Source organism: Euprymna scolopes, chromosome 10, assembly GCF_053919585.1.
Source record: "Euprymna scolopes isolate OS-2025 chromosome 10, ASM5391958v1, whole genome shotgun sequence".
In the NCBI taxonomy this organism is placed as follows: domain Eukaryota; kingdom Metazoa; phylum Mollusca; class Cephalopoda; order Sepiida; family Sepiolidae; genus Euprymna; species Euprymna scolopes.
The window spans coordinates 47,528,549-47,600,637 of NC_136491.1; the positions used below are offsets into that span (position 1 = coordinate 47,528,549).

Sequence of the window (72,089 nt, forward strand, 5' to 3'; positions counted from 1 at the left end):
AGTCAGACACAAAGAACATTTAAGCTGACAAATCAAACCTTTTTATTTGTCATTTTAATACTCTCTTATCTCTACTATTATATAAAAGGAACATTGTGTGTGTATATGTGCGTGTTAGTTCATTTCCTCTGGACTCGGAAAGAGCTGGGTCGAATTTTCTTGAAATTTTACACGAAAATATGTGTCTTGGAGTGTTCGTAGTAGGTTTTGTATCGGAATACGTCTGACAACTATCGAAAATCGATAATCAGAAAATTCCAATTAAAAAGGAAATCCGATTTTAACCCAAGTTAACACTTTTATACAAACTAACTTCAGAAATGCATTTGAAAAGTTTTATCATAGCACAAGCAGAAGGACTCAGCCTATAAATTCGACTGTAGATTCTCTGATAAGATAGGGGAGCGTTCGAAATGAATGTTTATATTTAGAGTACAGTTGAACTGTGGTACTAACTTTTTACATTTTAAACTTTAAGTGAAACCATTATTTACAAATAATTTTATAAAATCAGCACTAAATTCTTTACAGTGCAATGTAGACTACAATGTATTGTAGACCAAGTTAGTGCGATTGGGCATGTGAAGCTTTCTGCCAGTACATCGGAATGGGTCTCTAACTAGAGCAGGCAATCAATCGATTTGAATAACAAATGTGTGAATTTACCGATCTCGGTGACAATTAAAGGAGGGTGAAAAACTTGTTAGACTTCATTCAATCCCGCAAAAACGTCGGGTGTCCTTGCTAGTTCTCAATATATTTTGACACTTTGCTACAATTTATTTAAAAAAAAATACTTATGTTCCAGATACATTGAAAAATATATGAAACATCTATATATTAATACGATAGCGGGTGTGTTATTTTCTGTGTCACGCTTACATCCGGGTCGTTCAATTGTTATGTACTTCCATTTCTTGTCATGAATTATTTTTCCAAGAATTCTTCATAAGTTTTAGTTTCGGTTTCGATTATAGATGGTGGCAATTAAGTCATCTATTTTTTATAAATAATTTTATCAAGAATTTTTCATAAGTTTTGGTTTCGGTTTCGATTATAGCTGAAGGAACTCGTTTATATATATATATATATATATATATATATATATATATATATATATATATATATATATATATATTTATTTACCAGTGGTAAAAAAAAAAAAAAACCGGACTAAAGTGCTCAATGTGTAGTCAGAGCAGTATATAGGAGATTTGGACTCACAGTAATAAATTTCCTATATATATATATATATATATATATATATATATATATATTCGAATCGTTCGACTGGTAGTAATCGTGACACCCTGCACTGAAGAATCCCGAAAGGATGAAACACTAGTGTCTGTAGGTATTTAATTATTATAGTAAAAAAAATAATTGTGACAACCCCTTTAAGAAATTCGTTTGTTATCGTTGAGCACTTTAAGTTGAATTAAAAGTCGGTCAATTTAGCTCTTATGCGTAGATCATCGTATAACGATTTGATCACTGTCTGTCTGACGTAATGAACATTCAAATTAAAACGTTTAAAATTCAACGCTATTTCACACGGTTAATGGTAGCCGAATGGATACGGCCTCCGCTAATCGAGTCAGAGATGTCTCGTGTCGCGGGGTTCGAATCGTTCGACTGGTAGTAATCGTGACACCCTGCACTGAAGAATCCCGAAAGGATGAAACACTAGTGTCTGTAGGTATTTAATTATTATAGCAAAAAAATAATTATATATATATGTGTGTGTGTGTATATATATATATATTTATATATGTACTAGCATGGGTGTCCGGCGTTGCCCTGGTGTTTGGAGGTGTATGCTGAGCAAAAAACAAACAAAAAAACAGTCAATTTTTTAACTTTGACCCCTTAACATTTATTGTTTGGGCTCAAATCAAGTTATTAAGTAAGATCCATGTCCAAGGAACCTATATCTAAAATTTCAAGTGTTTAGACCCAAAATTGTAGGAGGAGTTTGGTAGAGTTCTCAAAAGTCAGATCGTTGAACTTTGACCCCTGACAGCCAAATTTCAGGCCGAAAACGATCACATAGATTTTTCGAAATCTCAGTACCCTGTATATCGAATTTCGAATCTGTAGACTAAAATTGACAAAATTATTTCGTAGGGAACTGTACACACACACACACACACACACAGACACGTTCACTTTTATAGATATATATATTTGCATATATATGTGTATATATATGTATGTATATATATGTGTATATATATGTATACATATGTATATATACATATGCATATGCATATATATCTATGTATATAAATATGTATATGTATGTATGTATGTATATATATATATATATATATATATATATATATATATATGCGCTCGGCGTTGCCCAGGTGTTCGGATGTGTATGTTGAGCGAAAAAAAAGTGGTAGTAGGAAGGCAGGCTCGAACCCGTACCGCAAAGGAGGAAAAGAACGGGGTAAAACCTAACGTGTATGCTGTTACGACCACCGCCAAACCGGAAGCGACATTTTTTTTTTAAATTAAGCCTAGAAAATCTAAAGGAGAGGATAACTTTAAAAAATATCGGCGAAAAAAGTTACCCCCCTGTAGAAAAGTGCCTAGTTGAAGGGGGAGATTATACTGTTTTTAGCCAATTTTTCGATATTTGTCGTATGAAAGATCGAACTTTAAAACGATACTCATCTTGGTAAAATCCGTCGCCTCTATTGAAAGTTTAAGGCAGACATGCAAACAGACATACATACAGACATTTATATATTGTTTACTAAAAATGTTCGACCTAAACTGATGAAAACGTTTGCCCTATCTCTGAATACCCTTTATGTAAAATTTCAGATATTTAGACCAGAAATTGTCTGAGTAATTTGGAAGAAACGGCAGAGGTCAATTTTTTTAAAACTTTGACCCCTATTATGACCCCTTAAAATTTATTGTTTTGGAGTCAAATAAAGTTATTAAGTTAGATCCGTGTCCAAGGAACCTATATCTAAAATTTCAAGTAAGTATACCCAAAATTGTCGGAGGAGTTTGGTAGAGTTCTCCAAGGTCAAATCGTTGAACTTTGACCCCTTAATCGCCAAATTTCTGGCCAAAAACCGATCACATCGGTTTTCCCAAATCTCAGTAACCTGTATATCAAATTTCGAGTCTGTAGACAAAAAATTGACAGAGTTGTTGCGTAGGGAATTGTACACAGATACACAGATACAAAGACACTTTCACCTATATATATATATATATATATATATATATATATATATATATATATATATATATATATATATACTAGCAAAAGTAACCGTCGTTGACAGCGTTCAAAAACAGCTTACAGAAAATGGACTCTGATTTATGAAAGTATGATAGGTTATGAAAAGGAAGGGTTGTAAAGAGATAGCTTCGAATTTAGGGGTATCAAAACCAAAGCAAAATATGATGAAAGTAGAAATAAAATAGATAAACCCCATAATTTATTATACCATACCTGTTCACACTGAAACACTTATCACAATATTTTGCGGATCTATATTAAAAAACCTTGTTAAGCTTTGTGACATATTTCCATTCTATGGAGGTCAGGCGCGAACGAACACTCCATAATTTTATTATACCATATTTCTTCAAACTGAAACATAATTATCAAAGTATACTTACGTAGATAGATATGAAAAGTCTTTATTAAAGTTTCTGACTATTTCCATTCTATGGTGGCCAGGCGCGAACGCAGACACCACAATTTTATTACACCATCCCTATTTAAGTTAAAACATATTTATCAAAGTATTCTTATGTACATCTATATCAAAAACACTTGTAAACGTTTTTTTTTTTAATTTTTAAATTTTTTATTTCCATATTTTGTGGACCAGGCGTGAACGCAGACCCCACAATTTTAATGAATCACCGTTCTGCCAGATCAAACATACCCATTCCTGTGTCTCGATATATCTTCTATCGTTATATGTAATTAAGTTTTTAAAATAGTCAACCATATAGGAGCCTATTCGTGACCAGACAAACACACACACACACACACACACACACACACACACACACAGGTACACACACACACACATACACACACGTTCAGCTTTATATTATAGATATACATTTTTTTTTCAAAAGTTTTTATTTCGGTTTCGATTCAAGCTAATACACCCAAGTCATATGGACATACTTTTTTTATTTTGTAAATCGCAACTGTATAATATATAAAAATCGATAGAACATTAACTCTATAATAATATATACAAAATCTGAAAGGATTAAAATATTATATGTAAGCGTATTTTACGACCGGACTTTGCCGGGTATTCGTGCTAGCTTAGATAATTGCTTTTGCAGTTTTAACAAAAAAGCTACAATAATATCAGAGCGTCTCCACTTACACTGAACATCTACAGAATGTCAGCATCAATATATGCGTCCCTTGTGGAATTTCCATAGGTCCCGCTAGTTAAAAAAATGATCATCTAAAAATAAAATCAATAATAGAGTAAGCTCATGTTTTAGTTTTATAGTTTTCCTCTGTATATGTTAAAATAAATAAAAATTAAACAAATGACATCCCGAGCAACGCCGGATAGGTACGGTTCATTTCTGATATAAATTAAACATTTCTTCACCTCTATTTAATCTATCTAACTGTATGCTTATAAAGTTAAGTTGTTTCTCGCTCTGACATTAGGAAATGTCTACTTTCTCTACTTAAAAATTATTAAAAAGGATGTCTTAATATAAGAAGTCATTGTTATGCGAGCGACTTCGTGAAAGTTAACAAATTTGCACATTCCTTTGAAAAACCAGCGTTCATTAATTTCTTACTTATTTATTATGGTTTCTTTTAAGATGATTTATTTCATTTAACTATTACCCATAATTCTTTTTATGCATATTTTCTACATCGTAGATAATTGCTTAGAATTTAGGATGAAAACATTCTAGAACACTAGTCATGTCCATCAACGCGATGGTTCTAGGTTCAATCCTTGGCTAGGGAAAAGTGCTAGTCTAGTCGTAATGATGAGTTTTTGATACAAAAAAAAAACAGTACTGTATATGGATGACTATGTGTGTGTGTGTGTGTGTGTGTGTGTGTAGTCGTCCACATAAAGTACTGTTTTGTTTTATCACAACTCTTCAGTGCAATTAGATTAGCACCTTTCCTTGCCAAGGATCGAACCTTGAACTATCGCGTTGATAATCAGCAGTTCTACCCATCGACTCACGGGATCGGTGCCCGCAAATGACCTCAGCAAATGTCTATTTCAACCAAATATTCGTCCACAACTTTTATAGTGCTCAAGCCGCTTGTCTTTTTATTTACTTTTTATTTCTCTGTGTGTGTGTGCGCGCGAAACATCTCTACAAAATTTATCTCTGAATATTTGGTTTACAGGTTGAAACTAGATATATAGGCTATTTGGACCCCGGGAATACATTAAATTGATTTTTATCTGGTAAAAATAACTGCCAAGGGGTAAAAAATAACAATAAAAAAGTAGTTGACCTTGGCAGGAGTATATCGATTATCCTCTCAGCATGCGTACATATATATTTTTAGATTAAAATCGTTTAATTTTTAGCCATTTTATCCATCTAGGGATAGCTCACGCGGTAACGACAAATCGATTATGACTGGAGCGCTGACTATTTTGGTTTCGATTCCAGCTGATGGCACTCAAATCATTTGTTTAACTTTTAAAATGATTGCTATATATATTGGGTACAATATAATAATCAATAAATGATTTGCTCTATAATAATAAATATGAAATCTTCATAAATATGATATTTAAATATGATATTTAAATATAATATTTATGAATATTTCGTATTTATTATTATATTGTATTCTACGACCGGTCAACGCCGTCCTGTTTGCTGGTTTAATACAAAATATCTAATAATAATCTTATCGTATTAAAAATAATAATAATTTGACCAAAACTCAGAACAAGCCCCCACACCTAAAAAAAATGGATACTATTTTTGTTTTAATTCACCATGTACAAATTATTCTAAAACAATTAGAACATTCGGTATTTGATTATCGAACCGAAAGACTGAGGATCATAGTAAAGTATATGTTCTATCTAAAGAGGCCATTTTCACATTTTCACAAGCATTCAAACCCCCTTTCTGATGACATGAAGGCTTACTTGCTTCGCTATCTTTTATTTTTAGAGAGAAACATTTGAAGTTCTGTCATTTGCAGCAGAACCTGATTGATCCCATTTAGGGGAGTTGGATTGCTCTATAACGTTGTATCTAATCTTGTCACCGTGAGAGGGAAGTAAACAAATTCGACCATCGAGATATGATCAATGTGTAGTATGTATTTTTCTTTAATCTGTAGTCTATGTACTATGACAGGCGATATGAGGTGTCCTCATCTGTGAGCAAAATTCGATTCACCACAATATTTTTACAACCAGATCAGATTATCCCTTTTGTAGGATCTGATTTACAACCAAAAACCGTCCTTGTGCCTTACTATGTTTTTGTATAAAGCAGATAGACACGGCCTTTACTTATATTAAAAGAATTTTGAAACGAAGTACAGAGTTATGAATCATTAAGTTTATTCAAGAATTTCCGTCAACGCCCTCACTTCCGGTTCATTTCATGACACTTTTATTTTTATTTTTGCCTCCACACTTGACTTATAAAAAAAAAAACGTATGGATTTGTATGTTCTGCTTTAAATGAAAACTGAAATGTTTTGTTTATATAAGAAAAATGATTGTATATTATTTTTCTATTTCATTTTTTTCCAAGGTTATTTATTCTTTATATATGATATCAAAGGTTCAAACGGCAAATTACACAAACTCGGCGACCCTGATAAATAAAGGATCGTATTTGAAATAAAATATGACCATTGTTTGATATGGAATGAAAAAGATATAAAAGGAAGAGAGAATTTTAATAAAGTGAGCGAAAATAAAATACGTTGTGATTAGAGAGAGAGAGAGAGAGAGAGAGAGAGAGAGAGAGAGAGAGAGAAAGAGAGAGAGAGTAATTACCAGAGAAAATGAGCGCAATGAAAAGAGATATACAGAGAGAGAGAGAGAGAGAGAGAGAGAGAAAGAAAGAGAGAGAGAGAGAGAGAGAGAGAAAGAAAGAGAGAGAGAGAGAGAGAGAGAGAGAGAGGAGATGACAGGGGAGGAGTGAAATGACAGAGGGACTGAATAACAGATCAAGAAAGAGCAAGATAAAAAGAGATATATGCAGAAGTGGGTAAAAAAAGAGAGAAAGAGAAATAGTGGGGAGATGTAAAGTTAGGGAGCGAGATTAGCCAACGGCAAATTAGAAAAATATAGAAAGATATACAGAGTAACTTACTTTTCTCATATATATATATATATATATATATATATATATATATATAACCAGTAGGGCTTAGTTTACTAGAAGTACATCCAATGAAACTACATGTGTCTATCAAATAGTGCTCAATGAGTGAACAGAGCAGGTATATTAAATTTATTTATATAAACATTGATGGCTACATATGTGCACACATGTTTCTGTAAGCACCTGCGTTCGGGGATTACATCTTCAGGCCAAGAATTATCGTCGACGATAATTCTTGGCCTGAAGACGTAATCCCCCAACGTGGGTGATTACAGAAACATGTATGCACATATGTAGCCATCAATGTTTGTATAAATAAATTATATATATATATATATATATATATATATATATATATATATATATACTTGTGCCCGATATTATTCATACCCCTCGGATCTTTGAGATTTCTATAAGAATATTGCTCAAACCAGAAGGTAGACAATATTAAAGGGATTTCAAACAATAAATCAAGCATAAGCATTTAATTTAAACTCAACAAATAAATAAATTATGCAAGTTTGAAACATTATACAAAGAAAAACAATAATGGCACTAGTTCAAAATTATTCATACCTCTCTTACTAATAGTCAATAGCATGGCCTTTATTCTTAATAACTGCCTGTAACCGTTTGGGATATTTATCAACAAGGTTTTTACAAGCATCAACACTGATTTTTGACCATTCTTCAATGCAGTAGTTCTCCAAATCCCTCAAATTTCTAGGTTTCTGCTTTTTAACCTCAGTTTTCAATATGTGCCAGAGGTTTTCGATAGGGTTCAGGTCGGGACTCTGGCTAGGCCATTTCAAAACATTAATTTGATTATCCTCAAACCATTTCTTGACTATTTTGGCAGTATGTTTTGGATCATTATCCTGTTGAAGGACCCAGTTTGGTCCTAAATGGAGGTTCTCCGCATCCTGTCTAATGTTTTTCTGGAGTATCTCCAAATATTGCTCCTTCTTCATGGTTCCATCTATCTTGACCAAACTACCTGGACCACTAGCCGAAAAGGAGCCCCAAAACATAAGGCTACCACCACCATGTTTCACCGTGGGTATGGTGTTCTTTGGGTTGTAAGCTTCTCCTTTCTTCCTTCAAACGTAAGAAGCATCCATATGGCCAAACAATTCAATTTTTGTTTCGTCAGTCCACAAAATACTTGAGAAAACGGACTCTGGAGAATTCACATGGGTCCTAGCAAACTTTAGACGTGCTGCAAGGTGTTTTCCGGTGTGCAATGGAGTCCTTCTTGGTCTTCTTCCTTTCAGACCATTTTCATGCAGAGTCCTTTGCAATGTTTGCCTTGATATTTTTATGCCAGAAGACTCCAGATTTTCTAAAATGTCCTTATTAGTGGTGGTTGGATTTGCATTAACACTTCTTACAATATTCCTGGTGGCTCTAGCAGACAGTTTCCTTTTCCTTCCTCTACCAATCAAGTTGTTTGTTGTGTGGTGGCTCTGGAATTTTTTGATGATGCTCTGTACTGTTGCTGTAGGGACCTCAAATTTCTTGGAAATTGACTTGTAACCTAAACCATCCTTATGTGAATTCACAATTTTAGTCCTAAGATCATTACTAAGCTCTTTTTTCTTCCCCATTCTAATAATTTTTATTCTTTTATTGGTTTTCAGTTGATATCATTTTAATTTCTGAAAAATGCAAAAAACGAAATGAAATTAATCAAAGGTTGTATAAAAGCATTCAAAATAAGAATCAAACAGAAAACAAACAGTCAGAAACTCGATTAATACTGAAAAAATAAGGGGGTATGATTATTTTTGAACATTGCAGATTTTATAAATAGCTGTATATTTCTTTTATTACAAGTATCCCGAGATTTTAAAATGACGAAAATGATCAGAAGAGGTTTATTAAGAATATGTATCAATATGGACGTAAACAATAAATTCTTACAAAAGTTACACCTAATAAACTCAATTTTCAAGGGGGGTATGAATAATATCGGGCACAAGTGTATATATATATATATATATATATATATATATATATATATACTAGCAAAAGTACCTTTCGTTGACTGTGTTCAAAAACAGCCTACAGAAAATGGACTGATTTATGAAAGTATGATAGGTTATGAAAAGGAAGGTGTGTAAATTTGGGTTGAATTTGGGGGTATTAAAACCAAAGCAAAATATGATGAAAGTAAAAATAAAATAGATAAACCCCATGATTTATTATAACATACCTGTTCACACTGAAACAATTTTCACAATATTCTGTGGATCTATATTAAAAAACCTTGTTAAACTTTGTGACATATTTCCATTCTATGGAGGTCAGGCGCGAACGAACACCCCATGATTTTATTATACCATATTTCTTAAAACTGAAACATAATTATCAAAGTATACTTACGCGGATAGATATGAAAAGTCTTTATTAAGGTTTGTGCCTATTTCCATTCTATGGAGGCCAGGCGCGAACGCAGACCCCACAATTTTATTATACCATCCCTATTTAAGTTAAAACATACTTATCAAAGTATTCTTATGTAAATCTATATCAAAAACACTTGTAAAAGTTTTTTTTTTAATTTATAAATTTTTTATTTCCATACTTTGTGGACCAGGCGCATACGCAGACCCCACACTTTTAATGAACCACCGTTCTGCCAGATCAAACATACCCATTCATGTGTCTCGATATATCTTTTATCATTATATGTAATTTGGTTTTTAAAATAGTCAACCATATAGGGGCCTATTCGTGACTAGACAAACACACACACGCACGCACACACACACACACATTCAACTTTATATATATATATATATATATATATATATATATATATATATATATATACAGAGAGAAAGAAAGAGACAGAGAGAGAGAGAGAGAGTTAGAGCCTAATAAACGGAAGAAGAGTTGTCTTTTTTTATTAAGATCAGAGTGTGGTACCTGGACTAAGAAATTAGAGAATTTAACTTTGATGTTACGATGGGTAACCCCAGACTCTGCATAAGTAACTGATCTGGTTGGCCTGTTGGTTACAAAATGTTTATAATATGAATGTTAAAAGAGAAGAAAAATAAAAATACAGAGGAAAAAAATAAAAATAAATATAAGAAAAGTTAATATCTCGTTAGATTTGTTTCAAGGGAAGTAACTCTACTTCACTTTAATTCAAATAAATTTAATTATTTACAATTACGATAAAAAGAAGTTTTCAGATAATTTTTAAACTTAACCTAATGTAAGTATAGGTTTTGAATTACATTATGATTCTAAAAAATTTAAGTGTAATAATAATAAGCTTGATTATAATAGTCAACTGAATTGAATTATGTACGGTTTTCAATTCAAATCACTTGATTAATTATAATAATCGTAATGATTAATCGTGTTTTTTAGCTTACTTTTGTTTCGTACATACAAAAATGTATAATAGTTTATAATTTATTGATGTCATTTTCATAATTATGTATACACAAATTAGAATTAATAAATTTACTAATTATTAAATAGAACTTTTTGGTAGAAGATTCATAAATTAATGTAAATTGTTAGTACGAATAGTTGCGTTTAATAACTTTGATAAAATTCAAAATGGCGGAATGGAAAAATAAAAAAAAGTTATATGCAGCTTCTCTTTTCCAATTTTCGGGTTTTAATCATGTCAAATTACACTTCATTTCCTTTTGACGGGTTGACAGTTAAGGGCATTATAGATTCACTAATTGATATAATAATTAAGTGATTGATTTAGCACTAAGAAACAGATACTTTCAAGAATTGTATAAGTCAACTGAATTAAAGGAATAAATTATAAGATGGTCAACATCATGAATTTTGGAATATAATTTTTGTTATTTATTCTCTATATTGCTCTGTAATTACATTGAGCTTCTTAAATAAGGATTGGTATATATTATAAGAAAATATATTTCTACACACACACACATATATATATATATATATATATATGAAAAAGAATTATTAAAACATGTTGAAACACTTTAAGAAGAGTTAAAAACATATTTTATTTTCAAAAAGGAGACAAAATTAAGTGCATTGTCCTTAATCCGTGGACTTTTGAAAGAAATACTTTCCTTCTCATCTAGGGGTAGGAATTAGCAAAATGCAGAATCAGATTTTGCTTGCAAAGTATTTAATGAAACTACAAGTAAACCATAGAGCTTACTTGGTAAAAGTTAAAAATAGTGACGCAGAGGGAGTGGATAAAAAAAAAAAGAAAAAATGAGTTCACGTGACTGGATGGGCCAGTGCAAAGTTGAATATCTAATAACGATAAAATAAAAAAAAAAATTGTTGGTAAAAGTATGGTGTCCAGAAATAAAAAATCCACATGAATCGCGTTACTGGAAGATATTTCGATGTCATCCAAAAGGAAAAATTCTGTGAAATAATTAACAAATGGGTATAAGGGAAAAAGAGTGAGTTCAATATTTTATTATAAAAAAAAAAAAAAAAATTGTGCGTAGAATGAAGACATGGAGAGATTTCAAGACGCTTCTGTCGAGGCTGCGTTTCAAAATTCGAATAAAGAAACAGAAACGATGAGCGGTGATTGAGTTATTATTTTAGAATAGAAAAGGAAATGTCACAATGACCCTGACAAAATAACGCTGAAGTGGTGCAAAAATTAAGGCAGAAAGAAAGGGGTCAAATGACAGACAAGTAATGACTTTAAAGTTAAATTATCAGCAGGAGTCACAAGATTAAAGCAAATAAATTGCGTAGAATGAGTAGTCATAAATTATATATTGTTTCTAAGTAAGGGGCTATTAGTTTAAGGTGGAAAAGTCTATATCTAATAGATGGGGAAAGGTATTTAAAGTTGTGATAAAATAAATAAATAAATAATTTTAATTGGAATTCATTGTTGAGATGAGTATTATTTTTATTATTTATATTAATTTAGTTATTGCGGACTATTGTTGATAGAGACGTTGAATCTCTACAGTTCCAGATGATGATTGTCTGAAGATAGCGGTTTCAATCCTACCCAAAGCCGGCCAGAGGCTTACTTGGCCCAAAACGTGGTGAGACGACAACAACTACGGATGGCAGTGATTGCTGAGAATGCAGTTAGGAGATTCGAAGTTCCTATCCGTCGCGGTTACCACCTGACGAAGTCCAGAGGAATAGTTGGCCGAAACGTGGTGAAACAACAACTAATAAAAGATGTGGATAATAGTTCGCAATAAATAAATAAATAAATAAATAAAAATAAAAAAATAAATAAATAAAGATTTAAAGGGGGTAAAACAACACTTACGGGGAAGAAATTGGCCGGCACCCACGGGCTCCGCTATAAAGCAAAAAACTGAGAACTGCACAAAAATATATATTTACGCAAGTATATATATATATATATATATATATATATATATATATATATATATATATATATATATATATATATTAGGAGGTATATTTGGTAAAACAACAGAGAAAAGTGCTGAATATGTGAGTAGAGGTAAATATGTTTTTATTTTTCAACCTCGGGAATTTTTACTTAAATTATTACAACTTGTTTCGATAGGCAGGACAATAATAAATATCATGTCCATCTCATCAGATAATTCAAGCTAAAAACAATTTCGAAGGAAAAGATTCTTTTAAAATTACGTATGGATATCAAAAACAAGAGTTGAAGTCCTCTTCTTATTCCCCCGTTCAGCACTTCAACCACCACCAATGTTCCTAAACCGCCCCTCCTCAATGTAAACAGAATTTTTATGAAATGTTAAACGGTATTCTACTCGGTAAATGTCGGCGCCTTGTTTACGAAAAAAAAAAACAAAAAAAAAAACGGTTAATCAGATTGCAGAGGCACCTGTTAAACTATACAAGTTTTATAATTGAATACCTCCCCCAAAAGAACGGGAAACATAAAAATATGTTTTTGTAAACCCATTAAAACTTTTATAGATCAAAAAGCATTAAAAACTACATAAAAAAATGAACCACATTTTTAAAAACTTTTTATTTCAAATGTCGGCGAAAAAGATTCGCGAACGCATCATATAAGAAAACACTACTGAAGGCGGTGAAATGGCGTAAAATTATCCCAAATTCTAGGGGTCGTACCATGCAAACTGTAAATTTGCGACGGTTCGATTATCAGATTCGTTGTCAGCGACCTCGAATACCTCTAAAAAATCAAATTAGAGTGGACGGTGTTCTGTTGTAGCGTAAGGTAACATTTACCGAAACCTCTACACTATAATAAAATAATAACTGATGGGTGTTTATCTTTTTCATCTTCTCAGAAATATTTCAGGTACGGAAAATTAAATTGACGTATTTCTATAATTTTATATCATTATTTTAATAATATATACATAGATAAATAGCGAATGCCAACATTGGCAAAGCATAATTTTTTCCCCTTTATTTTGAACGGGGGTGTACATTAGTGAGAAAATACAGAAAAATGAAACAAATATATATGGAAAATAAATAAAACTGTTGAAACGCCACTGGAAACAATAGAAAGTGTTTTTATATATCGACCGATTTTACTCATACATATAGCAACGTAAATGACGCCATATTTTTTAATCGCTTTTATGTTATAAACATGAAGCTTTGTTATAAAAAAAACGCGGCGTAGGTGGCGACGTGAAGCCTCGTATTTTGTAACATTAGAACTGAGTTTTCAAGTTGAATAAACAATTTTGATCGACCACACCTCAAAAATGTTTGGTCTGATAAGAAATTAAATATGACCCAATAAGAAAAAAAAACAAAAACAAACAAACAAACACAAACGAACAACACTGCGTTAAAACTCTGATCATCGCGATATTTGATATGTCGAAACTATTTTTATAGGATTGAATAGCTGTTGTGTTTAAAATATCGTTGCGACCGATTGCGCATTTGGATTGTTTGCTAGAATCAAATCATTCGTCCACCGTAGTTCTAAGCATATTTTTCTACAAATAAAAAACTCAATGTCTATGCGCATGCGTTTCTGATGCTTGTATGCTCATTAATTTTCTAATATTAGTGATGGTAATTGTTTCTGCATGGTGCATTCGTATATCAAAGCGATTTTGATTGTGGCCAATGCTATACAAGTTAGAAACGCATTCCTTGCAAGAAAATATTTTTATAAAAATTAACTTGGATATTTTTCATATTATATACGTTAAAATGAAATGATCTATTATTTAGCAACTAGCGGGGGTACCCGGCGTTGCCCGAGTGTTTGTTTCCGGGACAGGGGGGGGGGAGTTTAAAAAAATGTTATGGTAGGTAAGTAGGAAGGATCAAACCCGGAGTCATGAGTAAAAGTAGGAAAATAAAGTGTGAAAAAAAACAAACAAAAAAAAAACATCTGCAACGTTAACAGTTCGGCCACCAAGAAAAGTCCATTCCAGTTGTTTAGGAAAAAAAAAAAAAAAAAAAACGACTACGGTAGGTCGGCGCGAACGTGAAAATATAATGTGAATTGTCCAGCACGCTAACCACTTCGCCACAGAGCACTGCAGCTTAGTTTAGTGATTTTAAATAACTTCACATGAAAGAACTACGAAGCCAAACCGGTGTTCTCTTCTCAACTGTTCCTTGTGAACGATCCCCAAACGGTGTTAAGTCGTGGCAGGGGGAGGAGGAATTTATTAGAGAGAAAATATTTTACCACTTCCATTGATCTTAACCGATTTTGGCCGTGACTTCTCAGCAGAAAAAGTATAGAAATCAAAGATTATCGAGGAATATGAGAAATAATAAGCCTATAACACACCTCAGATATTGTTCTGCCGTTTGTGCATATTATATTTGCATGAAATATCTTGATTTTTAATCCTATTAATGTCAAAATCAGACGTGAAAAAATGAGTTCATTTTATTTATATAAAATAATAATAATATAAGAAGATAAGATAAGATAAGAAGAAGATAGAGAAGAGAAGAAGAAAAAGATAGAAGAGAAGAGAAGAGAAGATTATTGATATGGATATATAATCTTCAAGTAAAAATGTTTTTTCAAGTGCAACAAAGTGTGAAATTATCTGGGATTTATTTAATGTATAACATAAAATAAATATTTATTTTATGTTATACATAGAATAAATTCAAGGTCAATTTTAGATTCAATTTAAGTTAAAGTTTTATACTTTGCTTTGTAATGTTTATGAAATTCACTTTGAAAATTGATAAATTTCGAATGAAATATTGTACCTTAGTTTTTAAGTTAAAAAACATTTTGTTTAGCGATTTGTATGCGTTGCAAGAAAAGCTTTCCTAACTTTATCTCATTTTAAGCTAATGCTGTACTTAATCTTTTAAATCTAAATTAAAAAAGGTGAATATGTTTTGCAGACCTGTTACAAGTTGAAATTATTTCTTGTTTTTTGTACAGGCATTTTTGTATTATTTCTACATGGTATAAGGTTGGTGTAAAAATAATGTCATTTTTGACCTTCAACTTCAAAAGACCATAACTCCTTTTATAATAAACTTTATTTATCAAAATAAGAACTATTAGAATCGACATATTTTTGCCAATGAGAAAAAAGCTTATTTATCGCATTAGCATAAAAATCCGGAGTTTTGAAAGCGATAAAGTCATTGAAGAACTCTCTATGCTATTTGTTCACTCTGATGACATGGGAACAAAACCAAGTCAGAGAAAATGGTGGGAGAAAAAGTGAAGTTATTCATTAAAAAAATATTCAAATCTGATTTAAAACATAAGAAAATAGCAAACATAAAATGATAAACAATTAAATCTACTCCTCTGTCTCCCCCCTCTTATGTAATACTATTTCACGTTTTATCTCTATTTTCTACTCTCAGCTCTCATAGATATACTATCAAGAGTATTTAATACTGTTAGATTCAACATAAGAGTAAAATTATATTGCAACGCATACCAGCTGTATTTAGAGAATTGCGTACATTTGGATGAAGCTTTTATCGCATTGCAAATGGCTTATTGCATTATTGCGCGAATATGTTGCATCAAGAGAATTGGGGGCTATTTTAGTAGCATATATTATTTACTGAATTATCTGCTATATTAATAATGCATTGCTCTGGAATTTGTTTCAGATTATTGACCGCCGCCATATTTTATAATATAAATTTCACCTGTCTGTTTAAATGTATGTATATATGTATGTTTGTATGTCTGCCTAAAACTTTCGAAAAAGGCAACGGATTTTTACGAGGTCGGTATCGTTTTGAAGTTCGCCCCTTCGGACGACAAATATCGAAAAATTGGCTAAAAACATTAATTCGTTCACCCTCAACTGGACACTTTTCTACAGGGAATGGTCGCTTTTTCCGCCGATATTTTCGACAGTCATCCCCTCTTTTCGATTGACTAGCCTTAATTTAAACCTTCGCCACTTTTGGTTTGGCGATAGACGCAACGGCAAAGACGTCAGTTTTTTTTTCACGGGCTTTTCCTCCTCTTCGCGGTACGGGTTCGAGCCTGCCTACCATTACTACTTTTTTTTTTTTTTTTTTTTTGCTTAACACACCTCCAAACACCCGGGCAACGCCGGGCACGCAGGCTAGTCTAATATATAAAAGGCAAAATATGTGTGTGCGTGGATTTGTATGTCTCGTAAAAACTCCCGATACATGCGAGATCGGTATCGTTTTCAAGCTCGATCCTTCGAAAAAATTGGACAAAAACATTTATTCCTTCACCCTCAACTGAGCAGTTTTGTACAAGAAGGGTCGCCTTTTTCGCCGACATTTTAGCAAGTCATCGTCACCGTTGAATTGACTATGCTTAATTTCAAAGCTTTCGACTTCCGGTTGTGCGATGGACACATCGGTTAAGACGTTACGTTGTTTTTTTTCCTCCCTCGCGTAACGGGTTCGAGCCTGTATGCCTGCCTGCCTACTGCCACTTTTTTAACACCTTATCACCCAAACGTCCTACTGTCGTTTCGACTCACCCCGCTTCTACGACTTTTTTTATTCCCCTTCCCCCTGGGTTCCTTACTACACCTCCACATACCCGGGCAACGCCGGAGAACCATGCTACTACCACTTTTTTAAACACCTCTCTCCATCTGAGCTGTCTGCTGTTTTTTTGACCCCCCGACTGCACCAACTGCAGGTACTCCCACTAGTAAATAATAAAGCAGTATTTAAACCGTGAGCTGAACATATTTCTTTTAAAACTTATTTATCTCTCATTTTCCTCGAACTCATCTATATATAAAGGTGAAAATGTTTGACGTATGTATGCATGCATGTATGTATGTATGTATGTATGTGTGTTCGCTTTTTGTGTATGTCTACAAAAGGCTTTTAGGGCTGTGATTCTCGGTTGGCGCGCTGTTTCTTAAAACTTTTTATATGCTGTCTAAATAATAATATCTAAGACTAAGGAACTCGGATCGCAGCTTTCTTTAATTTACCCGACTTTTACAAGCTATTTTCGAGATATTTTTTGATCACAACCTAGCGGGGAAAAAGAAACTGGCTTCCAGCGCAAAACTAGGTCAAACATCACACGACTTAACGTTCTCGCACCTGTTAATTTCGCTTTATAAACGTCAACTTAACACACTTATCAGTTTATCTATTCCCGTGGTCGAGATGGTTAGGTCGCAGGTTTTTTTTCCATTTCCTTTCCACCTCCGCGTCAAAACTTTGGGGTTCAAGCCCACCTTTCTACAAAAACTTTTTTCTTTTACACCTCCAAACACCCGGCCAACGTTTTTTTTTTACAGGGTTGTTTTGATCTACCCAACACACACACCTCCAAACACCCGGGCAACGCCGGGTACCTCCGCTAGTCTATATATATAAAAGCGAAAATGTGTGTATGTATGTTCGCTTTTTGTATATGTCTGAGAAAGGCTTTTTTCCGGCGGATTCTCGAGGCCGTCGGTCATTCGTAAAACTTTTTATATCACGTCTAAATGATAATATCTACGACTTAAGAACGGTGGTCGCCTCTCTTTAATTCGCCCGACTTTGAAACGATCGGATCGGCACGTGTTACATTCGTTTTTTGGTATAAAAAAAAGCGAAACTCGATTCGAATAACTGGCCCAAGGCCAGTGGTGGTCTCTAGAAAGCGATTTAACGTTTGGTCAATGTCGGCTTCTCATATCAGACGGTTGCTTTCATTTCGAGACGAGACACTCTCCCTAATAAACGGGGAGCTGGTTTTCCCCAAAATTAGGTAAAAAAACAAACAAACCGGGTTATTGACCTCATTAAAAACTGTGCCGCAGAAAATGTTTACTGCTGAATAGCTATTGCTTACGATCGCCGCATGTGCATTAAGCTTTTTCATATAAAAAAAGAAGCCAACAGACTCGCACTCAAAGTTCATGTCATTGACTCGTCAAAAACGGGCACCTGCCAGGTCGCACGTTTTTTTTTCACACTTTACTATTTTCCAACTTCGCGTCAAGGCTTCGTTTTTTTTTTTAAACAACCAACGATTTTTCTTTTTATTTACCCAAAAACACACACCCATACACACCCAGACAACGCCGGGTACCTCCCCCGCTACTCTTAAAACGAAGTTCATCTACCACTTTTCAGCAAACTATAATTGATTAAATAAAAACAATTTCATAAGTGAACAGTGAAATAAAAATCGGAAGGCACTAGTGAAACAAGTTGTTTTTAAAACTCCGTTAGGTGTAATTATTTTTAAGTAATCAGTGAAAAAAGTGTAGAGAGAGAAAAAAAAATGTTTGAAACACATTGCTTGACTATTATTAGTTGTAAGACCATTTTAGTATGTTTTGTTTCAGTTAAGAAACTCACCAAAATTAACGATCTTTCGATCGCCACTACATCTGTTGTTCATGTTGTCATATTCGGACCCTTCCATTAGGTTTCGATTTTCACGATCTAATAATTCCTTAATCCTTTGGTGATCTCTGTTTGAAATGTTTGCTGTTTTTTTTTCAATATAACCGACATTTATATCTCCGCAACCCTCGCTAATAGACCTGCATGTAAACGTATCTACAAATATCCAATATTTATTTACATTCCCAAAGATAAAATAATCACAGAAACCTCTCGTTTCTAGTTTCTGTTTGTCACTAATTATTCCTAGGTCTCATCTGGTCATATTATCTTGTACGTTGTCGCATACCAATTACAGTATCTATCAAAAGCACATCCCATAACGTTGAGCGCCCATAATTACATTTGCATTATCCTCGGTGTGCTACTCAGCCTGAGAAACAGTCCTGGATATGACCTTAAACTATATCCGATGGTGAGACCCCAGCCTGGGGGCTTTGGGGAGTGTGGAGCCACCCCTTAATTGACATTGCTCCCAGGTCCATTCTGACCCGGAGTGGTAGTACCTGTTAAGGTCCCAACTATGGGTTAAATAGAAACTGACTTGAAAAAATATATTCTATTAAAAAACGTTTTCTTCAAAATCACTGAATTCGGCATTAAATAACCTGGAAAGGATTGATATGTCGTAAAACAAAAACAACCAACCAACCGACCAGCCTGAGAAACGGAGTATTATTTGGGTTTTAATGCTTGCAAGAGAAACGTCATAAATATATTATTATTATTATTATTATTATTATTATTATTAGTAGTAGTAGTAGTAATAATAAAACAAATTTTTCTTTGTTTCTAAGTCGAGCCCCTAAGGAAATGGACTCTAGAACTCTCCATGCTGTTTGTTCTCTCTGATGGCATGGGAACAAAACAAAGTCAGATTGAGAAACTAAATGCGCTTGAAAACTATTTAACTAAATGAATACGTTATGACGCACGGTAAAATGTAATACTATAAAAATAGAGGGAAAGCATAGAAACAACGTTAAACATCAAAACTAAATTAAGTCGGTTCTAATTTGTAGTCATTTGTTTGAATTGGGTGTGGACGTTTGCGTTTGTATCCCTTTTGTTTTATATATTATTATATATATTATATATTAAATGACCTTTTGCAAAATATTAAAGACTTGGGAGGAAAATTCAATGACGTGCAGAGGTATGATGATGCTCTGGTGATTTATTTAATTCCCTCCCACGGCGGGAAAATGTGACATAAGGATTGGAAAGTGGATTGAAAAGTCAGCACCCTAGAGCAAGAGCACGCTGTCTTGCAAAAATGTCTGGACAGCCCTGTCGGCATTCCTCCTTAGGGGCACCTTAGCACTAAACCAACCCCTTCTCCAAGGGGAAAAAAGCTTGGGAAGGTGAACGTCCTAGAACTGCAAAGAACCAGCAAAATACCACAATCACGAGGCAAAAAGCTATTTCAATGATTACCTAGCCTCCGTTGACTTTGGTGCCGAGTTTCACCGTGATGCCCGGGGCCAATTCTTTTATTATATTTGACCAAGATGGGTATCAAGATAGTTCCTTACCCTCCCTATATTCCAGACCTTGCCCCTAGTGACTTTTGATTATTCCCTAAACTCAAGGAAAACCTTAGAGACTGTCGTTATGAGAAAATTGAGGAGATGAAAGCGGTTGTGACGAGAGTCGTTCACACACTCACACAAAAGAACTTACATGGCGCCTTCCAGAAGTTGTTAGGACAGTACAAGTGCATTGCAATCGGAGGAGATTACTTTGAATGGGTATAGAGCTTAATGTGTGTACTAGCAATAAAATTGTTCATACGAAAAAAGTCTGGAAACTTCTTGAAGTTACCTCGTATTTCTTTCGATCTCTATCATTCTATATTTCTTTCGTCACTTTTTAATATTGTTTCATGTCTGTGTGATCAGTTAGATCAAGAATGACTCCTTAATTGCTTTATTTTGCCACCTTACAGAGTGCTATAGTATACACCGTAAACATGTATATAAATTAAATAGATATAAGCTTATTTATTTCTATAATATTTGACCAAGATCGCTAACAAGACAATTCCTCAACCTCCCTATATTCCAGACCTTTCCTCTTGGGACTTTTAGCTAATATAATATTCATATATTGACGCTGTGTGTAAAATGAATTGTCCATTACCATCGCTGGCAATCTTATTCAGGCGAAACATAGCCACGTGTTGCGTTATTTCTGCAATGGAAAAGGACGATGGCTTTCTGAATAGGGGCGAACTTGCCACAAATTCAGAAATGATTAGATGAAAACAGCTTACAATTACAGATAAAATGAATTGCAACAAATACATTGAAAACATTGCCAAGACTGCTGCAAAAAATATGGTCTAGGAAATACTGACATCTCACAATATCCTGTATCTCTACAAAGACACCGTTCGCCCATGCATAGACTATTTTGCCACATCTGGTCTGACGCATCTACCAACTTTTAGATAAAGTTCAAAAATAGTCTTCAATCTAATAGGTTTCGCACTCTCAACCAAGCTCCAATCCCTGTCCCATCATCGCGATGTTACATGCTTGCATCTATTTTACAGGTACTTAAATTTGCTCTGGTGAACTTGTAACACTTGTGACCCCATCGACATAAATACCCCCGACTAACCCGAGAAGCACCAAAACCCCACCCATTCACTCTATAGGTCCTTAGGTGTCGGAAAGATTTCAACTCGAATAGTTTTTCCTTTAAGCTTCTCGACATTTGAATTGCTTCCCTGTTTCCTGCTTCCATAACATACAAAAATCTACATATGCTGCTCAACTCCCTACATAGTTTTGTTGTAGGCGTGGTCCCAAATAGTCGGTCTTTGCGTCTTGTTTGGAGTGAATTATAAGCAAAAACAATCTGTGTCACTGGCTCTGCGGATGTATCGTTTCTCTAGCCATTTACTAACAGCACTAACGAGATGTGCACGTAATATAAAGAAGGGAAGATTAGTTCGTTTAGAGTTGTGTTTTCTACGTATGCACGCATTTGTACCATAATGTGCGGCAACGTCACGTAGACAGCAGTAATTGCAGTGAAATAGAGAGAGGAGGAGTAGGAGGTAGCAGGGCTGGTGACGTCACGGGGAGATAGCAGCAGCAGCAGCAGCAGTAAGACAGAGAGAGTGGAATGTGCAAGACACCAGGACATGAACAGTAAGAGCAAAGAGCAGACGACAGAAAATTTCCGCTAGCCGTTATTTAAAATGAAAAGCCTGGACAGGAAATAAAAATGTTTCTAAAAGAAGTGAGTTCAAAGTATTTCTTTTATTTGTTTGGCACTTCGATGGGGTCGACAGGCGAGAGGAAGAAAGAAATGAGAACATCTTCTATAACAGTACACATTAACCAACGTCCTTAAGTGAAAGTGTTTCTGTTGAACGAACTGGATTCGAACATGGCATACACAGATTGTCAGTCCGTGTCGTTAACCACTGAATAACTGTCATCTCTCTGCTGCTACTTCCTGTACGAGAAAAAATATCTTAACAGTTTAAGGATTTTCAAATGAAATCGTTGTAGTAGTTTCAGATCAATACGTCACGGGTACACCTAGGACTTTCTTGTGATCAGAAACCGTTAAAGTTGATTTTATGCTTCTTTCTAAGCATGTTCATTTCCTATTCAGTGTTATTTTTACTGTTGCGCTCTATAGGGAAGCAAATAAATTTAGCAAGGTGTTTCCCGTCACCATTTTGATGACAATTATTTAAGCACATAAGCAAACAAAGGAAATGATATTTTTTTATTTTTAAGAGTTGAGGACGGAAATTTTAATGCGTTGAAATGGAAGTCTGGAAAACATTTGCAGGTTCGTAATCGCAGCAGCAGATCTGACGACATTACAATAAATCTAGGTATTAAAAGATTTAATGCGTCTTTGAGATTGTTTTCGACTGATTGTTAACAGTGTAAGAAGGAACGAAAGAAAGAAAAAAAAAAGAAAGAAATGATTGAATGAAGACAAGCTGGTTAAAAATATGAAATGGTGGAAGGAAAGGAAAAAGATGATAGCGGAATGAAATAGTAAAAGAAAAAGAAACAAAAAGCAACAAAAAAAATAAAGAAAACAAATAAGGGAAGATGATCTAATAACTACAGAACAGACACTACTAATTACTAATTCCCCCAAAAGGAGAAGATCATGCTTGGGAGAATGGTCCCGTGACTATAGAACAGGTACTACACTGCCCCCATTCCTAAAGATGGTTAAAATCCCTGTAATAATGATGTCATGATCACCAAACAAAGAATACATCACCATTAATTCCCCCCAAATGGAGGAGATGATGTATGGGAGCAACAGATATTATACTACCCCATCCTCACAAAAAAGATGACGGTAATCCCTGTAACGATGGTATCATGGTCACAGAACGAATAATAATCCAACCAAAAGATATGGAATATTCGGGCTACTGTTTTCATCTTGAGTGTTATTTTCACAACGTTTCAGTCGATTTAATCTTCAACCTTCTTCAGATGTAGTTTGTCGAACTCTGGAATCTTTTTGTCAAACTCGAGGATTCGCACGGAATTTCGAAGGGAACCCTTTTATTTAATTCACGGTGTTACCATGCTGTCGTTCTGTCAGCCATGACTAGGAAGAAATCTTAAGTAATTCCCAATTGTATTCTTAGTATTACCTGCACTGAGGATTGAACCTTCAACCTCCAGAAGAGTTTCACTAAGAACTGAATTATATCTAGTCGGCAAGGATCCGTGATGTAACGGATAAAGTGCTAATTAAAATTCAGTTCTACATGAAACTTAAGATGAGAACAGTAATCCGAACAATCCAAATAATACAAATTATCAATCCTCATCTAAAAACATTCACAAACAACGAAAGAATAAATAATATAAAACAAAAGACGTCAGATTGAGATAAAATTAAAGAAAAAACGAATCAATAAATTAAAGACAGAATAAAATCATTTCAACTTGTTACACGCATTCAAAAGCATATTTATTTTTATAAATTTAAATGAAAATATTAAGTAAAATATAATCTTAAAAAATGAGATACGATTTCCATTTAAAAAATGTTCGTGGGAAATTATATATCTGTATCATTATTTGCTAAATCGCTACTGTTATATAAAAGTCGCTTTTTGTGTAAGTTCCATCCTCATAGGTTCCGAAACAGTTGGGCATATCTTTTGCAAATTTCACACAAAGCTAATTTATATATCTGGTAGTATTCTTAGATATATTTTGTACAGAAATTCATCCGTAGGTATAAAAAATCCGACCCTAAAAACAGCTTTTCTCTCTCTTTTATTTTTTTTATAGATAAATGGATTTTCTCTTTTTTATAGATAAAATAGTTTTTCTCTTTTTTATAGATAAAAAGAATAATTTTTACAGGGGAATATTTTACGTTACATCGGAAAAAGGGAGATAATAAAATTCCAACAAATAATTTCTTCTTAAAAAAAGCCCCCCCCCCTAGCTTTATTATAATCTGGAAATATAGCTTAGTGCTAGAGCATTCGATTACTGATCGAATGATCCCGGGTGTACCTCACTATTTTATTTTAATTTTTTCTTATTAATGAGTTCAATTTAGGCTCCGTGGAACCCACTTTGGGAAACCCTGACACGCAGCCCCAAGGCTCCGTGGAACCCACGTTGGGAAACCCTGTTTTATATCAATCAATTTATAAGAGAGCATCTCATGTGTATTCTTACTTCTCAAACCAACGTAACTTTTTAACGAAAAGGATGAATATATATAATCGCGTTTTGGGACTGTTTTACTATACACGTAGATACGAAAAAGTTGTCGAAAAACAAATATATAACAAATAAATGTTATCAAAGATAAGATAAGTTACTTTTCTACCTAACTGGATAAGTCTTCAGTGTTTTTATGTAATGTAAAATGTTTATTCGGTTCGAAAAAAACATACAGTTTATCGATTTATTTGAAAAAGACAAAATAGAATTTAAAAAACATGAAACATTTATAGAGGTTTAAGAATATATTTTTTGTACCTAAAGATTGTTTTTTTTACAATAAGATTGTATAGACATATATAAAAATAAAGGTATTAGTCATCAACCCAGTTCTAAGCTGACAAACGCCCTCTACCGGCCGTACTTGAAAGTAAAATGCACACATTCGTCTAATATCATTGACATGCAAAAGTGCCAAATTTTTTATTAAGAATTATTGAAAGTAGTTTTATCTTTAGTTTCTTTTTAGAATTACTGAAAAAAACTCTTGCGCACATTAAAAAAAAAGAAGATTATTGCCAACACGTTTAAAATTTTAAATTAAGAATTATTGAAACTATTTTTTATTTTTTTTTTATAAGTTATTGAAAACACTTTTTGTGCAGATTAAAAGAAAAAGAATTATGGACAAGACGTTTAAAATTTTTAATTAAGAATTATTGAAAACAGTCTTATTTATTCTTTTTTTTTAGAATTATTAAAAACACTTTTTGCGCTCATTAAATAAAAAGAATTGTTGAAAAAAACTTTTAAAAACCATTTAAAACTATTTGGGGGATATTATGTATTGGATACGTTTCTATGATGTTTGAAATTTAATTATGTTGATTTCTATAATTACATTTGTTATTTGATTTCAATACTTTTATTTTTTATACTTTTATAAACATATATTTATTATATAAATTCAAATAAAAAGCTTTATTTTTTAAATTAAAAAAGCGTATTTTTATAATTCATCAACCTTACTAGGGCTTTTGGGTCAAGATCAAAGTGTAGTATTTGTTCTTCAGATGCTACACTTCAATTTCTTGTTCTCTGTTAGTGGAGGAGAAATCTTTCAGGACTGAGACAATATTTATTTTTGTTCCGTTTCTCCACATTAAAAACGACCCTGGTGTCTAACTCTGTCCCGTGGGTAGGCATTGTAAATAGGAACATATCTCTCCTAAAAAATGTAATTATTGTTTTAATTTTGTTATTAAATGCAAATAAATATTAATTGTGTTATTTTTGTTTTTTTATAATTTTGTTAATTTTTATTGTATATTTTTCAATAATGTCCTTTTCTTCTTTTATTTCTATAAATCGCTACCAAATAGAAATACTGAAGAACAATAAAAGTAAAGAAACTGATTTACCTTACCACCGCTTACGGTAGCAGCCACGGCGACACGTTAGCTGACTATAACCTTGTCCAAAATAACCGAAATACAGAACCGCCATAATTTCTGTCTTTAAAATTCTTTGCAAATCTTCGTGTATTACAAGACTGCATATTTTGGAAGCTACTTACATCCAATAATTTTACAGGTATTTTTTTACGACCTGCCCCAGAGTAGTATAAATACCCCCACAACCACCCCATGTTAAGAACGGTTTTCGGAATAACCCCCGCATCCTCTCGATGTTAAAAACGGCTTTCGATGTTGAAGGGGGGTTATTCCAAAAGCCGTTCTTAACATGGGGAGGTTGGGGTGTTTATAATACGCTGGGGCACGTCGTAAAAATTTACGATTTTACAAATAAAGATAAAAACAACATTGCCGAAATATTTATTATGCCTTTCTACTTTAAACTATGCTGACCTTTTTAAAAGTCTGTAACATCATAGTATTTTGTATATACAGTTCACTGCTCACGTTTTGTCATACATGCGTTTGTGGCGCAATGGATAACGCGTCTGACTACGCATTAGAAGATTCCAGACTTGAATCCTGGCGAACACGCATTTACTTTCAGTCTACTATTTGATTATATTAAAGTAACAGTGAACGTTCTAACTGTCACTGTGTTTGTAGAAATATGTCTTTCTTAAATTTTTATCAAATAGTAGATTAAAATAAATTAGTAGTAAACACGAGCTTGCCAGGATTCGAACCTGGAATCTTCTGATCCGTAGTCAGACGCGTTATCCATTGCGCCACAAGCCCCTGAGCAGTGGAGTTTTGTTTTGACATACGGCTGACATTGACATCGCAAGCTTTAATGTAATTTATTTTTATTTTTATTTTTTTGGTTCGTGAAAAGTCAATTTATATTTTAGAGTCTGCAGTGGAAAGGGTAAATTTTTGCTAAAAACCTGGCGAGGTGTGCACAGCTTCGGCAACACGTGGACGTAAAGAAGTTGCTGCGATATTAAAGTAATTCGTGTGCATGGCTAGACGGACGAGTCGGTTCGTTAGCCAATCTTGAACGATAGTCACGTGTTGTCAGTGAGCACATCCTTTTTTTAAATATGCTATGGAGTCGCCGCTTATCAAGGTCCTGTAGCCACTCAAGGATAAGAAATAATGAGTGTAAGGTGAGACAACACCGTGGTGATTGATGATGCTGACAAAATTGGATAGGAAATAATTTATTTTAGAGAACGGTTCATCAATAACTTGTTTACGTTGGATTTGAAAATGATCAAGTTATAGTCAATTGGGAAGTAACTCCGCACTGCTGTGTTCTGGAGATGAGCAGTTCTGGGGGGGGGGAAGGCTTTGCTTATGGGATTTTCATTTAGTTTTAGGCACAGACAGAGAGTAAGACTATTGCTGATAATGTGATTGCAGCTAACGAAGTGTTTGCCGTTAATGCCTTACAGGAAGGAGGGCATAAAGCGAAAGTCTGTAGAGCAATAAATTTTCAGGGTCAATGTGAAATTTTATGTTCTATCCAATAAACCGAATATAATATTTTAGACAAACGTTTTTTTTTTAATTCACGCCCCCCCATTTTCAAGTTTCTATTAAAAAGTAAATAATTTATGTTTCAAAGTCTTATATATCACAAATTGAAGAGAAAAGGTCAATAAATAATATATTCAAATTTAAAACAAAAAACCCCGTTTTTTAGAAATTTACCTGTAAAGTCCGAAGTTTAAAACCTTTTTTAAAAAAAAAAACACATTGTTTTTTTTGTTTTTTTTTTAATGAAACCTTGGTCCTTGCTCCTTTAATTGAAAAAAAAATTAGGGCTTGAATTACATTTTTCGAGGAGTTATAAGCTTGGAAAGACAGGGGGTCGAATAATTCACGCCTCTCATTTTGAAATGTCTATTAAAAAGTAAATAATTAATTTATGTTTCAAAGTCTTATATATCACAAATTGAAGAGAAAAGGTCAATAAATAATATATTCAAATTTAAAACAAAAAAAAAAAAACGTTTTTTAGAAATTTACCTGTAAAGTCCGAAGTTTAAAACCTTTTTAAAAAAAAGCACAAATAGTTTTTTTTTTAATAAAACCTTGGTCCTTGCTCCTTTAATTGAAAAAAAAATTAGGGCTTGAATTACATTTTTCGAGGAGTTATAAGCTTGGAAAGATGGGGTGGAATTATTCCCTATTTTCACGAAATTTCTGATACACCTACAGTAGCACATGCAATCTAATGGCATTACCAACATCTATTATTAAAGTATTCAATATTTCTCCGAGATTATTTTCCGGAGAGAAAGATTAGAAAAAAAAAACAAAAAAAAAAAACAACAACAAATGAATGAGAGGATAGAAAAAAAAGGAGGAAAAGCTAAAAAAAAAATAATAAATAAAAAAAAGATTAAAGCAAAAAGAATGAATTAGCGCGTGGTATTAATTTTCTTTGGTTTGCATTTCTAGCCCATTTTTCATGTTATTTGAACAAAAAAAACAAAAAAACAAAACAAAAAACAAACAAAAAACACAAAAAATCAATCAAAATATCTATGAGGGTGTTTATGTATATAGATATATTCGAAAATAAAAGAAGCATGTAAAGGTTATTAGAGAATGGTATCATTCTCCTTCTTACACAAAAAGGTAAAATACTTTCAATCTTACCAGGATTCGAACCTGGAATGATCCGTAGTTAAAAGTGTTATCTAGCGCTACAATCACCGCTAACTTTTAACTGTGTATATAAATAGCTTAAAAACGATTCCCAAAGTAAAAGCTTAGCCTAAAACTAAAAACAAAACAAAGCAAAAAACAAAACGTTCTGAATAAATAGTCGATAATGATAAAGTTTACGAATTGGATCCCCGCTTTCTACATAATCTATATAATTTATAGTTAATAATATTTGTCTTAAAATAATAAAAACGCTGTTCCTTTCCGCTCTGCAAAATAAATAAACAAATAACATTTAAGCTTTTTTTACAGATCGCCAATAGATAAAATGTAAATAAATAGGCCGCTGTTTCATGAGTGGGGCTTGTGGCGCAACGGATAACGCGTCTGACTACGGATCAGAAGATTCCAGGTTCGAATCCTGGCAAGCTCGCATTTAACTTTTATTCTATAATGTGATGTGATATAAAAGGATATACGATTTGACAATGAATAAATATTTCTACTAACGTTAACGTTTATTTAATAGAGTAAAATATCTACATAAGCACGCATTTAAATGGTTTAAATGTTATTGTCGACTTTGAAGGAGGTCAGAGAAGTCTATAGAATTACCCGGTGAGTTTTAACAATTTCCCACATAAGGTATTTCAAAATATCAACAAATACCTGTTACCAATCGAAAACAAATTTTATCTTCTGTGGAATTTTGTCGCTTTTAAGTGCTTGAACTGTTTTTAACTGTTTACTTTAGTTGATTTTTTTTTTTATCAATGTTTACAAGGCTGGGGAATATGAAATTCCAGATAGCATCGTTTCTTTATCTAAAGTGAAGATTTGAGGTGGTATTTCAAACCATGTAAAAATCGAAAATTAAACAAAAATACAACTAATAGTTGCCACCAATCGGTCAAATATTTAATTTTCAACAGACGTGTCTAATTTCTAACTACTGAAACTTGTTTTATCTTTTTTCATTTCCAAATACTTTGCACTAAACCGAAAAATCCGATCATATGTGGGCGCACGTGGTGGAAATATTGTTTTGATGCAAATATAGAAACCAACCTAATAAAAAAAAGCCAAAGAGAGATGACTTAAAAAGTTAGCATACATATATATATATTTATATATATATATATATATATATATATATATATATATATATATATATATATATATATATATATATATATACTAGCAAAAGTACCCGTCGTTGCCTGGGTTACAAATTCAGCGTACAGAAAATGGACTCTGATTTATGAATGTATGATATGTTATGAAAACGAAGGGTTGTAAATTTGGGTTGAATTTGGGCGTATCAAAACCAAAGCAAAATATGATGGAAGTAAAAATAAAATAGATAAATACCATAATTTATTATACCATACCTGTTCACACTGAAACACTTATCACAATATTCTGTGGATCTATATTAAAAAACCTTGTTAAACTTTGTGACATATTTCCATTCTATGGATGTCAGGTGCGAACGAACACTCCATAATTTTATCATACCATATTTCTCCAAACTGAAACATAATTATCAAAGTATGCTTACACAGATAGATATGAAAAGTCTTTATTAAAGTTTGTGCTGATTTCCATTCTATGGAGGCCAGGCGCGAACGCAGACACCACAATTTTATTATACCATCCCTATTTAAGGTAAAACGTACTAACAAAGTATTCTTATGTACATCTATATCAAAAACACTTGTAAACGTTTTTTTTTTAATTTTTAATTTTTATTTCAATACTTTGTGGACCAGGCACGAACGCAGACCCCACAATTTTAATGAACCACTGTTCTGCCAGATCAAATATACCCATTCCTGTGTCTCGATACATCTATCATTATATGTAATCAGTTTTTTAAAATAGTCAACCATATAGGAGCCTATTCGTGACTAGACACACACACACACACACACACACACATATACACATATACGGGATACAGCTCATGCACGTGCCCCTAAAATTCTACACATTGTCGTTTTTTATCAGATATATATACGTCAAAACACGACATTATTTTTGTACCAATCTAATATATATTTGAAAACAAGGGACAAAAGTTATTCAAAGTTATTCATTGTACTATTTCGTATCTTCTTTCTTTTCTTTCAAACATAAACTAAAAAAATAATGCGTGCGAGCTTGCCAGGATTCGAACCTGGAATCTTCTGATCCGTGGTCAGACACCTTATCCATTGCGCCAAAAACCCCTGACTGGTAAAAACTGAGCAGTGGAGTCTTGTTTTGACATACGGCTGACATTGACATTGCAAGCTTTAATGTAATTTATTTTCATTTTTTTGGTTCGTGAAAAGTCAATTTATATTTTACAGTCTGCAGTGGAAAGGGTAAATTTTTGCTAAAAACCTGGCGAAGTGTGCACAGCTTCAGCAACACGTGGACGTAAAGAAGTTGCTGGCTGCGATATTAAAGTAATTCGTGTACGGACGAGTCGGTTCGTTAGCCAATCTTGAACGATAATTCCGTGTTGTGTAAACGAGCACATCCTTTTTTTTTTTTGATATGCTATGGAGTCGCCGCGTATCAAGGTCTTGTAGCAACTCGAGGATAAGAAATAATGAGTGTAAGGTGAGACAACACCGTGATGATTGATGATGCTGACAAAATTGGATAGGAAATAATTTATTTTAGAGAACGGTTCATCAATAACTTGTTTACGTTGGATTTGAAAATGATCAAGTTATAGTCAATTGGGAAGTAACTCCGCGCTGTTGTGTTCTGGAAATGAGTAGTTCTGGGACGGGGGGGGGGCTCTGCTTATGGGATTTTCATTTAGTTTTAGGCAGCGACAGAGAGTAAGGGCTATTGCTGATAATGTGATTGCAGCAAAACAAGTGTTTGCCGTTAATGCCTTACAGGGAGGAGGGCATAAAGCGAAAGTCTGTAGAGCAATAGCACCTGCCATCTGATGGCATTACCAACATCTATTATTAAAATATTTAATATTTCTCCGAGATCATTTTCCGGAGGGAAAGATTAGAAAAAACAAAACAAAAAAAACAAAAAACAAAAAAAAAAAACAACAACAAATGAATGAGAGGATAGAAAAAGGGGGAAAAGCTGAAAAAAAAATAAATAAAAAAAAGGATTAAAGCAAAAAGAATGAATTAGCGCGTGGTATTAATTTTCTTCGGTTTGCATAATGCAGTTCTATCCCATTTTTCATGTTATTTGAATGATTGGCGATTGTTAACAAAAACAAAACAAAACAAAACAAAACAAAAAACACAAACAATCAATCAAAATATCTACGAGGGTGTTCATGTATATAGATATATTCGAAAATAAGAGAAACATGTAAAGGTTATTAGAGAATGGTATCATTCTCCTTCTTACACCAAAAAGTAAAATACTTTCAATCTTGCCAGGATTCAAACCTGGAATGATCCATAGTTAAAAATGTTATCGAGCGCCACAATCCCCGATAACTTTTAACTGTGTATATAAATAGCTTACATCGCTTACATAATTGCTATTTCTTTCCTGTTAACAGCAAATAAGTAAAAACGATTCCCAAAGTAAAAGCTTAGCCTAAAACTTAAAACAAAACAAAGCAAAAAACAAAACGTTCTGAATAAATAGTCGATAATAATAAAGTTTACGAATTGGATCCCCGCTTTCTACATAATCTATATAATTTATAGTTAATAATATTTGTCTTAAAATAATAAACACGCTGTTCCTTTTCGCTCTGCAAAATAAATAAATAAATAACATTCAAGCTTTTTTACAGATCGCAACTATATAAAATGTAAATAAATAGATCGCTGTTTCATGAGTAGGGCTTGTGGCGCAACGGATAACGCGTCTGACTACGGATCAGAAGATTCCAGGTTCGAATCCTGGCAAGCTCGCATTTAACTTTTATTCTATAATGTGATGTGATATAAAAGGATATACGATTTGACAATGAATAAATATTTCTACTAACGTTAACGTTTATTTAATAGAGTAAAATATCTACATAAGCACGCATTTAAATGGTTTAAATGTTATTGTAGACTTTGAAGGAGGTCAGCGAAGTTTATAGAATTACCCAGTGAGTTTTAACAATTTCCGACATAAGGTATTTCAAAATATCAACAAATACCTGTTACCAATCGAAAACAATTTTTATCTTCTGTGGAATTTTGTCGCTTTTAAGTGCTGGAACTGTTTTTAACTGTTTATTTTAGTTGATTTTTTTTATCACTGTTTACAAGGCTGGGAAATATGAAATTCCAGATGGCATCGTTTCTTTATCTAAAGTGAAGATTTGAGGTGGTATTTCAAACCATGTAAAAATCGAAAATTAAACAAAAATACAACTAATAGTTGCCACCAATCGGTCAAATATTTAATTTTCAACAGACGTGTCTAATTTCTAACTACTGAAACTTGTTTTATCTTTTTTCATTTCCAAATACTTTGCACTAAACCGAAAAATCCGATCATATGTGGGCGCACGTGGTGGAAATATTGTTTTGATGCAAATATAGAAACCAACCTAATAAAAAAAGCCAAAGAGAGATGACTTAAATAGTTAGCATATATATATATATATATATATATATATATATATATATATACTAGCAAAAGTACCCGTCGTTGCCTGGGTTACAAAATCAGCGTACAGAAAATGGACTCTGATTTATGAATGTATGATAGGTTATGAAAAGGAAGGGTTGTAAATTTGGGTTGAATTTGGGCGTATCAAAACCAAAGCAAAATATGATGGAAGTAAAAATAAAATAGATAAACACCATAATTTATTATACCATACCTGTTCACACTGAAACACTTATCACAATATTCTGTGGATCTATATTAAAAAACCTTGTTAAACTTTGTGACATATTTCCATTCTATGGATGTCAGGTTCGAACGAACACTCCATAATTTTATCATACCATATTTCTCCAAACTGAAACATAATTATCAAAGTATGCTTACACAGATAGATATGAAAAGTCTTTATTAAAGTTTGTGCTGATTTCCATTCTATGGAGGCCAGGTGCGAACGCAGACACCACAATTTTATTATACCATCCCTATTTAAGTTAAAACATACTTATCAAATATTCTTATGAACATCTATATCAAAAACACTTGTAAACGTTTTTTTTTAAATTTTTAATTTTTTATTTCAATACTTTGTTGACTAGACACGAACACAGACCCCACAATTTTAATGAACCACTGCTCTGCCAGATCAAATATACCAATTCCTGTGTCTCGATACATCTATCATTATATGTAATCAGTTTTTTAAAATAGTCAACCATATAGGAGCCTATTCGTGACCACACACACACACACACACACACACACACACACACACACACACACACACATATATACACATATACGGGATACAGCTCATACACGTGCCCCTAAAATTCTACACATTGTCGTTTTTTATCAGATATATATATACGTCAAAACACGACATTATTTTTGTACCAATCTAATATATATTTGAAAACAAGGGACAAAAGTTATTCAAAGTTATTCATTGTACTATTTCGTATCTTCTTTCTTTTCTTTCAAACATAAACTAAAAAAAAAAAAATGCGTGCGAGCTTGCCAGGATTCGAACCTGGAATCTTCTGATCCGTAGTCAGACACCTTATCCATTGCGCCACAAGCACACGACCGGCGAAACCTGAGCAGAGGAGTTTTGTTTTGACATACGGCTGACATTGACATCGCAAGCTTTAATGTAACTTATTTTTATTTTCATTTTTTTGGTTCGTGAAAAGTCAATTTATATTTTAGAGTCTGCGGTGGAAAGGATAAATTCGGCAACACGTGGACGTAAAGAAGTTGCTGCGATATTAAAGTAATTCGTGTGCATGGCTAGACGGACGAGTCGGTTCGTTAGCCAATCTTGAACGATAGTCACGAGTTTTGTCAATGAGCACATCCTTTTTTTTAAATATGCTATGGAGTCGCCGCGTATCAAGGTCCTGTAGCAACTCGAGGATAAGAAATAATGAGTGTAAGGTGAGACAACACCGTGATGATTGATGATGCTGACAAAATTGGATAGGAAATAATTTATTTTAGAGAAAGGTTCATCAATAACTTGTTTACGTTGGATTTGAAAATGATCAAGTTATAGTCAATTGGGAAGTAACTCCGCGCTGTTGTGTTCTGGAAATGAGCAGTTCAGGGAGGGGGGGGAAGGGCTCTACTTATGGGATTTTCATTTAGTTTTCGGCAGAGACAGAGAGTAAGGGCTATTGCTGACAATGTGATTGCAGCTAAGGAGGTGTTTGTCGTTAACTTACAGGGAGGAGGGCATAAAGTGAAAGTCTGTAGAGCAGTAGCACATCTACAGGGTGGGCCAAAATAAGGGTCCTATATATATATATATGATTATATTTAAAGATAGGACCCTTATTTTGGCCCACCCTGTAGTATTAAAATATTTAATATGTCTCCGAGATTATTTTCCGGAGAGAAAGATTAGAAAAAAAAAATGAATGAGAGGATAGAAAAAAGGGGGAAAAGCTGAAAACAAAAAAAAAAAAAATAAATAAATAAATAAAAAAAAGATTAAAGCAAAAAGAATGAATTAGCGCGTGGTATTAATTTTCTTCGGGTTGCATTTCAAGCCCATTTTTCATGTTATTTGAATGATTGTCGATTGTTAACAAAAACAAAACAAAACAAAACAAAAAACAAACAAAAAACACAAACAACCAATCAAAATATCTATGAGAGTGTTTATGTATATAGATATATTCGAAAATAAGAGAAACATGTAAAGGTTATTAGAGAATGGTATCATTCTCCTTCTTACAACAAAAAGTAAAACACTTCCAATCTTGCCAGGATTCGAACCTGGAATGATCCGTAGTTAAAAGCGTTATCTATAGCGCCACAATCCCCGTTACCTTTTAACTGTGTATATAAATAGCTTACATCGCCTACATAATTGCTATTTCTTTCCTGTTAACAGCAAATAAGTGAAAACGATTCCCAAAGTAAAAGCTTAGCCTAAAACTTAAAACAAAACAAAGCAAAAAACAAAACGTTCTGAATAAATAGTCGATAATAATAAAGTTTACGAATTGGATCCCCGCTTTCTACATAATCTATATAATTTATAGTTAATAATATTTGTCTTAAAATAATAAACACGCTGTTCCTTTTCGCTCTGCAAAATAAATAAAGAAATAACATTCAAGCTTTTTTACAGATCGCAACTATATAAAATGTAAATAAATAGGTCGCTGTTTCATGAGTAGGGCTTGTGGCGCAACGGATAACGCGTCTGACTACGGATCAGAAGATTCCAGGTTCGAATCCTGGCAAGCTCGCATTTAACTTTTATTCTATAATGTGATGTGATATAAAAGGATATACGATTTGACAATGAATAAATATTTCTACTAACGTTAACGTTTATTTAATAGAGTAAAATATCTACATAAGCACGCATTTAAATGGTTTAAATGTTATTGTAGACTTTGAAGGAGGTCAGCGAAGTCTATAGAATTACCCGGTGAGTTTTAACAATTTCCCACATAAGGTATTTCAAAATATCAACAAATACCTGTTACCAATCGAAAACAAATTTTATCTTCTGTGGAATTTTGTCGCTTTTAAGTGCTGGAACTGTTTTTAACTGTTTATTTTAGTTGATTTTTTTTTTATCAATGTTTACAAGGCTGGGAAATATGAAATTCCAGATGGCATCGTTTCTTTACCTAAAGTGAAGATTTGAGGTGGTATTTCAAACCATGTAAAAATCGAAAATTAAACAAAAATACAACTAATAGTTGGCACCAATCGGTCAAATATTTTATTTTCAACAGACGTGTCTAATTTCTAACTACTGAAACTTGTTTTATCTTTTTTCATTTCCAAATACTTTGCACTAAAACGAAAAATCCGATAATATGTGGGCGCACGTGGTGGAAATATTGTTTTGATGCAAATATAGAAACCAACCTAATAAAAAAAAGCCAAAGAGAGATGACTTAACAAGTTAGCATATATATATATATATATATATATATATATATATATATATATATATATATATATATATATATATATATATATATACTAGCAAAAGTACCCGTCGTTGCCTGGTTTACAAAATCAGCGTACAGAAAATGGCCTCTGATTTATGAATGTATGATAGGTTATGAAAAGGAAGGGTTGTAAATTTGGGTTGAATTTGGGCGTATCAAAACCAAAGCAAAATATGATGGAAGTAAAAATAAAATAGATAAATACCATAATTTATTATACCATACCTGTTCACACTGAAACAATTATCACAATATTCTGTGGATCTATATTAAAAAACCTTGTTAAATTTTGTGACATATTTCCATTCTATGGATGTCAGGTGCGAACGAACACTCCATAATTTTATTATACCATATTTCTTCAAACTGAAACATAATTATCAAAGTATACTTACACAGAAAGATATGAAAAGTCTTTATTAAAGTTTGTGCTGATTTCCATTCTATGGAGGCCAGGCGTGAACGCAGACACCACAATTTTATTATACCATCCATATTTAAGTTAAAACATACTTATCAAAGTATTCTTATGTACATCTATATCAAAAAAACTTGTTAACGTTTCTTTTTTAATTTTTAATTTTTTATTTCAATACTTTGTGGACCAGGCACGAACGCAGACCCCACAATTTTAATGAACCACTGGTCTGTCAGATCAAATATACCCATTCCTGTGTCTCGATACATCTATCATTATATGTAATCAGTTTTTTAAAATAGTCAACCATATAGGAGCCTATTCGTGATCACACACACACACACACACACACACACACACACACACACACACATATACGGGATACAGCTCATACACGTGCCCCTAAAATTCTACACATTGTCGTTTTTTATCAGATATATATACGTCAAAACACGACATTATTTTTGTACCAATCTAATATATATTTGAAAACAAGGAACAAAAGTTATTCAAAGTTATTCATTGTACTATTTCGTATCTTCTTTCTTTTCTTTCAAACATAAACTAAAAAAAAATGCGTGCGAGCTTTCCAGGATTCGAACCTGGAATCTTCTGATCCGTAGTCAGACACCTTATCCACTGCGCCACAAGCACATGACCGGCGAAACTTGAGCAGAGGAGTTTTCTTTTCACATAAGGCTGACATTGACATCGCAAGCTTTAATGTAATTTATTTTTAATTTTTATTTTTTTGGTTCGTGAAAAGTCAATTCATATTTTAGAGTCTGCGGTGGAAAGGGTAAATTTTTGCTAAAAACCTGGCGAGGTGTGCACAGCTTCGGCAACACGTGGATGTAAAGAAGTTGCTGCGATGGCTAGACGGACGAGTCGGTTCGTTAGCCAATCTTGAACGATAGTTCCGTGTTGTGTCAATGAGCACATCCTTTTTTTAAATATGCTATTGAGTCGCCGCGTATCAAGGCCATGTAGCCACTCGAGGATAAGAAATAATGAGTGTAAGGTGAGACAACACCGTGATGATTGATGATGCTGACAAAATTGGATAGGAAATAATTTATTTTAGAGAACGGTTCATCAATAACTTGTTTACGTTGGATTTGAAAATGATCAAGTTATAGTCAATTGGGAAGTAACTCCGCGCTGTTCAGTTGTTGTGTTCTGGAAATAAGCAGTTCTGGGAGGGGGGGGGGGAAGGGCTCTCCTTATGGGATTTTTATTTAGTTTAAGGCAGAGACAGAGAGTAAGGACTATTGCTGATAATATGATTGCAGCTAAGGAGGTGTTTGTCGTTAACTTACAGGGAGGAGGGCATAAAGTGTAAGTCTGTAGAGCAGTAGCACATCTACAGGGTGGGCCAAAATAAGGGTCCTATATATATATATATGATTATATTTAAAGATAGGACCCTTATTTTGGCCCACCCTGTATTATTAAAATATTTAATATGTCTCCGAGATTATTTTCCGGAGAGAAAGATTAGAAAAAAAAAATGAATGAGAGGATAGAAAAAAGGGGGAAAAGCTGAAAACAAAACAAAATAAATAAATAAATAAATAAAAAAAAGATTAAAGCAAAAAGAATGAATTAGCGCGTGGTATTGATTTTCTTCGGGTTGCATTTCTAGCCCATTTTTCATGTTATTTGAATGATTGGCGATTGTTAACAAAAACAAAACAAAACAAAAAACAAACAAAAACACAAATAACCAATCAAAATATCTATGAGAGTGTTTATGTATATAGATATATTCGAAAATAAGAGAAACATGTAAAGGTATCATTCTCCTTCTTACAACAAAAAGTAAAACACTTCCAATCTTGCCAGGATTCGAACCTGGAATGATCCGTAGTTAAAAGCGTTATCTATAGCGCCACAATCCCCGCTAACTTTTAACTGTGTATATAAATAGCTTACATCGCCTACATAATTGCTATTTCTTTCCTGTTAACAGCAAATAAGTAAAAACGATTCCCAAAGTAAAAGCTTAGCCTAAAACTTAAAACAAAACAAAGCAAAAAACAAAACGTTCTGAATAAATAGTCAATAATAATAAAGTTTACGAATTGGATCCCCGCTTTCTACATAATCTATATAATTTATAGTCAATAATACTTGTCTTAAAATAATAAACACGCTGTTCCTTTCCGCTCTGCAAAATAAATAAAGAAATAACATTTAAGCTTTTTTACAGATCGCAACTAGATAAAATGTAAATAAATAGGTCGCTGGCTGATATTTCATCCGTAGGGTTTGTGGCGCAACGGATAACGCGTCTGACTACGGATCAGAAGATTCCAGGTTCGAATCCTGGCAAGCTCGCATTTAACTTTTATTCTATAATGTGATGTGATATAAAAGGATATACGATTTGACAATGAATAAATATTTCTACTAACGTTAACGTTTATTTAATAGAGTAAAATATCTACATAAGCACGCATTTAAATGGTTTAAATGTTATTGTAGACTTTGAAGGAGGTCAGCGAAGTTTATAGAATTACCCGGTGAGTGTTAACAATTTCCCACATAAGGTATTTCAAAATATCAACAAATACCTGTTACCAATCGAAAACAAATTTTATCTTCTGTGGAATTTTGTCGCTTTTAAGTGCTGGAACAGTTTTTAACTGTTTATTTTAATCGATTTTTTTTTTTATCAATGTTTACAAGGCTGGGAAATATGAAATTCCAGATGGCATCGTTTCTTTACCTAAAGTGAAGATTTGAGGTGGTATTTCAAACCATGTAAAAATCGAAAATTAAACAAGAATACAACTAATAGTTGCCACCAATCGGTCAAATATTTAATTTTCAACAGACGTGTCTAATTTCTAACTACTGAAACTTGTTTTATCTTTTTTCATTTCCAAATACTTTGCACTAAAACGAAAAATCCGATCATATGTGGGCGCACGTGGTGGAAATATTGTTTTGATGCAAATATAGAAACCAACCTAATAAAAAAAAGCCAAAGAGAGATGACTTAAAAAGTTAGCATATATATATATATATATATATATATATATATATATATATATATATATATATATATATATATGTATATATATATTAGCAAAAGTACCCGTCGTTGCCTGGGTTACAAAATCAGCGTACAGAAAATGGACTCTGATTTATGAATGTATGATAGGTTATGAAAAGGAAGGGGTGTAAATTTGGGTTGAATTTGGGGGTATCAAAACCAAAGCAAAATATGATGGAAGTAAAAATAAAATAAATAAACCCCATAATTTATTATACCATACATGTTCACACTGAAACACTTATCACAATATTCTAAGGATCTATATTAAAAAAAACCTTGTTAAACTTTGTGACATATTTCCATTCTATGGATGTCATGTGCGAACGAACACCCCATAATTTTATTATACCATATTTTTTCAAACTGAAGCATAATTATCAAAGTATGCTTACACAGATAGTTATGAAAAGTCTTTATTAAAGTTTGTGCTGAATTCCATTCTATGGAGGTCAGGCGCGAACACACACCCCACAATTTTAATGAACCACTGTTCTGCCAGATCAAACATACCCATTCCTGTGTCTCGATACATCTTCTATCATTATATGAAATCAGTTTTTTAAAATAGTCAACCATATACGAGCCTATTCGTGACCAGACACACACATACACACACACACACACACACACACACACACACACATATATATATATACGAGATAGAGCTCATACACGTGCCCCTAAAATTCTACACATTGTCGTTTTTTATCAGATATATATACGTCAAAACACGACATTATTTTTGTATCAATCTAATATATATTTGAAAACAAGGGACAAAAGTTATTCAAAGTTATTCATTGTACTATTTCGTATCTTCTTTCTTTTCTTCCACACCTAAACTAAAAAAAAAATGCGTGCAAGCTTGCAAGGATTCGAACCTGGAATCTTCTGATCCGTAGTCAGACACCTTATCCATTGCGCCACAAGCACATGACCGGCGAAACTTGAGCAGAGGAGTTTTCTTTTGACATACGGCTGACATTGACATCGCAAGCTTTAATGTAATTTATTTGTATTTTTATTTTTTTGGTTCGTGAAAAGTCAATTCATATTTTAGAGTCTGCGGTGGAAAGGGTAAATTTTTGCTAAAAACCTGGCGAGGTGTGCACAGCTTCGGCAACACGTGGACGTAAAGAAGTTGCTGCGATATTAAAGTAATTCGTGTGCATGGCTAGACGGACGAGTCGGTTCGTTAGCCAATCTTGAACGATAGTCACGTGTTGTGTCAACGAGCACATCCTTTTTTTAAATATGCTATTGAGTCGCCGCGTATCAAGGTCCTGTAGCCACTCGAGGATAAGAAATAATGAGTGTAAGGTGAGACAACACCGTGATGATTGATGATGCTGACAAAATTGGATAGGAAATAATTTATTTTAGAGAACGGTTCATCAATAACTTGTTTACGTTGGATTTGAAAATGATCAAGTTATAGTCAATTGGGAAGTAACTCCGCGCTGTTGTTGTGCTCTGGAAATGAGCAGTTCTGGGAGGGGGGGGGGGAAGGGCTCTCCTTATGGGATTTTCATTTAGTTTTCGGCAGAGACAGAGAGTAAGGGCTATTGCTGATAATATGATTGCAGCTAAGGAGGTGTTTGTCGTTAACTTACAGGGAGGAGGGCATAAAGTGAAAGTCTGTAGAGCAGTAGCACATCTACAGGGTGGGCCAAAATAAGGGTCCTATATATATATATATATGATTATATTTAAAGATAGAACCCTTATTTTGGCCCACCCTGTATTATTAAAATATTTAATATGTCTCCGAGATTATTTTCCGGAGAGAAAGATTAGAAAAAAAAAAATGAATGAGAGGATAGAAAAAAGGGGGAAAAGCTGAAAAAAAAAATAAAAATAAAAAAATAAATAAATAATTAAAAAAAGATTAAAGCAAAAAGAATGAATTAGCGCGTGGTATTGATTTTCTTCGGGTTGCATTTCTAGCCCATTTTTCATGTTATTTGAATGATTGGCGATTGTTAACAAAAACAAAACAAAACAAAACAAAAAACAAACAAAAAACACAAACAATCAATCAAAATATCTATGAGAGTGTTTATGTATATAGATATATTCAAAAATAAGAGAAACATGTAAAGGTTATAAGAGAATGGTATCATTCTCCTTCTTACAACAAAAAGTAAAACACTTCCAATCATGCCAGGATTCGAACCTGGAATGATCCGTAGTTAAAAGCGTTATCTATAGCGCCACAATCCCCGCTAACTTTTAACTGTGTATATAAATAGCTTACATCGCCTACATAATTGCTATTTCTTTCCTGTTAACAGCAAATAAGTGAAAACGATTCCCAAAGTAAAAGCTTAGCCTAAAACTTAAAACAAAACAAAGCAAAAAAAAAACGTTCTGAATAAATAGTCGATAATAATAAAGTTTACGAATTGGATCCCCGCTTTCTACATAATCTATATAATTTATAGTTAATAATATTTGTCTTAAAATAATAAACACGCTGTTCCTTTTCGCTCTGCAAAATAAATAAAGAAATAACATTTAAGCTTTTCTTACAGATCGCAACTAGATAAAATGTAAATAAATAGGTCGCTGGCTGATGTTTCATCAGTAGGGTTTGTGGCGCAACGGATAACGCGTCTGACTACGGATCAGAAGATTCCAGGTTCGAATCCTGGCAAGCTCGCATTTAACTTTTATTCTATAATGTGATGTGATATAAAAGGATATACGATTTGACAATGAATAAATATTTCTACTAACGTTAACGTTTACTTAATAGAGTAAAATATCTACGTAAGCACGCATTTAAATGGTTTAAATGTTATTGTAGACTTTGAAGGAGGTCAGCGAAGTCTATAGAATTACCCGGTGAGTTTTAACAATTTCCCACATAAGGTATTTCAAAATATCAACAAATACCTGTTACCAATCGAAAACAATTTTTATCTTCTGTGGAATTTTGTCGCTTTTAAGTGCTGGAACTGTTTTTAACTGTTTATTTTAGTCGATTTTTTTTTATCAATGTTTACAAGGCTGGGAAATATGAAATTCCAGATGGCATCGTTTCTTTACCTAAAGTGAAGATCTGAGGTGGTATTTCAAACCATGTAAAAATCGAAAATTAAACAAGAATACAACTAATAGTTGCCACCAATCGGTCAAATATTTAATTTTCAACAGACGTGTCTAATTTCTAACTACTGAAACTTGTTTTATCTTTTTTCATTTCCAAATACTTTGCACTAAAACGAAAAATCCGATCATATGTGGGCGCACGTGGTGGAAATATTGTTTTGATGCAAATATAGAAATCAACCTAATAAAAAAAAGCCAAAGAGAGATGACTTAAAAAGTTAGCATATATATATATATATATATATATATATATATATATATATATATATATATATATATATATATATATATATATATATATTAGCAAAAGTACCCGTCGTTGCCTGGGTTACAAAATCAGCGTACAGAAAATGGACTCTGATTTATGAATGTATGATAGGTTATGAAAAGGAAGGGGTGTAAATTTGGGTTGAATTTGGGGGTATCAAAACCAAAGCAAAATATGATGGAAGTAAAAATAAAATAAATAAACCCCATAATTTATTATACCATACATGTTCACACTGAAACACTTATCACAATATTCTAAGGATCTATATTAAAAAAAACCTTGTTAAACTTTGTGACATATTTCCATTCTATGGATGTCATGTGCGAACGAACACCCCATAATTTTATTATACCATATTTTTTCAAACTGAAGCATAATTATCAAAGTATGCTTACACAGATAGTTATGAAAAGTCTTTATTAAAGTTTGTGCTGAATTCCATTCTATGGAGGTCAGGCGCGAACACACACCCCACAATTTTAATGAACCACTGTTCTGCCAGATCAAACATACCCATTCCTGTGTCTCGATACATCTTCTATCATTATATGAAATCAGTTTTTTAAAATAGTCAACCATATACGAGCCTATTCGTGACCAGACACACACATACACACACACACACACACACACACACACACACACATATATATATACGAGATAGAGCTCATACACGTGCCCCTAAAATTCTACACATTGTCGTTTTTTATCAGATATATATACGTCAAAACACGACATTATTTTTGTATCAATCTAATATATATTTGAAAACAAGGGACAAAAGTTATTCAAAGTTATTCATTGTACTATTTCGTATCTTCTTTCTTTTCTTCCACACCTAAACTAAAAAAAAAATGCGTGCAAGCTTGCAAGGATTCGAACCTGGAATCTTCTGATCCGTAGTCAGACACCTTATCCATTGCGCCACAAGCACATGACCGGCGAAACTTGAGCAGAGGAGTTTTCTTTTGACATACGGCTGACATTGACATCGCAAGCTTTAATGTAATTTATTTGTATTTTTATTTTTTTGGTTCGTGAAAAGTCAATTCATATTTTAGAGTCTGCGGTGGAAAGGGTAAATTTTTGCTAAAAACCTGGCGAGGTGTGCACAGCTTCGGCAACACGTGGACGTAAAGAAGTTGCTGCGATATTAAAGTAATTCGTGTGCATGGCTAGACGGACGAGTCGGTTCGTTAGCCAATCTTGAACGATAGTCACGTGTTGTGTCAACGAGCACATCCTTTTTTTAAATATGCTATTGAGTCGCCGCGTATCAAGGTCCTGTAGCCACTCGAGGATAAGAAATAATGAGTGTAAGGTGAGACAACACCGTGATGATTGATGATGCTGACAAAATTGGATAGGAAATAATTTATTTTAGAGAACGGTTCATCAATAACTTGTTTACGTTGGATTTGAAAATGATCAAGTTATAGTCAATTGGGAAGTAACTCCGCGCTGTTGTTGTGCTCTGGAAATGAGCAGTTCTGGGAGGGGGGGGGAGGGCTCTCCTTATTGGATTTTCATTTAGTTTTCGGCAGAGACAGAGAGTAAGGGCTATTGCTGATAATATGATTGCAGCTAAGGAGGTGTTTGTCGTTAACTTACAGGGAGGAGGGCATAAAGTGAAAGTCTGTAGAGCAGTAGCACATCTACAGGGTGGGCCAAAATAAGGGTCCTATATATATATATATATGATTATATTTAAAGATAGAACCCTTATTTTGGCCCACCCTGTAGTATTAAAATATTTAATATGTCTCCGAGATTATTTTCCGGAGAGAAAGATTAGAAAAAAAAAAATGAATGAGAGGATAGAAAAAAGGGGGAAAAGCTGAAAAAAAAAAAATAAAAATAAAAAAATAAATAAATAATTAAAAAAAGATTAAAGCAAAAAGAATGAATTAGCGCGTGGTATTGATTTTCTTCGGGTTGCATTTCTAGCCCATTTTTCATGTTATTTGAATGATTGGCGATTGTTAACAAAAACAAAACAAAACAAAAAACAAAAAACAAAAAACACAAACAATCAATCAAAATATCTATGAGAGTGTTTATGTATATAGATATATTCAAAAATAAGAGAAACATGTAAAGGTTATTAGAGAATGGTATCATTCTCCTTCTTACAACAAAAAGTAAAACACTTCCAATCATGCCAGGATTCGAACCTGGAATGATCCGTAGTTAAAAGCGTTATCTATAGCGCCACAATCCCCGCTAACTTTTAACTGTGTATATAAATAGCTTACATCGCCTACATAATTGCTATTTCTTTCCTGTTAACAGCAAATAAGTGAAAACGATTCCCAAAGTAAAAGCTTAGCCTAAAACTTAAAACAAAACAAAGCAAAAAACAAAACGTTCTGAATAAATAGTCGATAATAATAAAGTTTACGAATTGGATCCCCGCTTTCTACATAATCTATATAATTTATAGTTAATAATATTTGTCTTAAAATAATAAACACGCTGCTGTTCCTTTCCGCTCTGCAAAATAAATAAAGAAATAACATTTAAGCTTTTCTTACAGATCGCAACTAGATAAAATGTAAATAAATAGGTCGCTGGCTGATATTTCATCAGTAGGGTTTGTGGCGCAACGGATAACGCGTCTGACTACGGATCAGAAGATTCCAGGTTCGAATCCTGGCAAGCTCGCATTTAACTTTTATTCTATAATGTGATGTGATATAAAAGGATATACGATTTGACAATGAATAAATATTTCTACTAACGTTAACGTTTACTTAATAGAGTAAAATATCTACGTAAGCACGCATTTAAATGGTTTAAATGTTATTGTAGACTTTGAAGGAGGTCAGCGAAGTCTATAGAATTACCCGGTGAGTTTTAACAATTTCCCACATAAGGTATTTCAAAATATCAACAAATACCTGTTACCAATCGAAAACAATTTTTATCTTCTGTGGAATTTTGTCGCTTTTAAGTGCTGGAACTGTTTTTAACTGTTTATTTTAGTCGATTTTTTTTTATCAATGTTTACAAGGCTGGGAAATATGAAATTCCAGATGGCATCGTTTCTTTACCTAAAGTGAAGATCTGAGGTGGTATTTCAAACCATGTAAAAATCGAAAATTAAACAAGAATACAACTAATAGTTGCCACCAATCGGTCAAATATTTAATTTTCAACAGATGTGTCTAATTTTTAACTACTGAAACTTGTTTTATCTTTTTTCATTTCCAAATACTTTGCACTAAACCGAAAAATCCGATCATATGTGGGCGCACGTGGTTGAAATGTTGTTTTGATGTAAATGTAGAAATCAACCTAATAAAAAAAGCCAAAGAGAGATGACTTAAAAAGTAATACAGTATAATAATAGTTAATACACACACACACACACACACACACACACACACACACACACATATATATATATATATATATATATATATATATATATATATATATATATATATATATCCAAGTTTCGTTATTTGACATTTACAAAGATTTAGCTCAGGCGGCATACAGCTCATACACGTGCACCTAAAATTCTATACATTGTTTACCCATTTATATTCCTTTTGTTGCATAAAGAAGTAAAATTTGTGCAAGCTTTCAATACAATTTAAACTATTTAGTATTTAAGTAAGCATTGGTATGTGTTTTTTTTATGTATTTTTGCGTCTTGCTTTCAAATATATATTAGGTTTGTGCAAAAATAATGTCGTTTTTTATCAGATATATATACGCCAAAACACGACATTATTTTTTGTATCAATCTAATATATATTTAAAAACAAGGGACAAAAGTTATTCAAAGTTATTCATTGTACTATTTCGTATCTTCGTTGTTTTCTTTCAAACATAAACTAAAAAATAAAAAAAAAAAGTGTGCGAGCTTGCCAGGATTCGAACCTGGAATCTTCTGATCCGTAGTCAGACGCGTTATCCATTGCGCCACAAGCCCGTTGAAACCATTCGCCTATTGTTGGTTTTAAATTCCGCTGGTAAGTAGCGTTCGTCGCACACATAAATGTGTTAGTGATACACTCACAAAAATGACTTCAAGTTGACCTAAAAAAAAAAAACAAACAAACAAAAAAAAAATAACGACGCGTCGTAAGATCGTTTATTGGCGGAAACCTTTATTATTTCAACGAAAATATTCTGATCAAAGTTGAATTATGCAGATATATGAAAAAAAAAAAAAAAAAAAAAAAAAACAGACAAAAAAAAAATCCCGCCAAAACAAACAAAGTGTGGAATTTCTAAAGGTTCGACTAATACACGATATTACTAACATAACAGCGTCTTTTAGGCCAACCTGCAATAACTTTAAAAAATCGAGACAAATAGAAAGCAAATTACATTTACATGTATGACAAGTGTTATTTATCTATGAAATTTAAAGCACACAGTGCTCACATGTAGCAACTGGGCTTGTGGCGCAATGGATAACGCGTCTGACTACGGATCAGAAGATTCCAGGTTCGAATCCTGGCAAGCTCGCAGCTAATTTTATTTAACTTTTCACACTAAAAGGAAACATATCTGATAATAATCGCAATTCTATTTAGTAATTGGAAGTTATAAATACATTTACTGAAACTTCCAGTATAACCAGCGACGAACCGAAAAGTAGTTAAGAAACAAATCAATGTATCTATTTACTTACCTCCCCACGAGGGCAGAATTAAACACAGCATTGGTTATTAATACTGGGAAAATCCAACTCCTCAAAATAGGGCAACCTGGATAGGAACAAAGATATAAATTGTCTCAGTCATGAAGGATTTCTCCTTCACTGACCGAAGATAGAAAAGGTGAAGTGTAGTATCAGAACAGATATTGCATTTTATTTCTAGCCAAAAGGCCAAGTACGATGATCATTATGTTACCAAGCACAAAATGAGTTACTCTTCTACCTACCCGAATAAGTTTTTGTTTTAACGCATTTAAAGGCGTTAATTTAGTTTGAAACATAATACCGAGTCTTAAGTTAGAACAAGAAAAATGGGCTGATATTAGATGGTGATCTTGCTAGTCTCTATAATCACTCAAAAAGCGAAAATTAAACAAAATATTCGTAGAAACCCACCTAATATATGTCATAAATTGTGTGAAAATGCAACATTCTACGGGAAGATAAAATTATTACATTTTTGTGAGCACAAAATTTTAATAGATAATAAAATAATATTGGACACATTGCCATTTATGATCGTTGATTGGGGTTATTTTTTATTATTAATTTATATCATACAAGGAGAATAGAGAAACACGAGAAAGGATAAAAGCATACAAAGAAGAATCACTTCGATGCTTTTATCTCAATAAAAATTAACAGTAAAAGAAAAAGGGGCAGATAAAAAAAATAAATAAAAATACCTAAATATCTTTCGATCGACCCCTTTTCAAGTTAGCCGTCGACAAAGAGGCCAATATCGATTAAAACCGTGAACTATAAATAATTATCAGTAGTAAAAGAATTGACAAACAAACAAAAGAAAATGGAGGAAAATGAATTATGTATTTGTCTCACGCGGCAGGAAGATGTGACACAAGGGTCGAAAAGTGGGATCAAAGAGCCAGCGGCCTGGAGGAAGAGAACTCTGGTCAGCAAAAAGTGCCTGGGCAGCTCCGTCGGCATTCACCAGTAGAGGCGATTCGCAATAAACCAACCATTTCTCAAAGAAAGAAGACAAAGCCTGAGTGGGTGTATATTTAGAACACAGGACACGCAACATACGACAGTCAACAGAGAAACGGTTATTTCAGAAATAGCCTGGAATTTTTGGGTAGAATCCGGCAGCGCTCGGGATGGAGAGTATAAGACGTAGTCTTAATGTACATCCATGTTCCAAATTGTCGGTGTACTTTTATAAAATAATAATAAAAAACAATTAGCGTACACATGGATAAGAAAAGCATTGTGCCAATCTCTGTCTCGACTCGAAATTTCTGGCTGAAAACCGATCACATCGATTTTCCCAAATCTCAGTACCCTGTATATCAAATTTCGAGTGTGTAGATTAAAAATTGACAGAGTTACTGCGTAGGGAAATGTATACAGACAGACAGACACACACACAGACACGTTCACTTATATATATATATAAATATATATATATATATATATATATATATATATATATATATATATATATATATATATATATTTGGCACTTTGTGTGTGTGTGTGTGTGTGTGTGTAAGAGAGAGGGAGAGAGAGGGGGAGGGAAAGAGAGTTCTCTATGGACCTCTGAAGGGCAGGTTCGATTAAAAAAATTTTTTACACAAATGTACTTTATCTATCTGGGTGTGTTCGTAGATAGGTTTTTTATCGATATACCTCAGATAAATATCGTAAATCGATAATCGAAAAAATCCTATTATAGAAGAAATAATCTGATTTTGACCAAAGCTAATGCCCTTGTCCAGCCTTACATTACAAGTGCATTTGAGAAGTTTGATCTTCGCACAAGCAGAAGAACTCGACGTATAAAATCAACAGTAATTTCTAAAATCAATAGTATTTCTTGACTGAATATTTTGGTTGTGTTTGTCAGCTGTTTTTGTGCTTTTTCCAAACATCTTTAAGTCATGAGGTGGTTTATTCTTTCTTCTGTGTCTGTAAACTGTACGTAGTTGAGTAGCATCATAGCTATGATAAACAGTAGTGGTGACAGCGAATCCCCGGTGAAACACGCCCCTCCTCTCCCCCCTCTCTCTTCCTCTCTCGCTCTCTCGCTCTCTCTATTTCAGCCAAGTACTGTCCTCCAGCTGTCAGTCACCGTCTTCATGTTTCCATTAATGATCTTGTCGAATATATGGTACATTTTTAGTCGTTCAATTATCCATGCTTGTGGTACGCTTTTTATGGTACGCTTTTTATGGTCGCTTTCTGTAGTACGCTTTCCTGTAATCAATCCATGCCATGCTTATGTTTTCTTTCCTATTTTTTGTCTCTTTCAAGATATTTTCGTCTATGTATAAGAAGCTGTTCGACTCTCTTTTTTTTACCAAATTCTTTTTGTCCCTCGGTCGGTAGTATAAGAGAAGATCTGTGCTGTTAAAAATGTCCACATGGTTGGAAAGCAGGTTATCGATCTATGATGAATTGGGGTCATCCCCTTTTCAATGTCTTTTTGTATTAACATAGTTCTTTCATTCTAGCACTTCTATTTTGCGGATACATTGTACCAGTCTGTTATATAGTGTTTTGCTGTAAGTCATATTGTCTCAGTCTTGATTCCGGTTTCTCATAGTCTCTTCCCCATGTAATTTTTGTTGTTGTTGTTGTTGTTGGTGGTGGTGGTGTCGTTGTTGTTGTCGTATATATATATATATATATATATATATATATATATTAGCATAGGTGCCCGGCGTTGCCCGGGTGTTTAGTGGTGTATGTTGAGCAAAAAAAAACAAAAAAAACGATCATTTTTTTTAAGTTTGCCCCCTATTATGACCCCTTAAAATTTATTGTTTGGGGCTCAAATCAAGTTATTAAGTTAGATCCATGTTCCAAAAACCTATATCTAAAATTTCAATGATTTAGACCCCAAATTGTCGGAGGAGTTTGGTAGAGTTCTAAAAGGTCAAATCGTTGAACTTTGACCCCTTAATCGCTAAATTTCTGGCCGAAAATCGATCACATCGATTTTCCCAAATCTCAGTACCTTGTATATCAAATTTCGAGTCTGTAGACTAAAAATTGACAGTTATTGCGTAGGGAAATGTACACAGACACACAGACAGAGACACAGAAAGGTACACAGACACACAGACACGTTTACTTTTATAGATATACTAGCGTTTTGACCCTGCGTTGCGCGGGTGTTTGAAGGTGTATGCTTAGCAAAAAAAAAAAAAAAAAGAGCGGTCAATTTTTTAAACTTTGACCCCTATTATGACCCCTTAAAATTTATGGTTTTGGGCTACAATTAAAGTTATTAAGTTAGACCCATGTACAAGGAATCTATATCTAAAATTTCAAGTTTCTATACCAAAAATTGTCGGAGGAGTTTTGTAGAGTTCTCAAAAATCATATCCTTAAACTTTGACCCCTTAATCGTCAAATTTCTGGCCGAAACCCGATCACATCTATTTTCCCAAATCTCAGTACTCTGTATAGCAAATTTCGAGTCTGTAGACTAAAAATTGACAGAGTTATCGCGTAGGGAAATGTACACAGACATACAGACAGACACACAGACACGTTCACTTTTATAGATATATAGACTAGCATGGGTGCCCGCCGTTGCCCGGGTGTTTTAAGGTGTATGCTGAGCAAAAAAAAAAAAAGCAAAACAAAAAAAAAAGGTCATTTTTTTAAACTTTGACCCCTATTATGACGCCTTAAAATTTATTGTTTTGGGCTCAAATCGAGTTATTAAGTTAGATCCATGTTCAAGGAACCTATATGTAAAATTTCAAGTGTTTAGACTCAAAATTAGCGGAAGAGTTTGATAGAGTTCTCAAAGGTCAAATCGTTGAACTTTGATCACTTAACAGCCACATTTCTGGCCAAAAACTGATTAAATACTTTTGCAGTTTTAGCAAAAAAGCTACAATAATATCAGAGCGTCTCCATTTACACTGAACATCTACAGAATGCCAACATTAATATATTACACATAAATGAGTCCCCTGTGGAATTTCCACAGGTTTCACTAGTTGTTGTTGTTATTATTATTATTATTATTATTATTATTATTAGAGGGTGGTGCGATAAAATTGTCGCCCTATAGAAAACAATACAGCTTTATCTTAAAACTTTTATTGAAAAAAAATCAATTCAGGCAACTTGATTATGTAATAGAGATGACGTTTATTCAATGTAGTCGCCTTCAGCCTCAATCACCGCCTCGACATGGGTCCGGAACTGGGAGCATGCCTTTTTTTTCCACAAACGCCGGCGTGATCTCGACAATACTTGGCGGATGGCGGAGTTTAGACTGGCTTTATTGTTCAGCACATCCATATACACTTTGTTGACTTTTAAGCTGACTTCGAAGATGTGAGGAGTGTTTTGGCCCTCACTTGAAACCACACTAAAGACTATAGCTGTGACCGAACACTTTGTTTTTATAACCCTGGGTATGTGCTTGTTATCTGGGTTTTCATTCTGAAGGTGTTGGCATTGATCCTGTTGTCATAACTTGGATCAGTAGAGATCAAGAGTGTCAAACGGCGCATCTTCGATCTCGCTTGTTGAACATTGTATCACATTCAGACATGATAAAACGCTCCTCTCGTTCTTGGGATTCATGCAAAACTGGTTAACTAGTAGATTTATGCAAAACTGGTTAACTAGTAGATTTATGCAAAACTGGTTAACTAGTAGATTTATGCAAAACTGGTTAACTAGTAGATTTATGCAAAACTGGTTAACTAGTAGATGGTTTGCAACTAAAAAAGAAAAAAAATGTAATCATGTCGTCTTTACTATGGCGACAATTTTATCGTTTCCCCCTGTATTGTATTTACGCATTCATTCATTCATTCACCAGGCGTTCTCACACAGACCATCGTCAACGATCACTCATTGACAGTAACATGTTGTGTTCTCGGGACTCTGGGTAACAAGTCTTCCCAGATTTCCAGTGCTTTGCATTTTTCTCGATAACTCGCACAGTTGACATCACGTTATCTCAGCAGTCGCTTACCATTGATTTCTCGCTGGCATCATATTCTTTGGGAATTTGGACTACAAAAAGTCTCCCCAAGGCCCCATTTCTCTCTGCATGTCTGGTCAGACCCTTTACAACCTTTACATTTGGCGTCATCCGATGGAGACACCATCACTTTTTTTTTTTCGGGCTGGGGGTAGTATTTTGCAGTTTCGATTTTATTTGCTTCCATTTTATCTTTTTTTTTGTTTTAATTTTATTTCTATTTATTATGGCTTGCAATAAGCCACAAAGAAAACAGAACAACGGAATAGAGTTTAAACAATGTATTACTGGAACAACAACGTAAAAAGGTTACAACTGAAAAGAGTAGTAAACGTCACCGAGCAGGCGAGGGTCGCTATGGTGTTTAATCCACACTTGGGATCAAAAGGTCTATGGTTTATATAATGGATAAGACAGTCCATTTGGAGGGTGATTTCCCACAACACCCCCTCCCAAGCTAATTTCTACGGTTGTGAAAATCAGTATTTCTTCCTTTTGGGGCAGACCACCAAGGGGTCTGTGCGCTTCCTCTTTCTGCTGGAGCGTCTCGGTTCTGGCATCCCTTTTGGAGGGTCTATGACAAAACAGTCATACACAGTTTCAATCGCCTCACTGCCGTCCTGCGGTGGTTCTTCTTGATCCCTGTAGAAGCGTTTCCTGATTTGGTTCAGGTGCCTCTTATGTTGGAACTTTGGGCCCTGAATGATGTATGTAACATAGCCGATTCTTCGTAAGATCGTGCCCTGTTCCCAAAAAGAAACGTTATTTCTAAAGTGTCTTAAATACACGTTATCTCCGCTGTTAAACCGTTTCGTTGGCATTGTAGAGGTTCTATTGTGTACTATGTGTTTGGGTAGCAGTTTATCAAATACCGATTTTATTTTCCGTCCAAACATGATTTCTGCTGGGGATTCCGCATCTGGTTTGTTCGGATTTCTCGTAATTCTGTAAACCTGCAGAAATTGCTGAAGGACCTTTTCTGTCGGTGTACCGGACGCCTTTTTTAATGCCCTTTTAAGCGTATCCACAAAGGTTTCGGCCTGGCCGTTGCTTCTGGCGTGGTACTGGGGTATCGTAATATGCTTGACTTGATGCGTCTCGCAAAATTCTCTGAACTCTGTCGAGGTGAACTGTGTAGCGTTGTCGCTAACTAAACAGTCTACAACCCCAAACCGAGCAAACAATTCCAATAAAAATTTGTCATTGTTGCCGTGGTCGGTTTTTTGCATCTTAGCACCTCTGGCTATTTGGAGTAAGAGTCAACTACTATCAGGTAGTAAAAATCCTCCACAGGTCCCGCGTAATCTATATGGATTCTCGGTCATGGTTGTTCAGCCTTAGGCCAAGGTTTATATGTTATCAGTGGTGTTTTGGAGCCAAAGCACAGCCTTTGCATCTGTTCACCATGTCGGTAATATCTTGGTCCATAGCTGGCCAATAAAAAAACTTCTCATTAGGCTTTTCATTCTGTTTATTCCTGGATGCACCATGTGAAAATCCCTAAGAATTCTTTTTTGAGAGGTTTGGGGGATGACAACCCTTTCACCGTATAACAGTATTTCGTCACAACCAGAAAAAATGTCTGAACTGGTGTCACTCAGTGCTAATTTCTGCTTAGTGGTTTGAGTGAAATTGTCATTTAGGGATTCTGACTTAATTTCATGAAGTGTGACCAGCAGTTCGCGGATAATATTGTTTATCGTGGTTTTTACATCACTATTAATACGTAGTACCGCGATTACTGGATCTTCAAGAGATTCCATTTTGGCAGGAATCAGTCTCGATAGACCGTCTGCATGGGCTAGTTGTTTTGAGGGGAGAAATTGAATTGTAAAATTATAGTTCAGCAGAATAGTTCCCCATCTTAATAGTCGGTTCGCAGTGAATGTTGGAAGTCCTTTTTTTGATCCAAAAAAGGATATCAACGGCTTATGGTCGGTTTGTAGAAAAAATGTCTTCCATACAAGAACCGGTGGAATTTTGAAACTGCAAATATAATTCCTATGGCCTCTTTCTCGATCTGAGAATAATTCTTTTCTGTTGGCAAGAGAGTCCGTGATACGAAAGCAATAGGCTGTTTCGAGCTATTCGACATTTGATGTAGCATGTACGCCCTGACGCCATATTGACTAGCGTCGCTAGCTACTATTATGTCCAACTGCGGGTTGAAATGTGCTAGGAATGGTTTTGAAGTCAGAATTCTTTTTATTTCTTGGAATGATGTCTGGCAATCTTCTGTCCACTCCCAAGCCTTATCATTTTTCAGTAATTCATTAAGTGGTGCGCGCAATTTGTGCTTATTTAGGATGAACCCCTGGTAATAATTTGCCAAACCTAAAAGCCCCTGTAATTGTATTATGTTTACTGGTGCCGACATTTCTTTAATAGCGGTCGCCCTATCTGGGTCTGGGTGTCTGCCATCTTTGTCGATTATTTGACCCAGGTATTTAATTGTTTGTAAAAAGAGCTCGCATTTATCTGCTTTGATCTTAAATCCATAATCTTGTAGTCGACTGAATACTTGTCTGATATGTTTTTCATGTTCCTCCCTGCTTTTGCTCGCTATGATAATGTCATCAAGATATGCGATTGCGGTGTCCAAGCCGGAGAGCATAGTATCCATTACTTGCTGGAATATTGCGGGTGCCACCTTGACACCAAACGCGAGTCTTTCGTATCTGTACAAACCCCGATGAGCGTTAATACAGAGGAGGTTAGCGCTTTTGTCGTTTACCGGAATCTGGAGGTAAGCGTCGCTTAGGTCGATCTTAGAAAAAAACTTGCCGCCATTTAATTTCGTGAAACTTCTTCTGGACTAGGTAATGGATAGTGAAAATCTTCTAAGGACCCGTTGAGTCTGGTCGCGAAGTCGGCGCAAACGCGAATTTCCCCGGATCCTTTCTTTACGTAAAATGCCAGAGCAGCCCACTCACTATATTCAATTTTAGCCAGTATACCGATGCTTTCTAATCTGTCTAGTTCCTGATTTATTTTGTTCAGGGAAGCGAACATGACATTGCGTTTCTTTTTAAACGCCGGTTGTGTACCAGGCTTGAACTTAAAGTCTGCGGCCATTTTTGTACATCTCCCCAGGCCAGGAGTAAATACGTTTGTGAATTCTTTTTTAAAACAAGTTATAAGTTTCTCAGCTTCTGCTGGGCAAATATCTATTTTCTTGCAGAATGTGGATATAGGAAGATCACAGAGACGAAACTCCTCCATGCTGTCAGAACCGAACAGGTTCTCACTATCTTTTAGCACATACAATCCGTAAAGTGAAGTTTGTAATTAATTCACCTTCAAAATTAATTTTTGTACCATTAACGGCCGTCGCCGTTCTGTTAGTTTTTACGTAGTCGGCTTTCGTAATATTTTCCACGTTTTGAGATTTATTATTGAAAGATCTGATACACTGTCTAATTGGAATTTAATAGCCTTGCCGAAAATGTTAACCGTTACATATTTGCGTAGATTTTCATCTACGACGTCCTTAGTTCTAGTTTGACGTACACGGCTTCTATTCTGAGTTTTCCTACAGTGCGAACTTTTATGACCGATCTTATTGCATAAACGGCATCTTTTTGTTAAAAATGGGCAATCCCTTACCCAATGTATTCCACCACATCATAAACAAGTGCTCGGTACTTTTAGTTTTTCTGAGTTTCGGTCGTTTAGTGTCTGTGTGCCATTTCGAGGGGGTTTTCTTAGTTACTTTTTACTATTCGCGATATCTGCTTCGATATTTTTTGCATCTTTTTTTATAATTTTTACTTTTTGACAATCTTCAGTCAATTGTTGAAGTGTTAAGTTCGGTTCGTTTTCTAATTTTGTAAGGACTCTGCGCCTGATTTTCGCATCTTTTCCCAAGGCTAACCCTTGCGCAAACACAAGAAATTTAAAATTGTCTGCTGTTAGTTCAGACAACCTGATGTCATCACAGTGTTTGTTCACTACAGCTGAGTATGTGGCAAAATCATCATTATCGTCTTTTACCACATTCAAACATCTCCAACTCTTATGGAAAAGAGATATTTTCGGCGAGAAAAGTTCTGTTCACGAATTTACCGCCTCATTGAATGATAAATCTGCTGTTTTTAGAGGCAATATGTAATCCACGAATTTATCATACTCATCCGTTTCCAGTTTTCGTAGTAGACGTCTGGTTTTCTTTTGATCAGACCAGTTGCTGCAGTCAATATTAAAAAAAAAATCTTCATAACGCCGAAAATACGCTGCGAATGATTTTTCTTATTCCTCGTATTTAAAATTGTCTATCGCGGTCCATATTATATTTTGAGAAAATGCTGAATTGCTTTCCGCGTTCACATTATTCTTAACAATTTCTGTAAGCAATTCCTCGGTTCGTAATTGACGTTCGGCTAACTGTTTTTGAACTACTAATTGACGTTCGGCTAATTATTTTTACAATTCCTTTTGCTGTTCCTCGAATCGTATTTGACGTTCAGTCCAGTGTTTTTCGGATTATGACTGACGCTTTGCTGCATCGATATGCAACTTGGTCAAATGTTCCAACGCTACTTTCAATTCGTCCATTTTGCTTTGTCAGCATTAGAAATTTCAAAACGTTTGCTGAATTTTACAAAACCGTTTTATTCTTGCTTATTTGTTCCTCCAGACAATAAAACGAACAGAAAAAACATAAATATATAAAGAATTCATTGTCTAAATGAAAAAAAAGTCAAGTGTATATTTTTCTCCAGAGAAAAAAAAAATAACACCCGATTTTAGCAGCGAAAACTACAAGTGACGAATTCTTTTTCCAAAAGTATAAAAATTTACCTTTCTAAGTCGCGACGAACCTTTTTCTTTTTGCAAAAGTACAGCGCTATCTTTGAAAGTCGTGACGAACTTTTTTCTTTTCAGCTCTTTTTTTCCGTAATGATCTGCGTTTTTTTTTTTTAGTTACCATGAATCTTTCAGTTGCAAGTGTTATGTTAGACACTTCCTTAGGCTTGATAACATTTGAGTCCGAGGTCGTTAGTATTTTTAGAATACTATTTCAACGCGAGTATTATTTTTTCAATGTCGTTAGTCGTTTCCATTTTAGTATGCTCCTTGAATCCAATGCCGTCAGTGTTTAGTTTTTTAGAACACTGTTTTTAAACGTGAGTACGTTCTCCGAATCCAAGGTCGCCAGTGTTATGTGTTATGGCTTGCAATAAGCCACAAAGAAAACAGAACAACGGAATAGAGTTTAAACAATGTATTATTGGAAAAACAACGTAAAATGGTTACAACTGAAAAGAGTAGTAAACGTCATCAAGCAGGCGAGGGTCGCTCTGGCGTTTAATCCATACCTGGGATCAAAAGGTCTATGGTTTATATAATAGATAGAACAGTCAATTTAGAAGGTGATTCCCCCACAACACTATTTAAGTATCCAAGTTAATGGTTAGTGTTCGCAGTTTACGTAGATTTATTTATACATTCAAATATTTTCCTTGTGATTTCAGCTATTTTCATTATTCCTCTTCCCTCTGACTCCAATTTCTCCTATTCTTTTTTCGAAGTTTTTCCAGGTTGTGCTTAGTTCTCCAACAATTATTGATGATGCCTTTACTTTCTTCATGTTTCATACTCCTTTCAGTTTTCTGGCCAGTTTTGTATATTACTTGTTAACTATTATGATATCCAGTTTCCTTACTTGTGTGGGTTATCTGTTTGTATATAAATGTCTCGACGAATTTTATGATTTCCATTTTCTCTCAGTCTGTGTGTATAGAATTTGTCTGGATTCAGTTGTTTGCATAGTACCCTGTGTACTTTTTTCCACTTTTGATTGTGTCTATTCATATATCATTTTTGTGCTAGTTTGTTGTATTTACTTATTAAGTGATTTTTTGGTTCGTCTTTTTGTCCACAGAGTCTGCATTTGTTCTTTTATTGTGTCATGTCGATGTTTACTTGGATATGCTTGGTTTTAATCGCGTTATTTTGTGTTATCTTAGTGATTCAGTTTCTCTGTTTAGGTTTTTTTTTGTAAAGTGTTTTCGTGAGTCTCATGTTTTGTGAGCCTTATAAGCCATCCCTATAGCTGTTTTTCTTCCCCATTTTTCTTTCCCCGTTATAGCCGCCCTGTCCTCTATCTTGCTCTGTTTTACATTGTCTCTTGTTGTGGTGATTAGACCTTCTGTGTTCTACGTGATGTATTTTTTAATGATTTTTCTTGTGTCATTTACACAATCTTCTATACAAACCAGTGTGACCTTGAACGTGACCTTACACGACCTTGAACCTCTGATCGCGGCCCAGTTATGATCTTAACCCTGGGTTGATGTCCAATTATGACTATCCTAGTCACCGGGTAATTAATTATGCCGACTGGGCAACCAGGTCTGCCAACCGTTGGTACATCGCGTCACCCAGTGAGTCCTCGTCAAGGCGTTGGAGGACTCTTCTCGGTTGCACGGTCCTCAAGGCCTGTTCTTCTTGATCGTCTAGTTGGTCGTCCTGTTGACTGGGTGTTTGTTGACGGGAACGGGGTCACAAGTGGCAAGTAAAAGAATTAAAATTACATGGAACAACAGCACATCAGCAAACAAACTCCGGAGGTTGGTTGATATATAATGTATTTAGGAAAGTCATAAATGATTATCTACAGACGTATGTACAATTAAATATTAAATTGAAGCAAGCAATTAGATTTGTGAATGAGCTTCTTGTTGTTGAAATACTCGGTCGGAGTCGCGGACCGTTGTAATTATCGTTAAGGTGTTCTGGTTGGTCTCTTCCTAGGTCCTCTGAATTCTATTAAGTTGCAAATTGAGCTATCTGGCGACCAGCGAGGGGGAGAGAGAAGTTGGGTAGCTGGAGTCCTCTACCGAGACCTTATCTCTGTCTCTCCAGAGATCTCTCTCTGTCTTTTTTTGTCTCTCTATCTCTGTCTGAATCTCTGATTAAATCGAGTTTTACAGATCTTATATAGTAAATCCCTAAAATAATGACGACGCTTACGTTCGTCTTCGACCAATCAAATTGATTGATAACAACCCACCTGACTCCTTCTCATTGGTCAATTTGGCATGTGGCAGGTATTATTTTTCCGCGCCCAATTTCCAAAATCAAATTGACTCCTCCCCAACTTGTCTGACCCCGCCTTCTCTATGATGGTTTTTTCCATATTATCAACTGATAATCAGAGGAAATATTATTTTTTAGCTTGTAATAGATCACCAGCTTTCATCTATTTAAAAATATCCGTTTGATATTCTTTCCCCTTTGAATTTATTTGTTTTGTAAAAACATCCGTGTGATTTTTAAAAAATATTCTTTACATGTTAGAATTCCATTTTAGCGCCCAGAACAATTTGCCAAAAGACATTGTTAGATAAGTCATATTGAAAAACAATTCATGTCGAACCTTGGGCTGACGTCATGAATTCTTTTATCAGGCCCGATCTGCTTCGTGTGTGTGTGTGTGTGTGTGTTTCTCAGATCCAAAACGATCCGACATTTCACCTGTCAACCAACACATTTCAAGCCGACCGACATTTCAAAGCTCTGATTCGGAATTTGTCACCGTCGCTCGACTTGAAACAAAACGTATGTTTTTTTGAAGTTATCATTCTGTCCATTTTGGCTAAAGCATTTATTATTGTTTTAAGTAATCTTTCGCTTTGAAGTTTAGCAGGCGACCTCCACTTCTATCCCTCGACCGTATGGTATCTCAACAAGATTTTGATACCTAAAAATATTAACTAAAAAAATTATTTTTTTTTTGTAACCGGTGTTCGCCCGGGATTGATTATCACATTTAACAAAAAAACGTCACATCGACCCTACTGATCTGATGTGGCCCCTCTTTGATGTTACACCAGCCTCTATCCTCCGTCTCTCCCTTTCACGTAGAGTCGGTCAGTATATTCCGTAAGTGTAATGTATTGTGAATAGTCATAAGTTTCCTGGTCTTCTCGTCGAGATACCTTAGTTCTCTTTGGTCCAGCCTAAAACCGGTTAAGAGTATCTTACTAGTGACACTGCACGTGTGTTTATAACTTTTCTTAGGTTCTTACTAAATGATTTGGTTTCCAGAAGTTTTCTTCTTCTTAGGAATTTTTTTTCTCCTTCATTTCTTTTGACTTTATTATTATTATTTTTTCATTTTTTTTTTCTTTCGGAAATGTAGGTATAGTTGATGTCGTGTCAGTCATTTATAAAAGAAATATCAGGAAACGTGTGCAACGCGAAAGAATACACGACTCTGATTGCATAACTAGACATCATTTTTTATCTTGTGGCGGCCATGTTGAAATCGGCGAATCGGCAAAATATATTTCCACCATTAGAATTGATGTGCAGATGAAGTAAATGTTACAAACCTGTCGGAGATTGGTAGTTGAGCCAGTATGCATATAAAACTGTATTATTTAGTAGTCTCGGCGCATTTGTCAACCTAAAGACCCTGAAAAGTTATAAAGAGTTATTTTTTTTATTAAACATTCTAAAAGATTTATTTAATCGCGTGTGATCACGTGTGTGCGCAGATGTAATGGTATCAATGTGCTTCGGTCCGATAAGCCAGACGCACGTGTGTCAAAAAAAAAGAAAAGAAAGAAGAGAGAGAAAGAGAGAGAGAGAGAGAGAGAGAGAGAGAGAGAGAGAGAGAGAGAGAGAGAGAGAGAGAGAGAGAGAGAGCAATGTTTGAGTGTCTTCAAGATTCTCGTGCAGCCGGATACGTGTCTGCGTGTGTGTTCTACGCGACTCACTTTACAAATGAGCGCTTATCTGTGAAACGTTGTTTGGAAAGCGAAAGGAAGACGAACAGCAACAGCAACAACAACAACAACAACAACAACAACAAAAAACAAGGAAAGAAACAGAACAGAAAAGGGAATAAACACACACACACACACACACACATACAAAGAAAAAATAGAAAAAAGAAAGAAAAACAAAAAAACATAATAAAGAAATGGCGGGAGAATGGAACGTGGGAAACACTATAAATAATCATTCTTTTTTATTTAAACTGAAACGAAGTGCGAGGTTGTTCGTTCTTTAAGACAGCATAACCTATGCCTATAAATCATCGTTGCATCTAGGATGCGGCTGTCATGAAATGGATTACGGCAGAGACTGACGCGTTCTATGTTCGAATTCAATTGGTGCCATAGCAAAATCTTCAATTATGGATGTTGACAATCTTCCTGAAAAAGTCGGAAGAGAAACAATATATATATATATATATATATATATATATATATATATATATATATATATATATATATATTTGTGTGTGTGTGTGTGTGTGTTTACAAATGAAATGTAGTTTGTCTGAAGCATTGTGTGAGATAGTTATATAGAAGAGATTTAGAAGGCTATAACAATGCAGGGATTGGAATGTAGTCGATGTTGAGAAAGAGAGACAAAAACAAGTGACAATTTACAAATCAATATATATATATTTTATTTGTTAATCAATCTCAAGTAATTTGGTTGGATTTTAACTTTACTCTACATTCAAATCTCTCATATAGAAAGCTTCGTATTTTGTGTTTTACTTGGTGATTTTAATTTTAAACTAGGTATTACTGCAATGCGATTGTTTTCTGTACACTAAAATAAATAAAATATGGCAATACAATATAAAATAAAATAAAATGACTATATAATCCCAATTTACATCTTAGGATGTTAACGAATAATATTTATTATTATAAAAAATAATATTTCCCTTCGATGGAATAATAAATCAAAACCCTTTCCAGGTTACTTTTAATGCATCCAAGACCAAGCTTCTATCTTTACATCATCAACGCTCTGATCCCCATCTGACATCAATTGAAATGGATGGCTCTCGTCTTGGGGAGGCTCCATGTTTTGACAAGCTTCTGGGTTTGACCTTTACTCCTGATCTGAAATGGAACACGTACATCAAATTTGTTGCCAGGGACGCTGGGAAAATGGTGGGATCCTTCTACAGCTCCAATCTCACTACAGATGCAATTCTCTATCTGTATAAAAGCCAAGTACGTCCAAGGATGGAATATTGCTGCCACATCTGGGCAGGAGCTGCTAAAAAATAGCCTATCCTGCATTGACAGAGTACAAAATAAACTTCATGGCTTAGTGGGGGATGCCCTTTTCTCTTCCTTGCAACCTCTCTCCCACAGAAGAGACGTTGCGAGCCTGCCTTTGTTTTATCGCTATTTCCATGGCAGGTGCTCGTCTGAGCTTCTATCCCTCGTCCCCCCTCGCTAATGTTTCATGAGAAATACCCGTCTGGCTGAAACTACTGTCAACAATTTTCCCCACTCTTTATCTGTGCCTAAATCCAAACGTAGATTCCATGAGCAAAGCTTCTTTCTTAGAACTGTACGCCAGTGGAACTCTCTGCCGCTTGCCTATTTCCCACCTGACTACAACTTGGACGTCTTCAAGTCCAACATAAACAAACTCCTGACAAACCGCCCCCTTAAGTAAGATACTCTATCAAACCCCCCAATACTAATGATTACTACAATACTATCTCATTGATTACTGTACACGCAATAACCCTTATCCCTGAGTGGCCTTCGGGCCTTGATAAGTGGTGACCTACATGTAAAAAAAGGGAGGGGGTAATCTGAATCACTAACTTAATTTAATATAAATCGTCGTATAGGATTCCACTTAAATGTATTAAAAATGGTACTTAGTTGGTAATTAGCTTAAATGTGTTTTATATTTCGATTGATTTTGAATAATTAGGCGGTGTTTATATAGCCATATTTAATTATTATTCAATAACAATAACGATGTTTCGCCAGTATTTACCTTATAATTCTAGTTTCTTGATGTTTGCTTATTGCTTAGAAATTATTTCGAAGGATTAATTTGATTATGATAGGTGACATTTGCTGATCATATTAGTTACATTATGAATTAGGAATTTTATAGTGTATTTATCGTTTTCAATTGTTAATCTACGGGACCTTAAATTGAATAATCTTTTCTAATATATATATATATATATATATATATATATATATATATATATATATATATGTATATATATATATATATGTAGACCCGTAGTTATCGGGGAGCAACGAATGTTCCCCACCATACATTTATTGTCATCGAAATTGATGAAATTGCCAATTTTTCAATCAAATCGGTTGATTGCCTGCTCTAGTTGGGAACCCACTACAATGCACCAGATAGAAACTTCACATGCTTTCCCGCAGCAAATTTGTCTATAATACATAGTTGTCTACATTGCACTGTAGAGAGCATACTGCTGATTTTATAAAATTATTTTTATATAATGGCTTGAATGAAAATTTAAAATTCAAAGGTCAAGTATCATAATTCAATTGTGCCCTAAACATAATGTTGTGGTGTTAGCATTTGAATAACTGATGAGGAAAATACAGTAAGAGTTAACTAAATATGCATTAACGAAAATACACGAAAGAGGTAATTGAGCTATATCCCTGGCTCACTGTTAGACTGGTGGTGACGACCATATTCTCTGCGTGCCAACCTCTGACTCACTTAATAAACCGGTCCTCGTTACCCGGAAGTGACATCATGGACCGAAGTGACGTCATAGAATGGTTCAGGCAGTAGGGGTGCGTCCCTAACACAATATTTATTGTTTTTAAATATGTGTGTGTGCGTATGTGTCTGTATATGGATGTGTAGGAATGTACATATGTTTGTATATGTATGTATGCGTATTTGCGCGTGCTGCAGCGTATGTATTAATTCTTAACTCTCTAAAACTGAAATGCCAACTGAAATGAACAAGTCGACTTATGGCGACTACGAAAACTTTAAATGGAACCCTGTACTTGTCAAACACATGACATCTACACTAACCCCTTCCCTCTCTCTCTCCCTCTCTTTCTCTCCCTCTCTCCCTCTTTCTCTCTCATCTACTTAATATACCTTGCTGAACAAGCAAAAAGCAGTCACAATTTAAAACCTAAAAATTGAAACTCCTCCCCCTCCTCTCCTTACCCCCTCTCTTTTTTCTTTACCATCCCCTCTCCACCTCCCCTATATCCATATATCTCCTCCCACGCCTACCTGAATCTGCTACCCCCACACGCACGATACAATCTAATGTATTTTAATCTTCAAAACTGAAATATTATATATATTATTATTATCATCTACCCCCTTTTTTTCGTATTTCTTCTAAAACACTCCTTCCTAATACTAACAACCATTTCTGTAAGGTCTGACGACTGTAAACACGGTCCAACATCCGAAACATATGTAACCAAACAGATAAAACGGTAATAAAAAATAAAAAACATATTTCCTCTGCAATAGTATTGAGCACTCTCTTCGGGTTTTTACTAATTACTAGTTTCACCACACACACACACAAACAGATATATATATATATATATATATATATATATATATATATATATATATATATATCAACAAAACTTCAACTCTTGATGGAAGAGAGACTAAAACTTGCTGCTATGCTTTCAAATTATCTGAAGTAACAGGAAGTGGAGACTTGATTCCAAATATTTCCTAAATGTTATATTCCCCTCTTTTGGAAATAAGGCACGGTCATGAATATCTCTAGTATCAAATAATCCTTATACACTGTGAAATTTACTTTATGTATGAAAACCAAAAAGGAGAAATATTTAGTATTACGTCTCTTCTTGATGTTATTTCAGATCATTTGAAACCATAGCAGCAAGTTTTAGTTTCCCTTCTATCAAGTCCAGAGTTTTTTTGGGAAATATCAAATATTTTGTAATTCATATGCAAAACTAAGAAACAAATGATTATGATTTAAGCATATTATGGCTGTAAAAACGTGCCCAAAACAGGCTCTTGATGACGTATGATCCCCTTAATGCGCGACCATAAGGGCAAATGTCACGTAGCCCACTTGACATGTCAAGCCCTTAGCTTTCCAACGAGCTTTTATTTGTTAAATTTTGGTCAATAGTTGCTGAGATTTCTAACTCATAAAATTGCCAAAAAGGTGGTATATCTATATCAATATTTAATAGTGAATACTGAAATACTCATATCTTTGGTTCTATTGGGCGAAACTACATGAAAATTTGCAGGCTTTTTGAAGATTATAATACTATTTCATGGTTAACATTTTATGACAATTTATAAACAAGCTATATTTTCAAACTAATAAAATATGTTAAAATTTGCCTACATATGTATATATAGTGTCCTGGCAAGCAACGTCAGTTTTGCTGCTTCGGTTGTCTCCCCTGGGGTGAGCCAGGCCACTAATACATACATACATACATATATATATATATATATATATATATATATATATATATATATATATATATATATATATATATATACAGGGTGAAATGGTAAAATTGTCACCCTAAGGAAAACAATTCTACAGATATATTTTAAAAGGTTTATTAAAAAAAAAAAAACAATTCAGGTAACTTGATTATGTAGTAGAGCTGACATTTATTCAATGTAGCTGCATTTAGCCTCAATCACCGCCTCGATACAGGTTCGAAACTGAGCGCATGCCTTTTCCACAAATGACGACGAGAGCTCGGCGAACACTTAGCGGATGGCAGCGATCAGTCTGGCTTTGGTGATGTAGGAGGTCATGTTGGTGATATTCTTGTCGTATAACCAAACGAAGTAGTCCAGAGGGCTCAGGTCGGAGGAGTAGGGGGAGTAGGGGGAGTAGGGGGCAGTGAGAGAGGAGTACAAAGTCGTAGCACTTCTTTTGAAGTCATGCCTGGGTCTCTTTGGACTTGTGGGCCGGCGCCGAGTCTTTTTGCCACACCCAAGGTTTGCTAGCGACCAGCTGATTGCACCAGGGGATCACCACACTCTTTAGCATATCCAGGTACACTTTGGTGTTGACTTTCAAGCTGATTTCGTAGATGTGAGGTGGCATGATGTGGCCCACATTTGAAACCACACCAAAACCATTACCGGAAATTTTGTTTTCATCTTCCTGGGCACGTCCTTGTAATTCCTGGCAATCCAGCCATGCATTTTGAGGGTGCTGGCAATAGTTTCGTTGTCATAACTTAAATCAGTAGAGAGCATGAGTTGTCAAACAGCGCATCTCTGATCTCGCTCGGTGAACATTAATGACTCCTATCGGTATTGAGATTTGTACACAACTGACCAACTAGTAGATGATCTGCAAAACAAAAGGAAACCGGTTTTCATCAAACAGAAATGGAATCATGTTGTTTCTTTTAGGGCGACAATTTTATCATACCTTCCTATATAACGAGAAATTTTTATCGCACCCTGACATTGATATTAAAAACCTAATTTTTCTATTTAAAAATAATTAAAAGGAACTTTTTAATATACTCAATCATGGATATGTAAAGGTTAATTAATTTGTACATTCCTGTGAAAAACGAGCGTTAATTAATCACTTATTAATTTTTATGCTTTCTTATTAGATGACTGGTTTTATTAAACTACTAGACTACCCGCCACCCGTTGGGGCAGTATGTTATAATAGCTATGGAATTAATGTATGAGCGTGACACTTGTGACGTAAAGAAATAGCTTTTTGTGACATAACAGAAATATGTCTATGAAAGTATATTAAAATGAAAAAAGAATATAGATAGATTTCTATGAGTCGTTCTGTTTATATTTGTGTATTTTTGAAAAAAAAATTATAGCCTTTGAATTATAAGTGGTTTGCCATACTTATAGGTAAATGTGCACTGAACAGATACCATAATACTTAAAGTTAAATTAAAATTTTGATATATCTTTTAATTTAAGCGCAAAAAAAAACAATTGGGACGCTGAAAACGTACACAGTAAAACAATACGTTTTATTGTCGCATTGATTATTTATTTGTAACGCAATTTAAAAAACATATTTTCGGGGTTATTTATTTATGTTGGTTGTGTAGATGAAAATGTATGAATGTTTATAAGAAAGGTTTATTAAAAAATGGAGAATAAATTTAAAAAAAATGAAAGCGGTGGGTAAATCGCCATTGTAAAATGCTCTTATGGTTGTCAACGGGTTAAAGTATATTTATTTGTAAGAAAATTGCGTTAAAATAACTTAAACGTAATACGGAAATGAACGATGTAAAAAAAGGGCAGAAAATATTAACAATTGTTTATTTGGATAATTTAAACGTGAAAAAAAAGTTAGGACGCTGAAAATGTACACAGTAAAACAATGCGTTTTATTGTCGCGTTGATTATTTAGTATAATATATATCGTATATATGAAACCGGTCGATGATTATACATATTATTTGTAATCATGTTTTGCGTTTGCTTCCCATATCTGTAAGTTTTTATGCAATAAATTTAAGATATTCGCTTTTCTAAGGACGTCCGTTTGTTCGAACCGGTCCAGCAATTTGTGTTTATTTGTTTACGCTGTTATGGGTTCATGTTTATATACGCATGCACAACCGAAAGTCGTAAACCGGATGTTGGGTTACAACACCCGTTACATGGTCATTTGAGTTTTATAATTTTATAGATTACGCCGGATTCTCTTTATGCATAGTTTCTACCAGCTACATAACTGCAGAGAATTTAAGATGAAAACTTTTTAGCACATATATATATATATATATATATATATATATATATATATATATATACACACACACACACACACACACACACACACACACACACATATATATATATATATATATATATATATATATATATATATATATATATATATATATTGACCTTGTCAGTGGGTGTGCGAAAATCTCTAATAAACTCCTTTCTAAATATTTAGTCTACAATCTGAACTTTTTATAGATAGGATATTTGGGTCTGCATTACACTTTCGATTTGTTTTTTTGTTTTTTGCTTGTAAAAATGGGAGGAAATAGTTGACCTTAGCAGGAGTAATCGATTAACGTCTGAATATGCGTATATATATACACTTTTAGCTTGAAGTCGCTTAATTTTCGCCTGTTTTATCCATCTGGCGGCAGCTCAGACGGCGTCGACCAATGCAGTTTGTAAAAATAAAATTACCTTAGTATAGAAGTTTCCCCCTCAATTGACTTAAGACAATTTAATTTGAGTGCAGAATCCGAGCATAACCAGATATTGATTGGTTATTTATTTGTTTCTCCACGAAACAAAATGTGACACAAGGTCATTTTTAATGTGGGGGCATTCTACAAATGCCGAGTGTCGACTGGTTATTTATTCGTTCCCCACGAAACAAAATGTGACACATTGTCGGTTTAATGTGGGAGATAACCAGCTTCCCTCAAAAGGGAAATCTTCAAAAATATAATTTCCTTAGTATAGAAGGGTTTCCCTCTCCATTGACTGAGGACAATTAATTTGAGTGCAGCATCTAACCAGACACCACACTTCAGCCACCAGTCCTGTACGAGTACCGGGTGTAAACTGGTTATTTGTTTCCCGCGAAATAAAATGTGACACAAGGTAGGTTTCATGCGGGAGATAACCAGCTCCCCTTAAAAGAGGATTCTGAAAAATAAAATTTCCTCAGTGTAGAAGAGGTTCTCCCTCCATTGATTCAGGACAATTAATTTAATTACAGCATCCGTGCAGACACCACACTTAAGTGACCAATCGAGTACAAGTACACGGTGTCGAGTGGCACCTTACAGCTTAGTCGTCTGGTATTTATTTAGATTGGAATAGTCTATTTATACGAAATGTAAGTTAGTCCCCCCCTACGCTGATAACTCCGGACGGTGTATCAGTATTTTTTTTCCGCTTTGGGTGGACCATGAACGACTCGGCGATTTTCCTTTTCCTGCCCGAACGTCATGGTTCTGGTATAATTTGGGGAGGCTCAATATCAGATGTGTTGTAGACGGTATTAATAGCCTCTACTTCTTGGGAAGTTTTTATTGTTCTGGGCGAAATCTTTTCTTTTGATCTGCAAGAAAAACGTTTTCATTGCCATTTTCTCATGTATTAATCGCAAGAATTTAATAAAACAATTAATTACTGGAATGGTTGAACTCCACCACAAGTAATTAAAGGTCAACACACCTCACGTAAGACCCCGCTTTTAATAATCCATCAGACAAAGGACGATATTAGCCCAGAGGTTTCCATTAGTGTTGTGAACCTGATGAACTATCTATTTCGGTAAGATCTCGGGTAAAACGATCCGACAGTTCTTCCATATTGTGGAAAAAACAGTTTGAGTCCACGTAATATCTTTGAGCAACGTTGACTCTCAATAAATAATGTCCTAATACTAATTTTTTAAAATATTTAAAAAATCGAATAATTTGTATTTCTCTTTCTTTTGTATTTACGAGTGCGGCTAGATATCGTGACAGTGCCGAGCAAAGAGAAGAGAAAAATAAAAAAATATTCTTACTTTCCACGAGTTTCCAATACAAACTTTTATGTCAACGCACTTATTTGGTTTTCGCGAGTTTTTTTCCCCTTTCATCAGTGTTTTCTGAACATTTGCTTGGCTTAATTCAGCTTTCCGTCGTGATTTCTTTGGAATTCTTGAGGTATTTTATATTCGAATGATTTTGTTTGAGTTCGATAACCGATGTCGCCACTGTTATAGAGTTGCAAAGAAAAACAGAACGACAAAATAAAGTAACAACATGTATTACAAAGCATACAATAGTTGGGTTGTTCGTCATAGCCGACGAACGACCTAGATTGGTTCACCTTACAGCTTAGTCTTTCGGTATTTATTCAGATTGGAATAGTCTATTAGTAGTTAATATAAGCTACTTCCGTACAACACATACACACAAACACGCACATATATATATATATATATATATATATATATATATATATATATATATATATATATTGCAGTATCCGTTACTTAAAAAGAAACGGTTTATGTAAAAAAAAATGTTAATTTTACTTCTCCATGATCTGATTTATTTTTTGGAAGCATCGATTTACCCTGGCCATCTGCAAATCTATTTTCCCGTTCTTAGATTACTAATGAATTATCAATGGACTCTTTTGGGATTTTTCCTGGTTTTTCTGGATTTTAACTTCTTGTTCAATGGATTTTTTCCCATTTTTCCATGTTCTTGTTTTCATAATCATTATGAATCCTTATAAACTTTCACTATCTGTTTAATAACTTTTTATGCAAATATGATTCATTTCAAATTTGTAGTTTCTTTTAATGAATTAACCTGCAAAATTTATAGTATATTTTGCAAATATCTTTCCTCTGATGAGAAGAATTGCATTTTTCGAAATTCCGCATAATAAGGTCTCTCAAGTTTATTTGTAATACTTGCCGGATAATTAAAAAAATATTGTATACCTTTTTTATGTGTTTATAATGTTATTTTTGAAAATTTTAATTAATTTTCAATAATAACATTTTTCTATTATATATATATATATATATATATATATACACACATATACAGATATATATATATATATGTGTGTGTGTGTGCGCGCGTGTGTGTGTGTGTGTGTGTGTGTGTGTGTGCGTGCGCGCGTGCGTGTGTCCGCACACTTGCACGTTGTAAATTGTATCAGTTATTTTTGGGCACTCTTTATAATCTTTTGATCTTAAGTAGATCAAACGTTTCCGGTTGTTATAAACTCTTGCAAAAC

At 34.1% G+C, this 72,089-nt stretch overlaps 9 non-coding genes across 9 annotated transcripts; 7 read left to right on the forward strand and 2 right to left on the reverse strand.

The window, feature by feature from the left end:
* Window positions 1-26,988: 26,988 nt before the first annotated feature.
* On the reverse strand, window positions 26,989-27,061 carry Trnar-acg (transfer RNA arginine (anticodon ACG)). Its single transcript has one exon. It is a non-coding gene; the product is annotated as a tRNA-Arg (tRNA).
* Window positions 27,062-29,302: 2,241 nt separating this feature from the next.
* On the forward strand, window positions 29,303-29,375 carry Trnar-acg (transfer RNA arginine (anticodon ACG)). Its single transcript has one exon. It is a non-coding gene; the product is annotated as a tRNA-Arg (tRNA).
* A 3,390-nt stretch (window positions 29,376-32,765) lies between these two features.
* Trnar-acg (transfer RNA arginine (anticodon ACG)) lies at window positions 32,766-32,838 on the forward strand. The gene has a single exon. It is a non-coding gene; the product is annotated as a tRNA-Arg (tRNA).
* Window positions 32,839-36,218: 3,380 nt separating this feature from the next.
* On the forward strand, window positions 36,219-36,291 carry Trnar-acg (transfer RNA arginine (anticodon ACG)). Its single transcript has one exon. It is a non-coding gene; the product is annotated as a tRNA-Arg (tRNA).
* Window positions 36,292-39,696: 3,405 nt separating this feature from the next.
* Trnar-acg (transfer RNA arginine (anticodon ACG)) lies at window positions 39,697-39,769 on the forward strand. Its single transcript has one exon. It is a non-coding gene; the product is annotated as a tRNA-Arg (tRNA).
* Window positions 39,770-43,082: 3,313 nt separating this feature from the next.
* Window positions 43,083-43,155, forward strand: Trnar-acg (transfer RNA arginine (anticodon ACG)). The gene has a single exon. It is a non-coding gene; the product is annotated as a tRNA-Arg (tRNA).
* Window positions 43,156-46,469: 3,314 nt separating this feature from the next.
* On the forward strand, window positions 46,470-46,542 carry Trnar-acg (transfer RNA arginine (anticodon ACG)). Its single transcript has one exon. It is a non-coding gene; the product is annotated as a tRNA-Arg (tRNA).
* A 1,206-nt stretch (window positions 46,543-47,748) lies between these two features.
* Window positions 47,749-47,821, reverse strand: Trnar-acg (transfer RNA arginine (anticodon ACG)). Its single transcript has one exon. It is a non-coding gene; the product is annotated as a tRNA-Arg (tRNA).
* Window positions 47,822-48,290: 469 nt separating this feature from the next.
* Trnar-acg (transfer RNA arginine (anticodon ACG)) lies at window positions 48,291-48,363 on the forward strand. Its single transcript has one exon. It is a non-coding gene; the product is annotated as a tRNA-Arg (tRNA).
* Window positions 48,364-72,089: the final 23,726 nt, after the last annotated feature.